A 72,089-nucleotide genomic window follows, 5' to 3' on the forward strand; every position below is an offset into this window, starting at 1 on the left:
GTCTAAAAACTGCTGGCTGTGGCCACTAAAGTTGCAAGCCATAAAACCAAATTGTAATCCTTAAGAGTTGAGGGGAACTTAATATAGTTTTTAAAATAAATATTCAGTCGGTCATCGACCAAATATGTCAAACATTTGCTATTTTTGTAGTTTTAAATATCGCTATAAACTGACTGTCTCTGGGGTTGTTTGCACAAAACAAGGGGAGACGTTGCCATTAGTGCCAGAGACTGAATTATTATTTATTTTTTCAGAAGACCTTAGTAACAATCGTCCCTTCTATGAATCAGCTGACTTGCTGGCAAAACGGCTGAAATTCTCCATATTTTGTATATAAACTTCCAGCGGATTTTGGTATCTTTTCCCAAACACTTTTGACAGAACGGTATTGCAAAACGTTAACAACGGTAACACATGGAAAAATATGACATGAAAATGATGTTGTTTATGCTTGATGGACTAAAAGAAATTAAGAACTTGGACTGGGGTTGACATCTTCAAGAAACCCTCCGAGTCCAGCTGCTTGTGCTTCAGCTTGTTTTTTGAATATACCATCTTTATGACTCAGAACCTTCACAGACGTACGTCCTCTGGAGGTCCAGATTTCCTGATTAATACCGGGTCCGAGCATAAGCTACAGGCCGCGAGGAGCATTTTCCACCATGTTGTGGCATTTTATCAACTAAATGATTAATGGATTCATGAAGATGAGCTGATATTGAAAACACCTGCCTGTTTGGTCATGCATGAATTATAGATTGTTTGTCTGACTAAATGACTCTAAATCTTGATGGCAGTCACTAATTTACTTTCCATCGCGTACACTGGCACTCTGAGCCCGTCACGTTCTGGCTCAGTCACACACTTCCCCTGTGTTGGCTCTCTATCCTTGCATAGCCTCGGCATGCCTCTCATGTCCCTGCCAGAGCGTGTGTGTGTTTGTCTGCAAGCAGCCAAATCACCCCTGCAGTTCCAGTAGGTATCAGTGCACGAAGGCAAGGATAGAGGATGATGACAACATAAATGGAAATGGAAATCGTCATGTGTCGTGTGAGGGAAGAGTGAAAAATGGTTTGTGTGGTGGCGCTGGCGATGGTGGAGCAGTCAGAGATGAAGAGGGGAGAAAGAGGAGGAGGAGGAGGAGTAGTGGGGATAAACACGGTGATGGAGAGTGAGTGAGAGGGAGCGAGAGGGGGGAGGAGCAGAGAGATGATTCCTCTCTCTAATCCTCTAGACACACGCTCGGTCTGGCTGCCTACTGGCTCAGAGAGGGAGAGAGAGACGGAGGCAGGTGGAGGGCGCAAACAGAGAAACCAAGTGGGAAGGAGCAAAAACAAGATGAAGGGAAGAGAAGAAAGGAAAGCTGCCTCTCGTAAAGCACGCTGAGAGAAAGAGAGAGAGAGAGAAAGCGAGGCAGGAGGACTGGAGAAACCAGAGACTCTCACACGGTTTCTGGCAGAGAGAAGGAGACGGCGGAGGAGGAGGAGGAAGAGTGCGATGCTCCAGCCCTGCTCTGCTTGAACCAAACCAGGAGAGAAGGAAGGAGCAATAAAGAGAGGAGGAGAAGGAATCTCTTGACAAAATAACTGGAAGAGAGGACAGAGAAAGAGGGGACAGAGAGAGGAAGAAATGAAGAGGATGGAGGACAGGAGAACGAGCAGAGGCACAGATCCCTGGTTGCTCAGGCTCACATGAGTGTATGGACCTGAGCCACAGTCACTACAAGATGCTGTCAAAGAACGAGTGTGCAAGAGCGCAGTGTTAGTGTGCGGGTGATGGATGTCTGTTTGCACAAACCACGGCTGCTACTTGAAACTCAGCAGACCAGGTGTGTGTGAGTGTCAGTGTGAGAACATATGACAGACCAGCTGTTTGGGAGGTAAACGGGGTCAGGGGCACCCAGGGGAGAAAAACAAGGAGGAAAGTGGGAAGACACGCTCACGTGTGGAAGTGCATGGACAGAGGATTACACACAAGCTTCAGTCCAAACATCTCAGAGTGAGGGGTGTGTGTTTAGGGGTACCACCTTAAAAAGAAGAGAGCGGGATCACAGTGAGGTGTCACTGAACATCTTCAGGGTTCATTTTGACTCCTCTTTCACACCAAACTAGCCACGTGAAGCCACTCCCTACCTCATCTCAACCCAACAAGTGGACTTGAAGACTCAGAGTAAAGGACTTTAACACCAGCGCTGGTTCTCCTGCAGACGGGGAAGCCCACCAGAAGTGGGGTCAGACCTGATTTCCTGTGTCCAGTGGATGCCTCTTAACTCCAGCCATGGGAGAATGGACCATCCTAGAGCGCCTCCTGGAGGCCGCCGTGCAGCAGCACTCCACTATGATTGGCAGGTGAGCTGTTCACGGCGTACGGGGAGTGGATGTGGTCTCCGTAATGATGCGTGCATCATTTGGGGAATTTGGGAATTTTAATTTAAATTTGCCTCATTTAAGACAAAAGAACAAACAGTTCCTACTCCCCTCTTCTATCAGCTGTGCACTCGTCTTCATCCGTGCATATTCCTAGTGAATGTCTGTGAATATGTGCAGTATTTAAATTTTTGTGTAACACAAGCATGCTAAATATGAATCTTTCTCTGCTTCCATTCGGTGGCTCCTGGTCCAAAGTGGCTGATTGCGAGCCGAGGGGGGCTTTAGCTTCTTTAATCCCTCTGAGTGACATGATGGGAGGGTTTTAGGCAGTCGTGAGGGACGCTATTAGTCCATACAGAGGCTTTGGACATTAGAGGATTCAGAGCGTTGTGGGGGCATGTCACCTCAAAAGTCCACAATGCTTTCATTCACAGCTTTCCACTGTACCGCTCCCTGCTTGTTTTCCTCCTGCTTTAAAATCAGACCTGCTTCAGAATCCACCCTGTTTCACGTGCATGTACATTTAAGCGTTACCGCCATGTCCAAACTCCAACCCTTTTCATCTTTCTCTGTCACGTTTGAAGTCATTTTCACCACCTAAAAAAACCTAAAGTCACCAGTGCAGGTCAGGGCAGTTATGATTTATGCATTCTCCTGCATGTCGAGATGTCTTGTATTTTAGTTTGAATAACTGGTCCTCGTCGGCCGCAGAGTGAACAATTATTCATGAGTGCTTTTGCCACAGAGGCACTTCAACTCTGTAAACAGTATTAAATATGATTTTACATCTAGTAAAGAACAAACTCCTGAGTTTGAAGGTTTTCTAGTTTGAAACCACAAGTTCAGCACGAGTTCACTAGAAACAGTCTGAATTTGCAGTTCAAACCAATCCCCTCAAGCTACCGACTCACTCTGACTCTTGAATTATTGAGTGACTAAATGTCGGGCAGTTTGTGAAGTAAATGATGTGTGGAAATATTACTTTTTTTCTGGGCAAATGATGAGTCTCCTCTGCTGTGAGTGTGACATTTGTTGTGCCGAGTTATGAAACTGAAGTGATTTTGAGATTCTGAGAGCAGTCAGTCGGTTGACTGGTTAGTCAGAGTTATTTCATTTGGTGTTATAATAAAAGACTGGTCAGCCTTTGCTTCCCCTCATTCATGAGACACTGGAAGGGCACTGTCGCTCATCAACCAGGCCAGTCATACTGGCTGCAGGGTCTCAGCGGGAGCGCAAAGGAAAAGAGACAGAAAGGGAGGGCTGCTCAGGAGAAAATCACAGAAGAAGACTGGCTTCCACAGAGACCGTCGGGGAATGGGAACACGCAAAGTGAGAGAGCTTGGTTGCAAAGTAGAAGGGAGATGTGCAGAATCTACAATCAAGAGTGTGAGATGATGTGAAGCGGAAGAAAGGGTGAAAAGACTGAGTGAAGGCAGCGAGGAGGGGTTATTCACAGACAAGCGAGCAGACACATGGCCTCAGTCTGCGGGGCGTTGGTGGGAAGCCAAGAGGACTGTCTCGTCACGAGATGGTGCTGCATGTCATGACCTAAGCGAGGCAACCAGGACTGACAGGAGGCAAAAAAGCCTCAGATGAGCTTCGCACAGATATATCTGTTGTCCCAGCAGCTGAAATGTTCAGATGACAGGAGGAACAAAAGTTTTTAAAATAGCAACAGTTTCACTTAGAGTTGAATATTTTATGCTGCAAAGCATAAAACCATTGAAATGCATGTTCTGAAGTGTTTCCAAGTGTTTTAACAATGCTAAAAGTTTCTCTGGGTACATAAAGTACAGAGATTATGATAATACCAGCAGATCTTAAGTAGCAGGCAACTATTTATCGGTTTGCCGTGACCAAGATGGATAATCGTTTGTGAGCGGCTTTGAGACTGTATCATCTGAATATCTGTACAGCAACTGCAAAGTGTTCATTTCTCTTTCACAATGGTTGGAGAGGATATTAGCCAATTAGACCACCGCTTTGGTGCAGTCCAAAATATCGGACAAAAAAGGACAAGATGTGCAGTCATTACCATGACGCATGATGCCTCACAGAGTATCTGTGTTGTGAAAGTGTCAGATTTTGTTTTCCAGTCAACAAGTTGATTGAGTACAGGCTTGGTTTTCTCTCCTGAACTAACAATTTTTGTTGCTTTCACGTCGAAACAGTTATTTCATAGATGTTAGCGTCACCGTTCATCCCCAGGTATGCACCACAGTTGGCAGAGGAAATCTCATTCACACATTAGAATCTTCTACCAACTTATCCTGTCAGAAAAATGTCAGTCAGCTTATTTTCATATTTCAAATTTAGGTCATTTGAAAATATGAAAAAGGACAATCAGCCCTTTTTAGCCTTAGCGTCTGAGTGACCGTCTGCACGTTCTCACAGTAATGTGCCTTCCCTGCATCTGGCTTTTCTACAGCTCAAAACCATCTAATCTGGGCCATCACTGCTGACATGAATTTTTATAAAAACGCGATTATACCCCTTCAGCCCTAAAACCCATTGGTTCCCCCGGTGGGATTTTCGCTCACCTCATTGTTAGGTGCAGTCCTGCAGGAAGAAGCGCTGGACAGGTTGCCGGCCCTGAGGCGATGCCAGCGTGTGCTCTCATGAGCCCACCACGACAGCAGCCTGCATGCCTGAGTCGATTCGTCATACATGAGTCACATTAGCGGAGAATGTGACACTTGTTTGTGTAAGATTACAGGCGGCTCTAGAGATTCCCTTCTTACAGTCAGAGTTTGTGTGCACACAGAAACACTTGTAAGCTATGGTGTACTTTGTGGCCATATCACACGTGCTCGGAATGGACTTCAGGCCTGTCTGTCTGTGTGTGTGTGTTTTTGTGTATATACCTGCTGCCAGTGATTTATTTCTGCCATTACGAGCAGCGGGCCAGGTGTAAATCAACTTACCGGGACCACCTGAAGGACTGTGGCACTGCCAGGCCCGTTTGTACACACAGCCTCTGAGGATAAACCTTGATGAAGCACTCTCCACCTAACTGCTGTCAACACATCACTCGCGCTGTCTCTGCGTTCCTCCTCCCGTAGGCCACAGTTCTATCTGGGAGCTGTCATTGGTCACAGTGGGACTGCTAAACATGCAAGTCCATCTTGCCATTTCCCTGGTATTGATTTCCAATAATGCAAAAGGAAGTGGAGCTTGATAGAAGACAGGGCACTTAATGAAACAGTCTTTAGGCCTGGCCATTTGCAAAACAAATGGACTCGTGGTTTGCACTGACCGGAATGTTAAGTGAGTAATTAAAACTGTAAGTACCTCAATGACTTTGTTGCTGATAGAAATAAACCTTGATACTAATTAGCAGACCAAATATTTGTTCTTGCAGTAGCTCTTTCAGTGAAAGAGACAGTGGTTAAACACCCAGAGAACAATGAGATAAAGTTGTGGTGACTCTTTATAGTCATTGCCACTGCTTAGAGGAGACACCCATAAACAATAATAGAAGACAGATGCAAAACAGTTGCCTTAAGACTAGAAAAGTTACCTCAGGGTGCTATGTCTTTTTTAATGTGACAATTTAACGAAACGTCCAATAAAAGAGGAACATAAATCTCACGTTTTTCTATCACACACTCTTCTGTGAAACTCTCGGGAGCCATCAGAATTTTTTTTTGGCCTGTTTTTATGATGCTGCTTATTTTTGGCTGCTTGACAGGTGATTTGGTCTTTGGTGTATTTTTGCAGTAAAGAGACGCTTTAGACTTTCAATCATCAGCAATTTACTTCTCCTATGGCAGAAAAACAGACTTCAAAAAGGTTGTTATCTAATCAGCAGCGATGCTGCAAATAAAGCTCCATACTGCAGCCAGAGCGCACCACTCTCGACATAAAGGCCTGGTGCTTAAATGCAATATGACTCTCATCTTTTCAGTTTACAAAAAATAAATGCGGTCTTATATTTGGGCCAGTGCAGTCCTACAAAGGTCTCAGTGTGCTTCACTCAACCTTTTGTTCAGCCATGTCTAAAGGAAAAAGTGTTCCTCGTCTGAATGGCCACATTTGGAGAGAGGGTAAAGTCTTTTGTATGTGTCTTTAGTCTCGCTATGTTAAAATTTAGAGGAATTTGCTTTTTTTGCCAGAGTTTATGCATCATGAGATTTATGACTTAGGTGTACACACAGAAAATGAAGAGGCAGAGTTTCTAATGTTAGGAAAATATTTAATTGCAAAGCAGATAGATTTAAGCCTGTCTAACTGCACCCTTAGAAAGTGATCTCCAGTGCTTTTTATGACAAACACTGTGTTTGAAGAACACTGAGGCCTTAAAACTGATTAAGAGCACTTAGCTGTGCATTTAGCTCTAGTCCTTGCAGCTGTACTTCATATGGGAAAACTGGAAGAAAACCTCAGTTTGCTAGTACCTCAGCTTGTCTCTGCCCATGTACGCTTTTTCAGCAGGTGATGAAGAGTGTGTGTGGGCAAGTTTCCACGGAAGCTCTACACCTCATTCTTGACATAAGCCAGCTCGCTGACTGTAGCTCCTCAGCATCGAGTCAAATGATTGTCGTCACTCAGAACCCGACAGCTCATCTGTCACGAAACGTGTGTGCGTGTATCTGTGTATGCCACATTTCTACACGGCGCAAGCCAAAACCAGTGTTTATTAGTGAGCTGCGTTTGCTCTGAGACTCACTGTGGCTGTTTTTGGTGACAGGTTACAGCTCCCTCGTCACATGACCTTTAGATCTTTCCCAGTGGAGCCCTCACAACCCCCCGTGGTGGTGATGGATAATTTTGTTTGTGCGGAATTAGGCTCTTCCAGCAAATGTGTGCTGTGTTGCAGAAAAGGAAAAAGAGGCTGTGGCATCGTCTCACTTGCGGCCGATTCCCCTGTGAGACCGTTAAAAAGACGCTCTTACCAAGCGAGATTTCCAACATCTATTCGCTCATCCCTCCCTGTGTCTGCTTTCACACTCCCTCCATCCATTTATAATGACCCCTGAGATGCTGCCGGCTGTAATGTCAGTGCCTTCCCAGCGCTGCCATAAGATGACTGTTATTAAAATGACCTCACATGTTCCACAGGGAGATTATGAATCACTGATGTGAGGTCGATGCGTGCCACTCCAGCAGCAGCTTAGACTTTAAGAACTAATATACAGCAGCCACCTGCTGATAAAACCTAAACTATGTGTAGCATCTGACAGCACGACTGTAATGTTAAAGTTTATGATTGAACGTGCCTCACAAGAGTGCGTCAGAGTTCATGTCTGCACTGATCCGGGGTTTATCTACAAGGGGTGTACAAGTAGAGATACAAAGATCCTGGAAATGAGCCCCGGGAGCTGGAACGAGCTGCTCTGCTCTAGCTGCTTTCAGCCTTTCATGATTGGAGTACTACAACCAGCCTCCACAGGGACTGCTGGAGAAGCGGAGTTGTAGCTGGGGGAGAAGAAGAGAGCAAATGCACATAATTATGCAGCTTGTGTTCTCATTTCTTTCTGCTTACACCTCATGCCATCTTCCTCCCCATCCTCCCTCTGTGTCTCAGATGCTTAGTTTCTCTGTCTCCCTCCATCCGTCCTCACAGGCCACATATGCTGAGGTCAGGGTTGACGTGGTGTTTACATGCTGATGGATTAATCGATTAAGCTCCTAAGTGTGTGCGTGTTCATCAGACATAATGTTGGAAGATAAACCTCCATATTCATCTTTAAGCTGTGTGCTGAGGCCAATCTTCTCTCTCTTAGTATCTGTTTAGTGCATAATGGGAGTATCACTTCCCACAGTAAGGGAAACACCAGAAGATGAGAAATCTCAGGTGAGGCGTAGCCAGAATACACAAACATGGACGGCCATAGGAGAGAGTGAGAATAGGATGAATGGATAAAGATGAAGATAGAGCTAGAGAGATTAGAGCAGGGCGAAGGGTTCAGAGTTCACACAGATTTCACCTTGCAGGGCCTCAGGGTGAAGCTGTCTCTGTCAGGGTGACTCAGCAAGGCTTATAGATTTAGTGTTAGCACCTCACTGGAGGACACAGCAGGCCAGTGTTAGAATGATACTGTGGGGTTAGTTTAACTCGGACATTACCTGACACACAAAAACGGCAATGAGAGTGCAACTCAGCAGAAACAGTCACCCGACACAGCCATTTAGTCTTAGGACCTTATCACACGTGGAAGTTTGAACCAAGATCCTCACCAAGGTTCATGGTTCCCTTACATGATATACATTTGATCTGGTTGGTTTAAATTCCCAATGCAACTTGTCCAATATGTCCAGTGGTCATCACCTACCTGTGTATCTCTACAGTTGACTTTGATTGGTCTGTAGAGCATCTGATGTTGGCATTTTGTTACTCACTGTTTAGATGAATGGAGAAAAAATAATGAACAGTAATTTCTTTACCATTGTGTCAGTATTATTATGGTACCTTTATATGACTGCAGTTTCTTTATCATCAGGCGGCAGTGCGCTCCCGTCCTCTCATATCGCCTTTCTCGCACCCTCTCCAAAAATACCCGTGTCTGTATATTTAGGATTGTTTTCCAACTGACTTTTCTTTTGATATTATTGTTGGAGTGTATTTTTAGTTAAAACCATGCTCCCCCTCCTCTCACCACGTACTACAATAGCTAATTTTGTCTTTTCATGGTATCAAAGATTGCCTCCTAGTACTTCGAAAGTCTGAACCATATAAAGAAGTTGCCACGCTATAAAGAAACTGAACCATGGTTAGTCATCGCCATAAGTACATTAATTAAAGTAACCCTTGAAAACCATAAGTGAAATGATCAAAATGACTGGAAGGCTTTTATCTTTTATCTCATATGATCCAGTATCACAGATACTACAAGTCCTTGTTAGCACATAGGTTAAAAGCTGATCCATTTTCCAGCCATCTCACCTGAGAACAGCTCTGTGAAAATCATCTTGGCTGAATGGCTGAATCTGGCTTGCAGTTGTGACTTAATTTTTTTGCAAAATGCAGCTGAAAGCAGAACCAAGTGAGAAAAGGCGTCCCTGCTGAATCACCTGCCAGGATCCCCTGCATTTTGTCAGAAAATCAGTAGTAGAACATCCCGAAAACACGAAAAGCAGTCCCTGCGCTCCTCTGCATTACCACATGATGCTAACAGTGATCTGATGAATAATTTATATCAGGCACAATTTACATCTCCACATGTTGGCTCCCATTCTTTACTGGAATGAGCTGCGTGCAGACTAGGCAAACTTGTCATGATTCTGAATTATTAAAAAGGGTGACTGATTGCATTTTCTTACTGATAATGATTGGAAACCGTCTCAGAGTAATCAGATTTAATGTGTTGGTTTATTACACTCACAATAAAACAACAGGAACCAAAATTAGTCTGAGGCAATGGGACATGAATACGTAATATAAACTGTGCACGTTACATACATGGAACCCAAATACCCACATCTTTCAAACGCCAGTCGCTACAGAAAGTGTATAGACGTAAGAATTTCATTGTTGGTCTAACCTGCTGTTTTTACTGTGCATATGACAATAAACACCTTGAATCTCCAATCTGGAATTGAATGAATGTATTCAGACCTTTTATTCAACACTTTGATACGTTGATACGTATGTACAGACTTTGCAAACCTTGACTGGACAGTTTATCCCATTCCTTCAGGTAGATCTTTTCAAGCTTCCTCATACTGGATGGAAAGGCCTCTTCACATATTAAAAGTCTGGGCTTTGAAAGGACCATTCAAGGACAATCAAAGATTTGTCCTGAAGCCACGGCATATTGTGTCACTGTGGGGCTTGAAGGTGAACGTTTGCCGCTATCTCTGGTGTAAGTTTTCTTTAAGGACCTTGCTCTGTTAGCTGCATTCATCCATCCCTCAGCTCTTCTTGTTTTGGTAGGAGCGGCCCGTGGCATGCTGCTGCCACCGTCATGCTTTACCATAGGGATGATATTGGCCAGTTGACAAGGAATAGTTCTTCAAATGAGAGAATCTTGCTCATGATCTCCTTTAAATGCATTTTGTCAAAATGCAACACGGATCTTAACTGCCCTTTAAACAGAGTAGCTTTCATAGCTGCTGTACCGTATAGATGCAGATATAATGTTCTCCATGACTTTAGAACATCTTTGAATATTTTATCATTAGATAACAGTGGAACAAAGAATTCTGTGTGGCCGTGGCAGAAAAATCTTTAATTGTACAAATGTATATTGAGCAGTGAGGCTGTGGTTTTAATGGTGAGGTAATGTCACTGAAACACACGGTGGGCTGACTGTGTGCACTGAGTGTATGAAATAGGATAAACCAAGTTACATAAAACATGAGCAGTACCATTAAAACAAATAACCAACTTTGATCTTTGCTCGGTACAAAGCAATGATGCTGCTTTTGAAGTTTTCTCAGTCGGGTCTATTTGTGTGTGCTTGTGGCTTTGAGACTGTTGTCTTAATAGAATCTGTTTTTCTTATACACGACTAACAGGATTTTTATGCAAGCATTCAGAAATCTGTGATCTTCTCGTTTTGTTTGATTGATCACTGGATTTGTCTGCTGATATGAAACCGCTCGTAACTCCCACTATTCATTATTCTGCCTTCACACTTTATCTCACTCCATCTCCCTCTTTGAAGATGAAAAGGGTGCTCTCTCGCCACTGATTTATCCTCATCCCCACCCGCCCTCAACTCCCATCACTGGCCCCATCTTAACACAAGGTGAGAGTGTAACACTGTGGTACGAACAAGCATCTCCTTCAGTATGTTAGAGCGACTGAGTATTTGTGATGACTGGTAATCAGATGCAGTATCAGCTGACACTGACTCAACATGAATAATAAATTAGCGCCGCACACCAGACGCACACATTACACCTTGCTAAAACACACGCCATCTCCGCCAGCACTAACATACTGTATGAAGCCATCTGATTCACTCCCTCTTCACACAAATGCACCCTCACACACACACAGGCTCACGCTCTCAACCAGATGGTCATCCAAATATACAAACATGTGCGTAAGCGAACTAGCGGCGTGGTTGCTATATTTACTCATTACTCAGGGGCAGAGACGTACGCATAGACACGCTTCCTCACACATGCACGCATGTTGCCAAAACTGCCACAGTCCCCGCGTTTGCACCTGATCATTTGAGCGGCCGTATAGAGTGTGATAATGCATTCGCGCCTCACCACACACACACACGATCCCATTTACAGATTCCGCAATTAAGCAGCGAAGTGCAATATGTGACATCCACGCTGAACTCTTGTAGCCAATTTTAAAAAAGCTACTTGGTAGACAGCTCTCTTAGGATAAATTTAGACTTCACAACGTGCAGAAGAACCTCTGCTGGCTGCTATTTACTGGAGAAAGCTGCACCTCCCAACAGGCATCAGTGTGACATTTTGAGAATGTGAGGCTGCGTTCACATCAAAGTCAGTGGTGATAGCAGAACTCGAGTTGCACATAAAAACACCTTTCACTTCAAGCCTTCAGACACTAAATAGCTCAAATATCTTATGGTTCAATGGGCTTGATACTGTTTGTGAAATTCTAGAGAACTGGCATTTATTTCTAGCAAGATGTTTTTTTACAGAAATCAGTTTGGCCGTACTAAAACATGTTGTTAAAACATTCACATTATAAGGTCCACTAGTTATTTTGGAGCTTTTGATCATATCACATGATTTCCCCCAGCAGTTGCCCAGTTGTCGTGGAATTATAAATGCTCTTTTTGATTTATTTAAGGGCTATATGAGCTCATCTTAAATGTGTGCAGAAACGGTCTGACATGCAACGCTATCGTGTAAACTGTGAAACTGTTTGGGCTGTCACGGTATTTGCGCATCTGTAGGCTGTCTCCACAGAACCCAGAGTCTTGTTTGTAAATTCGCAATACAAGACACGAAAAGGCATCAAGTGCAAGGAGAGTTTCACCTGCTGATAAAGGAGCCGCAGAATAATCTCGATCGTTTCCAGGTCTAGTTAAGGATGTCAGTGGTCCAGTTTGGTACGCTGATTACAATAGTGGAAGCACACATTAAAGCACACAAAATGCCACCAATTTCCAGGATCCAGTTAATCCTAAACAGTGGCTGGAGACACACAGTTTATCAGACGCCATTTTGGATGATGATGTTTGGATGTACAGTGGCTCTGAATGGTCAAAAAGGCACGAAATCAAACTTCAAACTGTCCAATGATTTAATCATCTTTTGAATATTTAATAATACTAACTCCTTTATTCTTGGTCCATTGAACGGTGACTGGTTGGGATTCCCAAGTATTGGCAAGTGTTCTTTTAAACTGACTAGTGATCTTTTGAATTCATGAGTTGGGACAATTCACATCCACGCTGTATAAGCAAATAAATAATTAATAATTAAAAACATTTAAATCCCATTTCATCGTGCAGGGGTCTCATCACAACTAAAATTCATTAAATCAACGAGCACATTTATCTCGGAAGCACTGACTGAAGATTCCAGTCATCCATGAAAAACACTAATTAAATTTTCTTCAGTACAACATTGACATGCTTATGTAACAACTGTATAGGTAGCAGACATGAATGTTAATTATGTGAGATTCGTTTCCCTCTAGATGGGTTAGAAACACTGTCTAAAAATAAGTATAAGAGCATTTTTTTTGTTGATCAAGTGTGTTTGGGATGTTCCCTTCGTGGCCGTGTGCTGCCTGCTTGTGTGTCATGGAGGCTCCCTGCATGTGCCAGAGCAGCTGATTTGGGTTGCGGCTTGGCATGGGAAAGCCGTGGTGGCTGGGGAGTTGGCATGGACGTGACGGCCCTAGCTCGGGGATTGTCCAAAACCCACAGATTTAATCCGGATTACGGCCATCATTTCTCTCTCTTTCTTTCCGTATTTCCCTCCATTGACCCCCCCCCCCCCCACCCCCCTCCCTCCCCGCTTTCCCGCCCACGCATTCGCACTCTTCCTTTCTCCTGCTGCTCTTTCCCCTGCTCATGCCACAACCATTGAGGCGACAACCTTGCAACCTACCCCCAAAACCACTGCCCCCGCCCGGTTGGTCTGTTTCCATGGTGACCGCACACTTTTTTTCCCCCTCTCACTCGTGCCATTGATGCATCGTGAATAATCACTCAGAGCAGAAGTCAATTTTCATCATCATGTTCACCCATTTAACTCGCACTTGATCGCTTTATCTGTTGTCAAGGTAACTGCCACCGTCATTATTGTCATGGGGACCTTTGTATACAGTGCACTTATGCACCTGTGCACCAGTAGGAAAAAGAGTGAGTGGTAAGACAAATGCAAAAAAAATAAAATAAATAAATGCACTGGTATTTTTTGATTAAAACAACCACACTGGACATTTGCTTGACCTGTTTATGAGCATGTGTATGTGAACTACATCCAATTTCAATAAAATTATTGTCCCCAGATCAAAAAAAACACTTAAATTACATTGTCTGTGTGTGTGTGTGAGGGATATACAAAGAGAGAGATATGCATGGACAAGGGAATAGTCTTTCATTTGAAGCAGCGTACAGACCCAGGGTCTGCATGAAGGCGCTATCTAGCTGCATGCATGTGCTTTTATCCACCTGTATTTGAGGAAGCATTATCTTTGCTAAGAAAACAATAAAATAAAACTGAAAAAAGGACATCTTACCCACATAAATGAAGCACTGGTAATTATCACTCTGTCAGCATTTAACCACATGTCTTATGCACACGTCCTCACACAAATGTCCTCACACAAACTCATTCATAGAAAAGGAATTCAGATGTCTTAGGTGAAATAAGTATCAAAAAATGGTGTTTGTTTCATTTGTTGTTGTACCTGATCAGATTAATCGAAATCTAAAATACTACTATCATTATTATATACGGTACATGATGCATGTGTGTTTCCTCTTGCTTGATGTTTTCATTTTACCTGAACTGAGCCAAACTAAGTGAACCCGAGAGTGTCTGAAGCCAGCCGACTGGAGAGCAAAGGGTCCCTGACAAGGCAAAGGTAAAACCATTATCTCTGGTTGGTATGATGGAGTTCATCTTCATCTTCTCCTGAGATGATGGACCCGACAATGTCAGACACAATCGGCTTTGTGACGGCCTGCAACAGCTGGAGAAGAGTGTGAGTCTGATTAAAATGTGTGTGTGTGTGCATGTGCATAGAGAGGTGGCTTTATCCTTGCGTGAGTTGAAAGAATTCATACTCTGAGTGACCGGCGTACACACGGAATATTTGTGACGTCGGTCATTTGAGTTTGATAGTGAGTGTCTGTGTATATACATGTATGTTCGTGTGTGTGTGTGTGTGTGTGGGTGTGTGTGTGTGTTGGGAGGCAGGTGGTCATGCAGGATAAAGGTCTGTCAGCAGGGGAGAGTGCAACCCCCTCACTCCTTCTGTCACTGGCCTGAAGCACCGGAACATCCCTTCTGGGGGTATATGTGTGTCTGAAGGCTCTTGTGTGAAGTTTGATCCAGCTCAGTGCCAAGTGACCTGCTGTGAACTATGAGCTATTGATAAACTCTGGCAAAGGAACACACAGACTGATAGAGAGAGAGAGAGAGAGAGAGAGAGAGAGAGTGACAAGTGTCCATCCATATTTGATGTGACAGGATTAGATTTGTCAGTGCAACTGGTTCGTTGCATTTAGGTTGCACCAACTGGCACCCCTAAGACACACGGGAGAGACAGAATGTCAAAACAGAGGGAGTGAAATACAGATACAAAAAATGAGAAGAGATACAGATTCAATGTTTGATATAACTGGTATAAAAAAAAACATCTGCAGATTTTTAAGTATTTGTTTGATTCTTTTAACAATTCTTTACACCTAAACAACCTGTAGAACTTACGGGATCACAAGATTTTCCTTGCTGATGTCACACTGGGGCTTGCTCTGGGAATTTTAGTCTCTGGCTTCAGTAATGCATCTTGATTAGCAATGAGTCTATGCAAATAAAATTAAAGAAAATTGTAAAAAAAAGAATTAATTACGCACGTAAAAGGACATATAGAGTTAGCATAAAGCAGTAGGTTTCTCAGATTCTCTTGTCCTAGCATTAAATCTTTCTAAGCATAGATTGCGTTTCTCATTTATTTAGCACTCAGTGCTAGGTAATTAATAGAGATGTAGCCTAATTAATAGGAGAAACAGAGCAGCGGCAGTGAGGATGTGTGTGTGTGTGTGTGTCGGTGTGTGTAGGGGGTTGCAGAGAAAAGCCCAGCTAAGCATTGATGGAACAAGTATTGATGGAAAGCAAAGGTGAGGCTCTAGAAAGGATTAGCAGGTCAGGCATGACACTGAGCTTGTTTACATCACAACAGAACAGCTAACTGACACCTGAACCTGCGCCGCTGGACTTCAGACCTGCCATTTTATTCCATTATTTTCACGGACTAGTCCTTCCAAAAGAGAAGTGAAATCTCGGAAATGGCTTCACATCTTTTGTCTAATTTTTGAATATTTCCTTCATCACTTCTTCTTGCTTTGCTTTTGAACAATAGGGCCAGTGCAGTTTGTTTTCCCCCTAAAAGTGGGCCAATATGTTCTGGTTTTCCTAATGGAATTATTTTCTTATTAACTCCATCACAGCGTTATTTAGATTGCCTCACGGGCATAATTTGCTGTCTCAGTGAACTCTTCGGGCTCCTTGCATAAGGAAAACTAGCATCAAGCTCTTCGAGGCACCTAAGCCCCGCTATCGCTGGTGCAACAAATCTGCTCCCCTCCTCGGCAGAAACATGCTGTTCTTCAGTTGACTTAGCTTCTAGACGGCACACTTTTCTCTCTCCTCATCTTCCCTTCGTTTTCTGCCCCTTGCCTGTTGCCGTGGTAACTAGCAGAGGGAAGTTGAGTTGAGGGGAGATTGAGGGGAGAGAGGGAGAGGAGATGAGAAGTAGGGGGGAGGTTAGTGTGCGCTGGGTTTCTGGGTAAAGGAACCACGGCTGCTTTTCTTTCTCCATTTTCTTTTTCCTCCTTGTTTTTTTTTTATCTTCATGGCCACATCCTCCAATCTTCAACCTTTTGCTCCTCATCGATCCCTGAAGCCAATTACAGTATCACCCTTCCTTTGCCTCCTCGTCCTTATTATCCCCACACATTTTTAGCTTCCATTTCTTATTTGGCTCTCTCGCGTTCTCAGCTGTCGACAGTTCCAGTGTTCTGTGTTTTTTACCAGCCCTGATCATCTTAACCTTTTTGCGTGTTCTCTAGCCACATCTGCAAGAAAAAACAACACACTCTGTACCTTTCTAATGGACATGAAACTCCAGTATACCTCATTAACCCCTAGAACACTGCTCCAATATCCCAGGATCTAACTCCCACGTCACCTCTTCTTCTTCCATATTCATTCATCTCACCCACACGACTTGCCAAGCAAAGAGTAGTCAAGGTGTCAGTGAAAAAGACATTAAACATAAAGGGAGATCTGCAATAATAGTAAGGGAGCTGCACTGGGAATTGCATTTTAATTTCTCTGGAAGTTTAATAATGCAGACCGCTGGGGCAGCAACAGCATTTTGCGTGTGTGTACTTCTGTGTGTGCGTGCGTGTGTGCGTGCATATGGAGGGAGCAGATGGAACTGGATTTCTCCTGTCAGATGCCGAAACTATGATTACTATTTTGCGTTACTGTACATGTTTAGTTTCTTACAATTAACTGCACGGCCATAATGAGCGCTTGGAGTATGACAAACACCGCCTCGGCGCAAGATCTCCTTTGTCAGCTAATGAGGAAGAGAACGAGAGAAAGATGGCGGGTCAGGGACTCACAATTGCTGGAGGAGAGGAGGCGTTTTGGAGTTGGCATAATGTTTTTGCATAATCACCACTCCCTGTGTGGTAACATATTAGTGAAAGTGAGCAACAAACACTGTCTGCTGGGAACAGAGGGTGCGAGCATCATGAGATGTGTGCTAAATATGTCTATAATATGCTCTATATTTACACATTTTAGGGTTTCTGCAGTGTATAAATATGCATAGTGGTTAAGCATTTATTTAAAAGCAACGCTGAAGACACATTTGAAGAGCCACGACCGTCACTTGATTGTAAAAATGTTCTGGACAGGAGGTCTTCAGAGACAATAAGGGTATTGGACTTAGGTCTTTTTATTTATTGTGGGCAGCCACTCACAATTTGAAATCCTCCTGTGGCAGTTTGTAGAGAAACACGGCTCTTCATAGAAAACTAAAGTCACAATCTGGAGATTATTCCTGACAGAAAGGGTGGGGGTCAAAGAGAGAGAGAGAGAGAGAGAGAGAGAGAGAGAGAGGAAGGGCCTTGATGAAATCAACAATAAAAAGAAAGATGCTCCAGACAGAAGAGAAAAAACAGGTGGGGGTTGCTCGGTGGGGAACAATAATCTATGGCTATTCGATGGCATTAACAAAAAAAAAAAAAAAAAACTAATGCAAGAATCCTCCCTTGGCCCAGCCACAGATTACAGAACTGGGTTTGCGTGTGGAAGCTATTATATAATTCATTCTCCATGATGAGATTTTCCTCCGTTGCTGGTTTTCCTTACTAACCCCCTCTATCTCTCGCACTACTCCTTCCCAGCACTGGCAGGTTTTTCTTTTAATTTAAGGAGACGATGTCTGAGCCACACTGCGTTTTTTGGTGACTTTATAATCTTTTTATCCCTGTCTGGAACTAATTCATCTTCATCAGCGGTTTGATGTGTTCTCTTAGCACTCAGTTGTAAACAGTTTCCTCTCACTGTCTAAATAGTGCTTTGTTGCATGGGTACACACACGCACGCACACACTGGTGTGTGTGGCTGTACATCACATGTGTGTTTATGTGCACGTGCGCACATTTAGCGCGATACACTCTGGTATTGTGAATTCTCTGCTCACTAAGCTCCTTAATGGAGTCACTACAAGGGCAAAAGCATTTTTTGCAATTATTCTTTTCACCCTCCCTCCTCTGCCCCCACCCCCACCCCACACACCAGCTGATCGGAGGTGGGCGGATTGGCAATAAGTCCTTTATTTTTCATTTTGGAGGCCATCACTGGTGACCTGACGTTTTGATGAGAGGTACATGTGCGCCGCACGCCGTCAGACTCTGGAAAGGATTAACTCTGCCCTTTGACTCCACATCTGCGCCACACAACGCTGGCAAAGCCACCGTGCGATTGGTAGATTACCCTTCACACAGCCAAATGCCATCTAATGATTATCTGGCAGTGTCTAAGGTGCAGTGGCGTGGGCCTCCCCCTTGATTCACTGTCCAGTCCTAACAGTGGCCAGATAAACAAATCCTCTAAATGATTTGGCAAATCTGAGAAGCCCCACTTGTCAATTTCAATCTTTATCTAACCTTTTACTGAATGAAAATCTAAAAATACACCATCTGCAGAACGAGCTAGCGCTGCAATGAACAATGACAACACTGCTTTATTAACAAGGGTTCTGTTTCGCTGTAAAAGGCAGAATCACTGGATGATAGATTTGTGCTTGTAAATGTGTATGCATGCATACTCAACATCAGTGGCATCATCTGCTCTGTAACAGTTTCCCCTTTTAGAATCACGCTGAATTTTACGCACACTGCATCTGTTATTCGCTCTTCAAACCTGCCTGGACTGTTGTGTCTAGAGCTGAATTGCTCTGGTGATATTTGCCATTTGGAAGCTGTGCATAATGAAGAAGATGTCAGTTTGTGTTCTGCAACATGCCTCCAAGGTTTCTTGTTATGTCTGAAGTCAGAGGGTGAGCGCATCCCATCCACAGCCCCACAAAAGTAGAGCGGCTTGTGAAACTGGCAGAAATCTCACTTTAGAGTTTAGCTCTCGCTTTGAAGCGGCTTCTGTGATCAAGTGGCAGCACTTAAGTGTCACGTCTTCGCATCCTGTCATTGGTTAGTGCAGTAACATCAGAATATTAAAAGCTTGTGCATGATTTTGTTGCTAAAAGACCTCTCTTTCTCTCTCTTGAGCTATGTAGACACATCGCCAGTGAGACTTTTCAGACGACGCCAACATGTCATATTTGTAGGGTTTACAAAGCACCAATAATGTCTTAAATATGCTGGCAAAACTGTGAAGCATCGAAACATTTAAAAACCTCTTGCATTTCCCGCATATTACTGCGCTGCCCAACGCCTTAGCCTTCATAGTTATTTTTATATGTCACAATCCATTGACTTGTATGCACACAAAAGCCATACATCCATGATAAATGTAATGAGGTCAGGTTATGATGGGCTTGCTGTTAATGGCGTGTCCTCTGGGTTCACGTGAAGTAATGACAGAGATTTATCACTGTGTCATTTATGAGATTATCATTAATATAAATAGTGGTGATTACAGAGAGCGGATCTTGGGCAAAAGAGAACCCCATCACTTCTGCGGGACTGAGCTGCGAGGCAACCATCTATCAATGCGTCAGCACGTCGAGCCTGTCTGCAGTCTGCCGCCCTGTCCCAGACTCGGTTTAGTCGCAGTGCGAGACAGCCAGCAGGCTCGTACAGGCTGCAAAAAGCCTGCTACGTAAAGTGCTTGGTAGGTCTGAGATCTGAAAAATAAATGAGGGATGAATAAAGTAAGGAAAGAACAAAGAGAAAGATGTCTGCAAGAAAGGAAACAGAACAGGGGGAGGAATGTGTAGTCCATCTCCTCTGTGTGTGTGTGTGTGTGTGTGTGTGTGTGTGTGTGTATTAATGGAAGCACACTCAGTGAATGCATATGCCAAGTCAGCACATGTAAGCATATGCTCGGATGGACGCACATGGAAGGAACAGAAGTGAACCGATTTCAGCACTTATAATCTCTCGCCGTGTCTCATCCCACCCCACACAGAAATAGCATCTAATCTCCAAACAAGGTTCACCTCAGTCTCACCTGTTGCTAGGGGACCTGACAGCAGAGAGAGAGAGAGAGTGTGTGTGTATTGTTTATAACAAAGCCAACAACTGGGGGATTATACAGTATTTTGTGTGTGTGTGCGCTTCAATCAATCACGGCTTCAAGTTGAGGGAGTCCAAACTGCGGTTGCCATGCTAACCGGGCCTAATGATGCAGAAGACGCTAAAATTAGACTTCACCTCGTACTTGTAAACACCTTTGCAGAACACACACGCACACGCGCGGGCACACATGTGATGTCAAAACACAGGTGAGCGTAATGAGCACTGACAACACAACGGGGATCCACTCATAACTGTTCTTCTTCTGGAGGGTTTACTCTGGCTGATAAATGAGACTTGGAGCACTCTTCTTCTCTGGTTCATGTCAGGAAGAGCAGTGACTTAACGGTGATACAATGCCCCTCTCCCTCGTTAGTTTCCCTCTCCTGTCTAACCCTGTGACTTTTCCCTCACTTATTTTTCTCATTAAGGAGTTCACACCCCCTCATTTTTTTCATCTGTGCTTTGTGTCCTTTGTTAGATTTATCTTGTATTTCCTTCCTAAATTTTTTAAGGATTTTACTCTTAGTACAGTCCAGTTCCATACAGTCTTTATAGTTTTGTGTCTTTTTCATAACTAGTCAGTTGTTGCATTGCTGATATTCTCATTATAAAGGGCCACTCATGCCAGAGTTTAGGGACACAGCTTCCTGACTTCCTATGTTACTGTTGCTAGGTTAGACAAGAAATAGCAACGTGGGGGTCCATTCCTGTTGATGACCAGTAATAATAGTCTAGAGGTAACCTGGAGGCAATACAGCTAATGTTAGCAACTCTGCTACTGTTGGTAGACACTGGAAAAATGACTTTTTTCAGGTTTTATGTATAGTTATTTCCTCCTCTGCACAAACACTTGAATAATTGAATAATCACAATAACGAGTTTCAAAGTTTACAGGTTTACAACGTTTTGGTTTTGGTGGGAATGAGCCGTGCATCACTATTGTTTGTCTAACCCAGTGTTGCCACACACAGCTGATGCTTTCCAGCTCAAAAGCTGATCAAAAATTGCCAAATCACACACAAAGCCGCCCAGAATACAAGACCGATAATTTGTTTAGTACTTTTAACCACCACAGCTACTCATATCTGGTCACTGTGAAGCCACCGATGACGTCTTGTAGTCCAGTGACAGGCAGATGGAGCTTCTACATTATATTTATTTACTTTGGCTCCTTTGTCGTAACCACCTAAAAACATCCGTGTTTGTCGAGAAATTTCTGTTACAAGTCACAAAACCTGGACACAAAAAGATCTACCTTCTCCCTTCAAACCAATTCACTAATATGTGCTATTCTTCTGAGATGCACTGCACTTGTAAGTGTGACTTCTCTTTATAGAACATTAACAGTGTAGAGTATTGTTACACGCTGGTATTTTTAATTTCCATTGAATCTCTCTTTTCTAAGCTGATGATAATTTAATCTTCTTTTCTGCTTTCTCGTAATGTGCTCCAACTGAGCACATCTGCAGAGCCTCTGTGGGAAGGACATCTCAGGACATCTCATCCCTTTAAATACAGTAAACTGCTGTATGCCTTTGACTGCGTTAACCCCCTCTATCTCTCTGTTTCTACTCCAGGATCCTGCTGACAGTAGTGGTGATCTTCCGTATCCTGATCGTGGCTATTGTTGGTGAGACCGTGTACGAGGATGAGCAGACCATGTTCATCTGCAACACTCTGCAGCCCGGCTGCAACCAGGCCTGCTATGATAAAGCTTTCCCTATTTCCCACATCCGCTACTGGGTCTTCCAGATAATACTGGTGTGCACCCCCAGCCTCTGCTTCATCACTTACTCTGTCCACCAGTCGGCCAAGCAGAAAGACCGCCGCTACTCCTTTCTCTATCCTATAATGGAAAGAGACTACGGGGGAAGGGACGGGACGCGGAAGCTCCGCAACATAAATGGAATTCTCGTTCAGCACGGCGGCGATGGCGGAGGAGGGAAGGAAGAGCCTGACTGCCTGGAAGTGAAGGAGATCCCCAACGCCCCGCGGGGCCTCACCCATGGAAAGAGCTCCAAGGTTCGGCGGCAAGAAGGGATCTCCCGCTTCTACATCATACAGGTGGTGTTCAGAAACGCGCTGGAGATCGGCTTCTTGGCAGGCCAGTACTTCCTTTATGGCTTCAGCGTGCCTGGGATTTTCGAGTGCGACCGCTACCCATGTCTCAAGGAGGTGGAGTGCTACGTGTCCCGGCCCACGGAAAAAACGGTTTTCCTGGTGTTCATGTTCGCCGTGAGCGGCATCTGCGTGGTGCTCAACCTGGCCGAGCTCAACCACCTGGGCTGGCGTAAGATCAAGGCCGCCATCAGGGGCGTGCAGGCCCGCAGGAAGTCTATCTGCGAGATCAGGAAGAAGGACATGGCCCATCTTTCTCAGCCGCCCAACCTGGGACGCACACAGTCCAGCGAATCAGCCTACGTCTGAAGATGAAACGAAGAAAAAGGGGAAGAGTGGGATGAATGTGCAAGAGAGAGAGAGAATTAATTACTTATGATTTAATTTACTGAAGATGACGTGGAGGTCAGACGGTGACCTCTCCGCTGTGTTGATGGAATGAAACAGAATGTAAAAAGACCAAACCTCCAGCTCTGCAACTTTGAGAGTACGAGAGGGAAAAGAAAGAAGAAAATTACCAAGCGTAAAGGAGGATTTGTTCTGCAAACCACCTTTATTAAAACATTTTGATCTCATTGGGAGATATTAACTGCCATTTTATACTTTTGTCTTTTTTTTTTTTTAACTACTTACCTTCTCCTCTGGCCCCTTTTTTCTTAGAACGGGAAGAATTAAATCCTCACGGGGCCGGACAGGGAAGGACTAAAGATGACAAGGAGAGGGGAAGAGTGAGGAGAACAGACGAGAGACTGTTACGTGTTCTTGTGAATGTTGGAAGACGACGGTGATGTTTGATGCATCCCATGGTGCTTTTCTTCTGGACTGTGTCAGACTCAGTGAGAAAAAAAAAATAAAAAAGGGCGGACAGGATAAGGGACGGGACGGGGAGAATGAGCAGCAACATCATTAAAAGAGGAACGGAAGAACTGTCAAAGCCGTGACAGACGGGTCAGGGAGTGAGGGAGAGTGGGAGTGGGGAAAACATATGAATACGAGGAAACATTTTTCTCTTACTTTCCCTCTTTCGCCGGAGAAATCGAGATAGGCTGAAGCCAGGAGAGAGAAAGAGCCGCCTCCGAACGGCGTGTCTTGCCTCTGCTGGAACGTCGTCACAAGCCAAACCCAAGACTGACGATGTTTATGTTTTGTCTCTTGGCAAAAGATGATTTTAACACAAACACAGCGAGTACCATAAACACTTTTTTTTCTCTTTCTTTCCTCTCCCCATCTCTCGCTCTCTCTGCTCCTCTGCTCCACAGTTGGCAGCTATATGGAGCCCGGGGGCTTCAAATGACAGTAATGACTGTCGCTGCTCTCCTGCTGCGTAAACTTTGGAAAGGAACTAATGAACAAACGGACGAGCAGCCGGTTAACATCAGTCTCTCCTAAAGGACAAAACCGAACTTCACTCCTTCCAGAGTTTTGTGTGCTAAGAAATGAAGGAGGAACAGAAAGAGAAGAGCACGTTTGTAGAAGAGGAAGAGGAACAGATTACCTTATTACAACTTTAAACAAATTTTACAAAATGTACCATGACTTTTTTTTTTCTTTTTTTTGAGAAAGCGATGGTGCCATCCTTGAGATATTTAAATATTGTTGAAAAGTTACATAGCATATATCATGGTAATATTATTTATCCATTTAGAGTATATCCAAATAGATTTATTTATCTATGCGGGCGGGTTGGTTGGGAAATCATATTGATTTTTTTTTTAAATGTATAAACTGTCTGTCTTTTTTTTTCATTTTTCTTTAGTTTAAAGCACTTCTCACTGATAGAGCTGATTTATAACACATATGGGTGGGAACTGACTGGTTTGTGAGCTTTGATAAAAAATGCTTTGAGGATGTGCAGCTGATTTTTTATTTTTTTTTTTTCTTCGCTTGGAACTCTAGGGAAAACCTAAATGCAACTGTAACTGCATTGAAAATGCGGAGGTTGTTGAACACAAAGACTGTAGATGTTTTCTACTGAGAGCAGCATTGGTTTTCATGAAAATCAGCTGCACAGCTTCAGGCAGTTAAGGCCTGTGAGCCATTTGATAAAGGCATGTTTACACGATGCGATGTTTCTTGAATGATCATGCTGTGTAACTGATGAGTAGTTACTCTCTAGAGACAGTTGTTTTTGAATCTCAGTGGCTTTCATTTTGCATTTTCTTTCCTGACTGGATTTCAGCATGCATGCACTGTAAGAGAAATGTAAACGAATGACATGAAAGAAACAGAAAAAGACGACAGGGAGTGTTGTTGCACCTTGATTAATGCAGATGAGTGGAGCGGTGGCAGGCTGGAGGAACTCATGCTGGGATAAAAGCTGGACACACACAGACACGAATGCAAAACTAAAAATGGGGAGCTAACACTGTGAGCCTGTGAAACCAGATATAGGGACAGTTCTGTGGGATACGGAGGCTAGTGCACACACGTAGCAGACGGCAGGAGACTGTTCATGTTACACACATTCTCACCACTGGAAACACTTTGAGTTTAGGTGAGGAGTGGAACCAAAGTAGAGGTTGCAGGAGGCAGGACATGACACACATCATCATGCACACCCGTTTGCTGTAAACCTCCAATGACTTTTCACACTTTACATGAACTTTGTACCAAAGAACTGGCATGATAAGTCGGTTTATTGTCCGGTTCAACTGATTCAGCATTTGAATTCACACACACAGCTCTCTGGGTAGAGAGGTTTACGGCTGCCCTGCACATGTGAAAACAGCTTGAGACAAGCAGACACAAGCACAAAGCATTTCATGCCAAGCTCACATTTTGTCTGCTGACTGATAAATAGAAATTTTATATCTGCTCTGTGCTTTAGGTTCGGCATCTGAATGGCCTTAAGCATCTCTACACTGTAGCAGCTTTTCACTGCCATATTTGGGTGGCTGGTTCCACTAACCCATGCACTACGCTCCTTTCTCTCTCTATTCTTGTGATACTTTTGAAAAGACAAATTAGCCAAATGGCAGACATGTGACACCAAAGTGTGTCCGCTACTAGACAGCAGCATCCGTTGCATAAAAGTGGAGTCGGTATCTTTAAGGTTAAATTAAAAGAAGTGGTTTACACGATTAGTTTTCTGTCCATATTGTAAATCAAAAGTGTTTACACACGATCCAAACAGACAGTGTTTATACACGGAGGGGATAGAGGCTCTCCTGGAAGACATTAATAATGTTACACTTGATTACTTGAAAAAAAGAATTATCCTCAGTGAAGCAGCTCTGGAAATACCCTGACATAACTCACAGTTAATGTAGCGGAAGTAATGCCCCCAACTCTGTTTCTCCATTCACTCCCACTGTCATAATCTCTGTGATTCTTACAGGTGATTATCCCCAGATTTAGTCTCCTCTGAGGCTGTCGATGGGGCTCAGCGGGATCGGTGCAGTCGAGTGTATGCTGACAGGGCATGCCAGAATGACTAATAATAGAAGTTGAAGTACCCCTTACTTACCGTGAGCGTGTGCTTCTAGCAAAAGCTTAAATGCTGACCTTGAGTTTAAAAGCCAAGCCAATGTCCTGTACTATATGCAGCTCCTATTGAGTAGTCACCATATAGCACGGCGCTCGTTTAATCTCCACAGGGTACAGGTCGATGCTGGTGTGAACACTATTTTTACTGAATGACGCTTACACACATGTTCAACCTACTCTCATTCTGAGGAAAAATGCAAATCAGGACATAGTAACAGCAGTCTGAGTTCAGTTCCCTGTTCTTGGATTCCTTCGTCATGTCTGGTTTCATTCAGGTCAGGAAACACATCCACACACAGCGTGAGGACCTCGAGAGCCATAAACGTGTCCTGGTTTTCTCCGATTTACATTTATCCATCATTCATTTATGACTCGCCGCTCTTGCAGTCTCTCAGTCGGTGGTTTAACGCCATCCTCCAAAACGAAAGCAGCCCCCAGCTCCTCCAACAGTCCGCTGCTCTCCACCGTCTGCTTTTCTAAATTTGTCAATGTGAAATGGATTATGCAACTTTTCTTTTCTCATTTGCTTTTTTTTTTTTATTTTTATTTAATTTTTTTGACTTGTGGATTCATTTTGTTGTCTGTTGCTCTTTTGTGCAGTGACATATCAAAAAAAAGAAAGATGTTTTTTTTTTTCTATGTAAAGGAACAATTTTTTTAATGTGTAAAATCAAGGGTAGAGTATTGAAATACGAGACTAGCAGAAAAAAAACAACATGTTATATTTCCTCCCTTGCCAAAGTGATATGCAAAATTTAATTCATTTTCAAAGATTTTTTAACTGCATGTGTAACGGCTAGAATAAGCATGTTTCTATGTTTTCTTCAACAGACTCTTTAAAAAAAAAGAAAAGACTTTTTTAGTCCAAACTATGGAGTGAAGCTATTACGTCTTGATGCCAAGTGTGTATATTTATTACCCAGTTTTTAAAGACAGTACAGAGCCAGGCAGATAATACCAACTCAGTGATGTTAAAGCTACCTATTACATTTCAGTTTCAGTTCCCTAAAGAGTTAGAAAACTACTATATAGAGTAAACCTTTAAGACATTTGCTCATAAATATATATCTTTATGATCGGTTGTAGAAAATGTTTTGGCTCGTGAGCCAGTCGTTTAAAGGATCTACTGTACAACACAGGGTACACAGGAAATATAAGCATACAGGTAAAAGCCAGAACATTCCAGGATTTAGCCTCCAGCACAACGTTTAATGAGCCTACAATTCACAAAGTTTTAGTGTGATATGTTTAAATCCTCAGCGAAGCTCCCCGTAGGACACTTATTGGGGTACAGTAAAATGACAGCAGACTCAGGAAAGAAACCAACGCTGATCTTTTACACCAATCTTTTCTAGTAAAAAAAATGCTGTTTCTACGTCAACACAGAAGAACGCTTTTATAGAAACGGTCAGCATACTTTCCATTTACCATCTAACCACAAAAACCCAACCAAGAAAACTGTCCTCAAGTCTGATCATTTACCTGTTGGTGCTAATGAGTATGAACCAAAAAAAAAAAAAAAGAAAAAGAAAAACTTATTCAGATACATTCCCTTCTCTCCAGCATACTACTGCCCACATATACGTCACGTAGCAATGCAGGTCTTTATAAACTAATCAGTTCCTCGACTGTTATTAACAAATGGACATGTCTGCAGAAGCCTACAGCAGGTGATGATGTAATTTTTATAAAACTCCTCAGTAACGTTTTATTGCAGAACAGTAGCAAACAATTTGACTCCTCAGGAAAGCAGTCGAGCTGTTTTATTCATTAACACAGAGCTCACTGAACTACTACATTACTCTTTATTCTGCCGCCAGAAGGACCTTAGATTAATTTAGTAATCACATCATGTAGCCAATCCTAAGGGCCAGTCGGTGGCCCCTGAGCAAGTCATGAATAACACCCTCTTGTATATTCAAGGGCTTCTTAAAAACTGAAAAGCCATAGATTTAATAAACAAAAAACTTGGCATGCAACATTATTTTGAAAGAGCGCAATGTGCACTCATGGGCCAAGATTAATTTATGCATTTAAATCATTCAAATCAAACTCAAATCAAGCCATTTAAATTGAAAACTAGACGTCCTGTTTCAAATGAAAAACCGTTGAACTAAATGAGAGAAATGTTATAAGGCTCCCTAACGACCAGCTAAACTATTCATTTTGTTGTCATATAAAATGCTCCCTCCTCTCCCCTTCGGCCCCGCCAGGTGTTGGTGCTGCTGTTGCTGTCCTGCGGGCTAGACTAGAACCATTTCAGGGTTCAGGAACCGACCTTTCATCTTCTCACTAATCTGTCATGATATCAGTTGTGATTACTTCATCTAATTACACTGAGTGGCAGATCCAGGCAGAGGGGAATTTAAACCACTACCCGGATTTGAACAAATAGCCGCCGTGCATCTCTCTCTCTCTCTCTCTTTCTCTCTCTCTCTCTCTCAACCGGCACTGCCACCACGTACGGGCAGCGGGTTCATGAGTGTGAGACTATAACCTGGTATAGCTTCAGTTTGTTTGCTGGAAAACTCAAGAGTAGATTTATAGAGTTTCTGATGGATAATTAACAAGTCTGCTCCAACCATTCCACTTCTCCTCCAAGATCAGCGCCACATGAGTTTATGTCATGACTGGCGTCTGTGTGAGACTGTGTGAGACGCCGGATGTTGCAGCGAGAGGGATGAACCCTGAACGGTGGTTTGTCAGAGGGGTGAGGGAGCAATGTGAAGCATGGCCAATATTTGGCATCCTATAGTGGCGATCACTATGTAAATGCTCTGGAAGAGAAAAGAGTCAAAGATTTTAGCCCTAGGAACTTGTCACTCCACAGCATAGCTTCTACAGTTATCTGTGACTTCTGATGTAAAAACATGGACTGAAAACAGGAATGATGGACTACACGCTGAAACACTCTCACGCTTTGTAAGCTCCATCAGAAAATCTGTCATTTCTCACAGCAGATTTAATGATGTACGTGACGGACCTTTGAAGGTTCACTGTATATTTCTGACTGGTGTACTGTATGTAAAGACTGAATAAAACCTTGAATGTTACATCGAGCCTGAACTGGCTTCGTGCCTGCTGATTTATGACCTATAAGCGAGCGAGTGAGCGTGTGCGTGCGTGCGGTTGTGCGCTCGAGATTGTGTTGATTCCTGTGCAATGTGATGTGTGCGTTTAGAAAACGTGAGTGGGTGGAATTGGGACCACGTGGGATTGACGGGATTTAGGGAATAAAAAAGATGGAAAGTGAACAAAGGTTTGCATCGATACAGCTCCAAATATAGCAGGCCAAAAAACAATATTTGCAGAGAGCTGTGTGCCGCACAGCTGGTTGGTGTAATGACATTTCTAAACTCAATAGGTGACACTGAAACCTTTCAGCAGGATTAAAACCTTTAGACCATGGCACTGATGAGAGGATGTGTGTGCATGTGTGTGTAGTTTCTCATAACTCCACCTCTCATTGAATTCATATACATCCAACAGCATGAGTGCATTCACAAAAAGCAGCACATGTATGTATGTATACACCCTGAACCTCTGTATGTTTGTGTGTGTGGATGTGTACACCCATGCATGTGTGTGTTTGTGCGCGTCCAACCCCCATCCACCTTCCTCGGCAAGGTCACATGGTGGCTGTGCTGGACTGGGATTGAAGGCTTGTTGCCACGGCGATAAGCCAGCCGGTAATATCTCTAAGCACAGCCAGGATTAATCTGCCGACAGATGGCTGGCTGCTCAGCGTCACTTCCTGAAACACACGCACACATGCACACACAGGATTCATATTCACCATCATCATCCTCACCATTATTGTCCCCTCATCCTTTCACATCACCTTCACTTCCATTGGCATGAAGTCATACTCACGCACACACACACATTACGGAGGACATTATCGTCTTCTTCCCGCCTGCATCAAGATCAAATCCATCCACCATCATCCTCAACGTGACCCACCACTCTCCGTCCAGTGATCATCATATCCATTACCACCACTATCATCAGAAGCGCCATGGCCATTATCTTAAACTGCCTCCTTCCCAAGAGGATCAATACACCAGGCAGCTGCTAAATCACCCCGTGTGCCACTCCATTCATCACCACGGCTTCATGATAATAGAAGCAGGACCTTACGTCATGGTTCAGGGGGTCTACGCCTCATCCAGGCAAATAGTTCTCGATTTACTTTCTTGAAAAGTGTAGAGGCGAGAACAATGCAGCATTAATGCTGAAAATATACTATGTTGAACCTGTGTGCAGACTGTAATCAGGTCTGAGGTGAGTCTTAGCGTCTGGTCATTGTTCAACAAATGCTAATCTGTGCACATTTAAATCAGTCATACTCAAAACTCAGCTATAAAGCAGCTTGTTTAAAGAGATACGATATGAGACACGATATGGAGGGATAACTACAGTGTATGCTCCGGATCTCCACCCACCACTCCATCCATTTGAGACTCACAGGAGCCTAATCCCGGCTGACATTGAGCGGGAGGTGGAGTTCCTCCGTTAGTCAATCATAAGGCTGACACATAACGACAGACAACCATGAATTTCACCCGCTCGTCTTTGAACTGGAGGCACACTGAACAGGCCAGCGCCACACAGAAATACACCAGCGTTTTCCATTCAGGATCAACCTGCTGTGAGGAAAACTGGGGTAAATTTGGGGTGTAGAGTACTATTTTGGAGAGAACTGGTTGGTCCGAAATAGAGTGAGTGGTTGTACCATGCCATTGTGTTATATAGCCCAGTATCAGGAGAATGCCTTAAGGACTTTTACAATCTTTACAGCAAATGACATCTTACCTCAGACCCTTGATTCAGACAAGGAAAAACGTGCACGCAGCTCTGTCACCAAGCTTTCAGCACTGACTGTTTCTCAAGTACACGCAAACTTTGCTTCACTGCTTTTTGTAATTGTCCTCATGTATCACAATTTTATTCATGCCTATATTATAAGAAAAAAATGGTTTTCATACATGGAAACTAATATTGAAAGAGTGCGGCTCATTGATTCTTGACTGCTGTTAGCTGAGATTAATGTCGAGTCGCTGAGAGGCAACTGAAGGGAGCTGGTATCAAAAACAGCAGTTGGGCAACAGCTGAATAATTATGACCGAGATATCTAGCTGTCAGTTCTTACAACTCCAACAATTGCTTTTATCTCTGGATTTGTATGTGGGCGTGTGTTTTTTTCAATGAGCGTGTCTTGTCCTTTTCTTTTTTGAAATAAGCCATTGCTTTTCAAAATTCTGCTGTACGTGATGTGACAGGGCTGCAGGCAGAGTAAGAAAAGGCAAGAAAGTCATTACCATAAAAATGAACCCGTGTATGTCATGGATAAAAAAATAAAAAAATTAATAAGTGCACAGGAAAGGAAGAAGGAGATGATGAGAATCAAAGAGTAAATAAAAACCGAGGGAGTGTGAGTGGCGGAGAGTTTGTTGAAAGCCCAGATGGTGAGAAAGAAGGGGAAGAAGGAACATGGACACCATACTGGTGATGGTTGAACCAGAGGAGAGGAGATGAGAGGAGAGTGGAGGAGAGGGTTTGATGAAGAAGGGGGCAAGCCTGGCTTCCAGGAATGTTTAGGAGAGTGGGAGAATATAGATCAAGGACCAAGGATGAAGGCCAGAGGGGAAAGGAAGAAGAAGACAGGCACAGTGCAATGAGGAGAGAGATAAGAGATGAAAAGAAAATGAGGATAAAGACAAATTACAATTTGTGCTGAGGAAGGATCTATGGGAAAAGGGGGGTGATGGAGAGAGAAACAGAGAGGTTTAAGAGGGCTGCTGAAGCCGCAGAGCTGGAGTGAGAGACCATGGGAACATGCTGGCTGTTCTGCCTGGCTGCCTTCGCTCTGTCTTCAGGGAGCGCAGCTGAGGAGGAGGAGAGGAAGAGGGTGAGGAAGAAGGGGAGGAGGAGGAGGATGGGGAATGCTTTAGGACTGAATAAAGAGCAGATATGGGAAGAGAAAGGAGTTAGGGAAGGAGAGGGAGAAACTGGAGGGTCTGAGGAGGGCGGGGGGTATAGAGATGCGAAGAGATGCTTCATTGAGGATGATGAACTGGCTGTCATGTTGTTAAACAAAAGTGGCCTCCTGAGAGTTAAGAGGGAGAGGAGAGAGAGAGAAAAAATGAGAAACACTGGGGGGGAAAGGAGCACTATGATAGTGGGAATAAGATAAAAACGAAATGTAGAAAAGTGGAAGTAGTGAGAGGGCAAACGAGCGCAATGGGAGCAGAGAATCAGGAGGCTTAAAGAAAGGCTGAACGGAAAGACAACGAGAGACGACTGTAAGTCACGGGAGGAAAGGAAAGGAGAGGAAATAAGGAGAGGAAAAAATAAGGAGGAGGGAAGGAATCGTGTCAGAGTGATTGTGAGACGGCGAGGCAGTAGCTCTGGGCAGGGTGAGAGGAAGTGATGCGTACGCTAACAGGAAGGAGCAGATCTCGGCGGCATGCGCCAATCAAACACCAGTCCTCCCAGGCGCCCTCCTTGACCGCCAGCACAGACGCATATATATATATTACAAGCACACACACATACAGTAAGAAGCATTGAAGTGTACACTGTAACTGAAATCTAATATGAACACTCAAAGGATTGGCTTTCTCTCACACAAACAGGTCAGTTGGCAGGACCTCAGAGGCATGACACGATGTCCAGGCAATGGCTGACCATTTCCTCAAGCACCAGTCACAGTCCCTGTCACTTCATCCTCAGACACATCATAATAAGCATATAGGCATTACACAAGATATGTATTACCCAGTAAAGAAAAAGTACCCATGCAGCTAATACAGTATTCATCAGTGCAATGAAGTACTGTGCAATGAAGCATCTTTATATGTACCTTAAATTCCTTAATTACATTTGTTTTCACAGCTTCCAACAGGTACCCAGAAGTGGAAGAAGTACTCAGATCCTGTACTAGTAGTAAAAAAAACTGCACTAAGAATGTTACTTAATTGCACTACCAGCAAAATGTACTGAAAATATCGAAGTATTCATTATGCAGCATGTTAAATTATGGAGACTCCACGGTTCTGGAGGGTGACTTTTTTTAATCCTATATGCATAAATTATTGTCCTATAAAATGTTTTTCAGGATTCCAGCAGGATTTTTAGCGAAGCAAAAACCTGTAAATCCTTTCATTAGTCACGCAACAGAAAACGCCTGAGTGGGAGAGCAGGATGTTTAATTTACAGCTTTTAACAACTGTTCACACTCTAAAATTAGAAACTGAAACGCAATCACTAAAACTTGAAACTTGTGCACCGCAGGCTTGAATGAAATCTGCAAAACAACCTGTCTCACACTTCACACACTCTAAGTAGCACTTTTTCTCAAAATACACACAGGTCTCTATATTAGTCTCAGAATTAAAATATATTGTGTTGATGTCCGTCACCATGTCAGCTTTAACTACCTATTGGTAACCCACTCCTAACTATGGTTAAAAACAACTGTTTCATTGTTCACTAGAAAATACAATCTTTAACACCATATAAAGGCCACAGATGAGTGTTTTGGAGGTCAGCGATGAAGCAGGAACTAGAGGTCAAGAGTGAAAGGAAGAGTGAAGAAGGAAGGAGGGGCAGGCCACTTTGTTTGACCATGTGTTCAACCATGAACTGAGCATGAGGGAAGATGGCCACCCAAACCTGAAATGCAACATGACTGCTGTTGAGAACTGTTGCGTTACCTCCTATCTACACTAGGCTGCTGTACTACTGTAAACATGGTGATGGAAAAACTATATATATATATATATATATATATATATATATATATGGAAGTGGAGGTCAATGGCAAGAGACAAATGATTTGTTGATCCCCTGTGCCATGAGTTTTGAATTATGAGATCTATCAACTTTTAGAGTAATTTTGCAAGTCAAAAGAGATACATTTGTTCACAGAGTTGAATATGTTGCATAATTGACAGCATCATAACCTTTTTCTGCCAGCTGCCCAGAAGAGACTGACATAGATGGATATTTTTGTGTTAACATGGAATAAAATGGCTTTTTTTTAAAAAATGTCCTCTGCAGTTCTGTCATCACTGTTAACAAAAAAAATCTTGCTCTCAACCCATGAGCTCGGATAAGATAAACAAGGCAGAGGGAAGTGATCTTAGCAAGTCAAGGCAAATTTAGCACACTGTAAAACACACTCTTTTCAAGAGGTGTCCAGAAAGCAGACACGCCATGTGGCTGTTTTTAGTCAGACGTATAAGAAAGGAGGACAGAGCTCACACATTAGCTGTAACAACTGCACTGAAGCAACGACATTACCAGGGTTTCTTGGAGATGTTTTGCCACTCATCCAAGTAGCTTCTTCCGTTCTAAAAGACAAGTGGAGAGTTAGGTTTAAATAGAAATGTCTATTGGGTGGGTGTTGCTCATCAGAAATTCACATGACTAGGGATCTGTTAACAACCCAAGACTTACCTGTAGGTGGAGGAAACTGTTTGGTCCTGTTTTCTTTCTCCAGTGAATGGTTCCCTAACAACCGCTTCAAGAAACTCTACAAGTCCATTTGCCTTTCTTCACTGTTTTTGGATATACCATGACCTGAATAAAAATAATGTATTTATACTGTCCCACAGCATACATAACTCAGATTAATACAGAATCAACTTAATGCTGTAAGTCCAGTAGTTTAGCTACTGTAACTGATGCAGGACTAAACTGTGTCCAAGCACAAATACAAAAATTTGTGTTGCGGCCTTCTGGTATTTCTGATGCTTTGAATCATTCATTCATTCATTCATTCATTCATTCATCTTCTGTAACCGCTTATTACTGTGAAGGGTCGCGGGGTCTGCTGGAGCCTATCTCAGCTGTCATTGGGCGAGAGGCGGGGTACACCCTGGACAGGTCTATTGCAGGGCTAACACAGAGAGACAGACTACCATTCACACTCACATGCACACCTACGGCCAATTTAGAATCACCAGTTAACCTAACCAGCATGTCTTTGGATGGTGGGAGGAAGCCGGAGTACCCGGAGAGAACCCACGCAGACACACGGAGAACATGCAAACTCCACACAGAAAGGCCCAGTCGATGCTTTGAATCATTATATGTTTGTATATTGGATAAGTCGTGGGTATAGGGCGTTTTGATTTTATTTGAACTCATTTCTTTCTAGATCTCTGGTGTTTTCTAGAAATCTTTCTAATCACCAGTCAAATAGAGAAGTAAAGAAGCATGAAAGTAGCAGCTAAGCTTCACTGTGAGAAACAGGCCAATACTACAACCTCTGAAAAGTTAAACAAAGCATAACCACTGTGGTATTTCATGTCATGTGTACATAATAATGTTGAGATTATGTCATGTACTGAGAAACACGTGGCAGTTAATAATATTTTTATTATTAATGACTTGACAGCAAAGAAGATGCTGGAGAGCAAAGACTAAACTGAAGAAAGTTGGCGAAGGCAGTGACAAAATGGAGTAATTTCTAACAGAATTACAAGAAATTCCACTTCTACAAATAGTCATAAACATCAGTCGGCAGTACACAGGCGGTTCATCACCGACCAGGAACCTTAATGTAAACGGAACAACGTGCCAGGACCCACAACACTTTTTAAACATCGCGTTCCCATCAGACATACTTTACCTTCTGTGGTCACTTGGAGGCCTCGTGACTCTAATATTGGATATTTTCATTCAACTTGACTGACTTTTCAATTTATCTGTGAACTTAATAAGAATACAGTGACACACAACATTTACATCAGGAATGAACGCGGCCACTATGCCTGCTCATCTGATTAAATCCTCTTATGTGACCTTCATGGTGTTATATAGGCTTCAAATGGCAGGTTGTAACGCGTTGCACATACATGGCATATTCAACCTGACATGCCCTTTAAAATAGCCTGATTCTAAATGTCTCCAACAGGCACTTACACTGCATACTGTTTAAGTCGTGAATATGAAAGGATTCCAGTGATTTATGAGAAGAAAAAGCACTATACTTAGGTTAAACAATATTTGACAAAAACTATAGAATCTATAGACATCCACAAGCAATAGATATGTGACATTAGCTATAATTATGGTTGTGTGACATTCAGGAGGTCTTTTGCCTGTGTCCTTAAACTGTTCCATCCTTAAATATATCCAAGAAGTATTGACCTGTTGTCTTAGCTAAGGTTTAACATTATTTCTCCTCTTTAGCAGGTTCTACACACGAGGCCTCAAAGATCAAAATTTGTGATTTGTGTTTAAAAGAAATACAAAAAAATACCTTTTAATAGATTTTTGCAATGTCTTTCCTTTCTTTTCTCCCTGTACTGTTACCACAGGAGCATTTCCAAAGAGCTCTCATATACCTTAAATTACGTTGTTTAGGGCTCATCTAATGTTTCAAATTTGTCCACTGTTAAAATCTAAATGTAAATTCTAGTCTTGTCCGTGGTGCATGTCTGCAACAATACTTTTCTCTCATTACAGTTGTTGAAATGACTGCGCAATGAAATCCGGGATAAAGTCAAAGAGCATGTTTTATAAATGAGGCCCCAGTGTTTCCTTACATAATGCCCAGGAACAGAGGGACAGTGGACATTAGACAGGAGCTCTTTACTGGGCTGCTGGACTGTGTCTGGTGAATGCTTTCAGGGAGACAGTGGCAGGGTGACTTAGGCTGACAGGGACACATATACAAGCGTACTCACATACATATATATAAATATCTGTACACAAGTACACGTGCATGCACCCATCCCTGTCGCCTTTGAACTTCCACTCCTCTGTCCCCGCCTCCGTGCGTACACAAACCAGAGAGATCCACCGTCCATCTACACGACACACTCTCCTTATATAATCCTCGCCACTAGAGATCATTAGAGGGGCTTTAAAGCTCCAATCCGTCACTTTAACTGCATCTCGAGCTCCTGCCACTTTGTTTAGGGTAAGCTGAGCGATGTGGCACCGGCAAAAAAAGATCTTGGAAGCTGGTGCTATGATTCGTGCCAGGAAAGTTGTTCTTGTGATGTTACTCACATGTTGCAGTCCAATACATGGCAACCCGGAGAAAGAACAAAGAGACCAAAACCTGAAGGGTAATTGCTCATTAAAGCAACCCATCAGACCAGTCAGGATTAGTTTTAGTTTTTTTTCTGTGCCGTGTTTTCTCTTCATTAGTTAGGACCCACTAGAGAGCTGACAAGAGAGAAGCGAAGGGGAAGAGGTACTCAGATGCTTTACTGAACCACAACTATTTGAAAATACTCAAAGGAAAGTAATGCATTACCTGCTATGTGTAATCATACACAACTACTGCATGTTTGTTAATGTCATATCGCAGCAGAGACTACACTTAATTATATATTGGCTGTTTAAATTGTTATGAAATCCTTCTTCTGTAATCCAAAATTGTACAGGGCTGTACATGATTCATTCAAATAGTTTTGTTCCATTAAAGTGCTTCGTAGTGATGATGTCAGCCTGGAAAAAAAAATTCAAAAAGTAACAAGTATACTGATACTTTGACTTTCCGTGAGTCTGTCAGCATCAGCAATTAGTCATTTGACCTTGGATGTAGATGTATAAGCCAAAGCGTCATCAATAATTCTTCCACTTTAGGGGAATGTCATAAAGAACTGGAAGAGCTGATGAGATTTGCATAGTGCGTGGACCTCTGAGATAAAGGTCAAATGAGTTCATGTAGATTACTCTTATCAATCTAGAGTCAAAATAGAATATGCATCAATACATATTCACTTTCAAATGTTTTTCAGTCCGAGATTAAATGAAATAAAATTACATTAACTGCATTAAAACTGTATGTATGTATGTATGTATTATATAAATGTGTTAACAGTGTTATTTAAGGGCAGTCTGTTCCAGCATATGCCAGCCTTCCAGCCTCTTCTGAATCACTGAGGACGTTCTGTGGACCGTCAGCAAGGACAGTGCAGCACCACGGTCTGACTCTGATGTCAGTCACTGGTGTACACCTTTAGCCCGCCTCTGCTCATCCAGCAGATGGTGCGTGAATGGAGATGGAGCCTGGAGATGTAGGTTTGCACGCATACACGAAAATGTTCTATCTGTCTCTCTGTTTAAAGTGCTACTGTTGCTCCACTACTTATATTATCGTTTTATCATGAATATTTTAGACATTTACATAAGATTTCAGAGTTAAATATCCCCTCATCGTGCATTATTAACTGCACGATGAGTTGATTTTGTTAGGATTTAGACTGGTGCATCTTGAAGTCACTGTGCTTTGCACATCTTTGTTTGACACCGAGAGATATACAAAACAGAACAGGGACAGTAAATCATATGTGGGGTGAGTGTGCAGTGAAGACTCTATTTAGTTCTTTTAATTGGCTGTTTAAGGCTGTATAAAACCCATGGAAGCACGCATGAGGGGAAAGTGAAGTTCTGTAAAAATAAAAGCTGCAATATTCAGCTCTGCACTGATGTTAAAGATAACATCTGAATGTGGATGTGCGTGGATGAAATTAGTTTTGAGTGATGTAAGTAAGCATATGGCTATAGCTGTGTGGTGACCTACCGCGATGAGGGTGGCAGCACTGAAGGAAAGTCACAGTAATAAGGGTTATGGAGAGCAATAAGAAAGCAAAGAATAAAAATGAAGAATGAACCAGTAAAAACCTGTTCAAAAAACAGCAAAACTGCGAAGGGCTTGTGCTGTGCCTCCATTTGTACATTGTAATATTCCACTGCAATTAAATCCAGACATTCACTTACAGCCCATGGACAGTATGTTTCGACAATTGGTCACAGAAAAAAAGGCCAGCTCAGAGAAAAAGCTATGCAAATGCTATACAAATTTAGGCAAAATATATTTACAAGAAGCAGCCACTATATTAAATAACTAAGATTTAGATTTTTTCTTTCTACCAACTCTATGTGTCTGAGAACAATGGCATAGCTTAATGAACGGCTTTAATGGGAAAAACATTGTTTTCTATGAAGTCAGTTGACTTTATTTGCTGTACGTCAGTATCCCAGTGACATAAATAATGGAGAAAGAGATGATAAATGGAAATTAAGGGGACAAAATGCAACTGCACAGGTAGCGAGAGCAAGGAAGGACCTATGAGATAAGGGTGCTGGAACGTAGAGGAAGATGTGAGCGAGATAAACGAAAGGACCAGTCACAAAAACTGATTTCCTCAACATAGCATGTAATAAGAGTATACACACAGGATGAATAATTCAGCTGAACTGCCCATACAATCCCTTCGCTGTGGGATTGACTCCGAGTGGGGGGAAGGGAAGCAATGAATGACAAAAAGGGAGTGATGGTAAAAGGTTATCATTCAAATTAACCTTTGACCTTTAGTTGGTTGCATAACAAAAAGTAAAGGGGGAACACCTTCAGCATTTTCACATTGGTCCAGTTTTATCTGAAAATAAGTTGGGTGAGTAGATGTAAGTTGATTTTTCTTTAAAGACATTACTGTAAAAGCTTTTGTTTCTTGATGTGCAATGTACCTGCTTGCTATATGCTATTTTCATTTTCAAGTTTATTGAAAAAATGTCCACCCGCTCTGATCTTAACAAGGCCAGCAACCGCAGCAAGAGAAACGTATGTTACCATAGAAATCATACTATGCTGATAATATAAATCTGGTTCTATTTCCTAATATCCCATCATCCATCCAGCGATTTTCTGCTGCTCATCTAAATTGTTCTGCGTGTACCTCTGAAGGCATCCCGATCAAATGCCTGAAACCCCACAACTGGCCACATTTGAAACGAAAGAGCAGCACTTCTATTACGTGTTCCCTTCGGAAACTCATTTTGACTTCTTGTATTTATAATCTCTCTCTGCCACTACCCAAAGCTCATGACCATGGGTGAAGGCTGGGACGTAGACGGAGCTATGAACCAAAGCTCTGCCTTCCCTTTGAGCTCCCTTTTTTACCACAGTGGTCCAGTACACAATACCGCACCAATCTGCCCGTCGCTCTAACTCAAATTTGCTATCACTCATTACCAAGACCCCAGGTTACTTGAACTCCTGGGACAGCAGCTCACTGTTCAACGAGCAAACAACCATTTTCCAGGAGAGTGGTTGGAGGTGGTGACTCTAATCACAGCTTTTCCACCATCAGCTGAAAACCACTGCTGCAGGTGATGGTCTGCCAAAGCCAACAGAGCCTCAGGATCAGAAAAGAGTAGAGAGTGAATTCTGAAGTCCACACACTGGACTCTTTTTCCTGTACAACTGTGTCATAAAATTCTGTCCACGAAGATCATATTTAAGTTCATAGTTAGCTCATATGTGCATGCTGTTCCTTCAGCTTTGCCAGTCGATAAGTTTCTGGGGTTTTTGTGTGTGTGTGTGTGTGTGTAAGATTTGATATTGCGAATACACGGGAAAACAGGGTTAGTAAAAAAAAAAAAAAGATGAGAGACTCTGTTTCAACTGTTACTGTTTCTCTTCAAACGCTGTCTCTTTGTTTCCTCTTCACTTCAGTCAGGAGAAGCTTTAACACCCATCAGTTGTCTTTCCTATGTTGCATCAGGGTTGCAACTAAAACACTCTTATCCACCCCCATAAGTTACTCTATGTTAAAGTAAGTCACACAAACAACCTGTGTGTATACTTCACATTGTTTATTAATGCACTGTACAGTGCTATTGGAATCCAGACTTCTTGTATAGCCTTTGTTTATTTTACATATTTTACTTTGCTCTTATTGCTTACTTAGACTTATGTCATTTGCACCAAACACCAGAATGAATCTGTATGTGTGAGCATACTTGCCAATAAATATAATTCTGATTTTGTTGCAAATTTTAGATTATAAAAATGAATGTCCTTGGTTATTTATGCAGCAAGGCTTTGACACCTATCATAGCATCACACAAATAAGGGTGACAATGAATGCGTACTCCAGGGTGTCATTTTTCCATCCTTGTCAATCAAAGTGCATCTGACTCCTTTCCCAATGAAGATAAAAGCTGGATGTTAGAGGACGTAACAGGTTTTGTCCAGTGTGAAATACACCGATCAGCCATAACATTATAACAACTGACAGGAAAGTAAATAACATTGACCATCTTGTGACAATTCAGTGTTCTGCTGGGAAACTTTAGGACCTGACATTCACCCACCTAGACCATACCAGACACCCCCACCCCATAGCAATGAAACTGCCATTCCCAGCAGGATGCAGCCTGACAAAGGCACACACACAGAAACGGTTTAGGAACAACTCAAAAAAACATGAAAAACAGCTCAAGGCTCCGGTTGACCTGGCCTCCAAATTCACTAGATCCCAAACTGATCATATAGTACAGCAGAAGTACAGAGCTGATGCAACTTTGAGAGGTGGACAAGTCGTGAAGGACAGGCAGAGGTGACAGAAGATCACGAGGAACCGTGAAAGAAGATGAGAAAGATGAGCAAAAAGACTGATTGCTGCAATACGTGCTTCCTCTGTTCCGCTGTCCAGCTCCCGCCTGCCGCTCGCATGACATAAAAATCATGGCTGAGCACATATTAAGCCCTGGCCTCATTAATTAGCTTTCAACCTCTGTGCTTCAACTTGATAAAGGAGGCACTGATGGCATGCATGCGTGGAGCAGCAGTGGGTTGACGATGATGAGAGAGAGAGTGTGCTGTGGAGAGGAAAGAGGAGAGAAGGAGAAGCTGAGGGGGGATTTTGAATTTGCAAGTGCAGGCAAATTTTTTGTGTTATTTTCTAAAACAGCCTATTGTAGCACTGCACTGCTTATTATGAAACTTCAAACGAATCCAGCTCCAACGATAAGAAAGCACAAGGGGGTCTGAGTGATGAGGAGGGTGAGGCATATGAGTAAGGTTGAGCTGTAGGGATAGATGGGTGCACGGATGGGTGAAGGGTGAAAGAGGAAATTGAAGAGGCACTGTGGATACGTCAGGGGAAATAAATGAGCAGAGGAAGAGAAGGAAAGGATGAAGATAAAACTGCGAAGGAGGCGTATGAAGGACGAAGAGAGACAGACTTATAACGATACTGGGAGAGACAGAGTGTGTGCTGTAAATGAGGACTGACTTTGTTTACATTGCTATCTGTTTGCATGAAGCCAATCATATCTTGCAACCATCATAATGAGTAATGCTGCGGAGCAGAGCTGTTTTTCGTGTCACAACGTATAAGATAGACCGTGATCCAAGAACATTAATTTGATGTATTGTGTTTTGTGTGGAGTTCATCCAACTGTCGCACGGAGAATCGGTGAATCATGAAAATGACATATAACACTTCTTGAGGAGTATAAATAACAAATTGCTTTCCTCTTGGCTAATACTTCCCTTTGTGTATAACCAAACATGATGCAGGCAACTTCCTTTTGTGTCAAAACACAATAATCTTTATTACTTTTCAAAAGTTAGAAAGTGGTTCACATGAGAAAATCTAGAAGAAAAAGGAAAAGGGTGACATTAGCAAATGGAAAAGTGCACAGAAATGATATTAATGTAATATGATTTTGAATATTACAGTGCAGAAGTGTTCTTATGAAACTATTGCCATACAGTATAGTAGACAGATTTGATTTGATTTAGTCTTTGTTTTGTTTTTAGACTAATTATAAGTCAGAGTACCTATTTGAAATCTAGACAGTCTTTTTTAGGCTTTAAATTTTAGCAACAAAGTTCAGTTCTACCCCAAGGTAAAACTGGATTGGATTTTGGGAACATATTGTAGTTGACTAACAAGTTGAGAACGTCAGCCATCCAAGCATTCTCAGTTCTTGCTTGCCTCACATTGGACAACTAGTGCTGGTCAAAAAATGATCTTCACCAAGTTATTTCTACTGGTTCTCTACTACTGCCTTCAGGAAATAGCCATATGCTATATGCAGAGTTTGGACATGACATAGTCCCTCGCCTTCTCCTGTTCCTTGGGTTTCTATAATTTACCAAACTGAATTCTTCTTCTACTTAATTGATTGTTTGGTTGTATTGGTTTTTGTGGATGTACTCATGTGAAACTGGATTTTTAATTAATTGAATACCCACAACCGGCTGAAGAGAGACTGTGTAGCCCCTGAAAGGTCAAACCTGAGAGGAAGCACATTAGTTATAGTAGCTGTTGAATATCTGAATATATCATTATGCCAATAAAAATGCAATGTAGTAACAATGCGTGCATACTGGATTTCTTGTGCATAGCCCAAAAAACAAGATGCACTCCAATGACATGGCAAAATGTTTCACTTCCTTTTCTTCCTATCTTGTTCCTTTTTGTATCAGCAAATGGAAGAAAAACGTATTCTTGCCATTAACTAGTCCACAGTGCTATTTTAACTCAAAATATTGAGTGAAGGAATGTAGCTATTGTGGGATAACCAGATGTATAACACTTTTTTTTTTTAAATGGATTACGAATAAAAACGACTTCGCAACAAGGCCGTTTTGTCACTCTTTGTGTGAACATAGCATTGCAAAAAAAAAAAAAAAAAAAGGGAGAGAAAAAAGAAGGAGATGGCATCTGGTTCGCACACAGCTGACAAATACTCAAAGTGTCAGTTTTGAGGATTCACAGACCTCACAGACCAGCAGGGGAATGGCCTCCCCGGTGTCATTAGAAATTCACCTCTTGAACTCTCTGTTGTCTGCGTGGAACTGTATTTTCAGACCTGAAATTACATTATATTTAACATCACTGAAGTAATGAGGAAACAGTCTTACTCTTTGAAAGGACCTTGATTCACATACAGAGATGCATTTTTGAAACAATAAAATCCTAGTTTAACACTTTTCAGTGTCTTTTGATAATTAAAATTTTAATGATGTCGTTACTTATGATTTAATCTTGCAATGTATGGTATATGCATGTTAAGTATTAAGTATTAGTATCTCCATAACCAAGTAATGCTTGGTCTCGTCATAACTTCCTGGACATCCGGCACCAAACTGTATGTGTAAATACTCTCCTTGAGTGTTGACATCACTTTGAACTTGTGATTCAGGAGCAGCACTCTTCTTGAATCACAAGTTCAAAGTATGCCCTCATTTCTGCAGTAGTAGTAGTAGTAATAGTAGTAGTGTAGTAGTAAAATAATAACAAGACATTTCTCTCAAATCCAACAGTTGTCACTATAGCAAGACACAAATCAGACAAGAAACATAAAGATTTGATTGTAGATTTATTACATTTTCAGATGATATATTTCATATTAAATATGAAAGATGATGTGGTTACTTGTTTAAAATTGCTTCCAGTCCTGTTTTAAACTAAAAACCCACATCCACACAGTCTTAAAAAACTTGCATGCCAAACATGCAACAACAGTGACCCTAAAGTCATGTTGGCTCTTATTTACTTATGTGCATGTCTTTGAAATATGGGAGGAAACCGGAGTACCCGGAGAAAACCCATGCAGGCATGGGGAGAACATGCAAACTCCACACAGACAAGACCAGGGCTACGACTCAAACCCAAGATCTTCTGATCTGCTGGGAGGCCACAATGCTACTCATTTGGCTGCCATGCTGCCCGTCAGAAGATCTATGAGATCTTTTTCTTACAGCAAGACACACAATAATGTGCTCTCAGGGTTTCTGCCATAAAGAAAATCTTCATAGTCTTCTTCAATCCATCACCGGATTCATGCAACAGCAGAAGGTCCTCTTTATCCATGAGGAGAAGCGTTTGAGGCAGTTCTTCTTCTTCTTCTTCTTCTTCTTCTTCTTCTTCTTCTTCTTCTGACCTTCACTGTCATCTGAAAATCAGCAGACTCTACTTCAGCCATCCGCAGAATGAAAAGCAACAACAGTGCAGAAGCTCTCAGTAATTTAGTAATGAATGAAGACAAACTGTTCTTACCTAAGGGGATGGTAGGGAGCTCTGTCTCCAGGTGGTTGCTGGTGGTGTGCACAGAGGGAGCAGGAGCAGCACTAGGGTGTGGACTAATACATGAATGCACACTGAGTTAGTGTCTCAGTTCTGTTCAGGGCTCAGCTTCTCTCCTCTGAAGGAGGCATACATGTGTGTAAAGCATTAGAAGAAACCCTTTTACCTGAGGTCAGTGTCCTCATGAGGCGTGTCTCCCAAGTGGATCCTGTTGTCAGGGTCTGCAGGTCGAACCAGTATAACACTTGGTGGCAGTACCTCACTTGTGCTATTGAATGAAGACATGTTTAATCGTTTGCACTACATGCAACTGACATCAACTAGGGGTTTTTCTTATAAGTGACGTGTGATGTTGGTCATGATGAAGTGAGAACAGAACCAAAACGCCTACCTCTCTTCAACCTGGGTCATCGGTTTGCTCTCTTTGGACACTGTCTGGTCCTGTCTGGTGGTGGCTTCAGGCTCATTGCTATAAAAACCCATAGCATTAGGTTTATGGCTGATGAACACACCATGCAAATATACAAATCAGCCAACATCTAAATGAGTCATTTATCAACTGCCCTGCTTACTGTTATCTAGTAACCTGTCTCCAGAACAGATAAAACACACACACACTTACCATGGACTAAGGTAGGGGCTGCTGTTGAGGTAGCTCTTGGTGATGAATGGATGGTTGAGGATGCCACTAGGGGTGATCCTGTCCTTCTCATCCCACTGGAGCATTGCCTTCAGCAGCTCAATGCACTCCTTCCTCTCTTCGGCCTCTGTCGCATTGTCAGTCTCCAGGCATATCTGGTTTAGAAAACATTTGGAAAATTGCAGTCAAGTTATATTTCTAAACCAAGAATTGTGGACATAATTACTGTATGTGCCTTTTCAGCAGCTAGCTTCAGCTTCCTTAACCACCTACCATTTTCATTTCGTCCAGGGAGCGGAACTTGTAACACCTGTTGTCCACGAAATCGAAACTACCACCCCATTCCATCCAATACTCCTCGGGGGTCTAAAAGAAGATTATTATATATTATAGAAACTATATTTAACAATAAACCCTTTATTTCATTTAACAAAGTATGCTCAGTGATAAAAGAACCAGAATGGATACTGTACCTTGAGCCGCCATTGATCACAATCTTCTCTATTAAAATACATTAGTGACTTCTTCCCAGCATTGAGTAGGTGTTCTGGTGGAGGACCCAGGAGATCAGTGATGAATCTTAACTGCAGGTAAAGCACAGCATCAAGTCAGTCATCAAACTCTGTTCCAGTCACAAGGTCAAAATCATAACAATAGCCTTGAAACAGCTAATTCCATAGCATGTGCTAACTCTAACAAACTAAAATCCAGCCGATGAAATTGTGTTTTAAGAAAAGATTATAAAATAAACACATATCTGGTTGATCTAATCTAGTTTGTCGTCCCAGCTGGAAAAGGTGGTAGCATTTTAAAAGTGTTACAGAAAAGCTGGTCTTCTAATTAATAACAGGTTCTCTCCTTGCTACTGTAAGTGCATGGGCTACCACTATGTTCCAGCTTTGGTACATTACTTACTACGTCGTATTCCATCCTCGCTGGAAAGAGCACGACACCAAACACCATGATTGCCATTACGCAACCCAAAGACCAGATGTCCATGGCCTCGGTGAATGGCAGCCCAAGAATGATTTCTGGTGCTCTGAAGGAGAAAATAAACAAAACACATAAAACTAAATAAGTGACACTGTCACAAGTTAAATAATATTAAAATATTAAAGAAAGAAAATGTTTCAAACTGAATAAGCACCAGTAATTCCTTTGTTTTAATCTCATCCATGTATCTTACCTATACGATGGCGTCTGTAAAGTCATTCCCTGCTTGGCCTGAGACGGGAAAATAGACAAGCCGAAATCAATAAGTTTGACCCTCAAGGGCTGCCTCCTGCGATCCACCAGCATGATGTTGTCCGGCTTCACATCAGTATGCATTATGCCAAGGGTCTTGAGGGCGTCAAAAGCTGTGGCCATCTGCAAGTTACAAAACAAAGATATTATTGATACTGATGCTAAGCTTTGTTCATAGAAACATTTTTTAGAGAAACCTTCAGAAGTTTAAAGTTACCAAGGAGCCTAATCCATCTGTATACATTTGCTTCGTAGTTGACGTGATACCTGTTGAATGACAGTGCGGATGTCCTCCAGTTGCATCGGCTGTTGTAAATCTATTAAGTAGTCCTGCAGGCTGATGTCCAATATTTCAAAGATCAGGGACGTTGTGGATCCGTCGGAGATTGACTCCTCAAACTTGATAATGTTGGATTCGTCCAGGTTGTTCTGCATGAGGGTTTTCATGATGGAAGCCTATGGAGACAGTGAGAAGTTCACTGATTTACATCATATAAACGAGATAAATAACAAAAATCTGATTGTCTCCACCTCTAGTGCTTCTACTGCAGAAAACAGACTTTTTTGTTGTTTTTAAAAAAGTATGTTTTGGGTAGGTGGGAGAATGCTGCATGCTCCACAAAATCAACTTACAAATAAAATTAAAAGCTATGTGTGTCTTGTATTTGTCTTATACAGATGAAACCTGTATTGGTGCATTGGTGCTAGTTTAGATGGAAGTCAATCAACCATCAAATGTTGCACATAGCTACAAGAGGATTAAGGATAACCTGCAGATTATACCATACATAAAATTTTGGGAGCCAGCATTAGCTTCATGTTAAAAGGAAAGGACAGTACTGAGACATCAAAATGCCAAGCCAAGTACAGTGACTGCTATGAGACTTGGAAACTTCCACTGAAATATGTGAAAATTCATTCTCATTGTTGAGGAATTTATCAGCAGCATATGTTTTCTTGTCTTATACTGATATTGACATTTTAACTGTGTAAAAGTAAACAGTGGATTTTAAACCCTGTTCCAACCAGCCCAGACCCCTGGCTGTTTGCAACTGCCCTTTTAAAATCCAAAGTGTCTTACCTCCCACTTCGCAGTGGGGTTATTATTGGAAACCTTCATGGCCACGTTCTGGCAAGTTCCCTGCTTTGCACACTTGATCACCATCCCATAGCCGCCTCGTCCCAGGATTTTCAAAAAGGTGTAGTTTTCTGGGATTGTGAACAAGTCTTTGACGTATTTCTCAAGGAAAGATTGTGATGAACTTGAGGAATACATCTTTCCTTTTTGCAGACTGCTGAAAGTGATAAAAGAAAACAGATGAGTTTATTCCCTTTAAACGGTGCATCATATGCAACTCCTGTTAAACATATATGAACAAGATTTGTTTAGGAACATGCACTACTAATACTCCATACCCCATACATATTATGATGGATATATACATATAGAATATACTTCTAAGACCATCAATTAATTAACAGTAATAATTAACAATAATAAAGCTAGACAAGGTTAAACGTCTGAATGTCTGATTTTGTCATATCTTGATGCTTTGAGCTGTTTCCTAATCCTCTGTCTGACCTCCAACAGCTTGCAGGATAAAAACTAAAACATGGCTACAATTGAACGGTTACAATCATTTTGTGTTACAGGTTGTTTTTTTGTTATCTAGCCAGCATCAAACAGGGGTACACTGACAACCAGCCACAGTTGTGATTACAGTTTTGTGTAAAAAGTTGAATCTATACTTTAATAAATTGTAAGACAACTGTTAAACTGAGTAGTATATTTAATGACTAGTGTGTTTCAATACATATCTCACAGTACTGTAACAAAATACATGGTACCTGTTTCCTCTGACCTCATTTGGTTGTCTACGTAAAGCACCAAAATGTTTGCTACATGAAACACAAGAGTGGAGTTACTTACTTCTCAAAATGAAAAAGCTTGGTCTTTTGGATTTGGTCTAAAGTTGGATGTCCTTTATATGGATATCTCAGTTTTGCTCTTCGGTCTTCTCTCAGTTTTGCACTTCGGTCTGTCCAGTTGAGTGAAATGAGCAGATTCCTCCTCTCATGGGTCTGAAAGGTTCTAGAACACATCTGTGATGGCGTATGTGTCATGTTCTTTTACGGAATGTACAGAATACCCATTAATTGGTCTAGCCGTGGTACACTAACAAGATATGGTAAAAATACTTAAGTGTTTATTTGGTGCCAACCTGATCCATTACAGTGTGTTGATGTTCCACCACTGATAAATACACCATCAGTTCCTGAGTCACCAAGGCCACTGAACTCTGCTATAAAGCATCTCTGCTGCAGACTGAACCAGTTGTATAAAATAGCTGAAGCATATGTTTTAAAAAAGTAAAGTGAACATTTCTACTGTCTGCTTGTCGAAGGTTCACAGTCACGGTAAGGGGCATGGTCACAACAGGGCCCGACCCAGTCTTTGCATATGGATCGCTATATAAGCCCAGGGGTTAGAAGGGTCTTAAATTTTGTCAGAAAGTATACTTACTTTCAGAAACTATATGGACGCCTTCTTTTGAATTTTGAAAGTGTTAAGTTGACGTTTTTCCCATCGGTCTACACTCCATAACTCATAATGACAAAGTGAAAACTAAAATGCTGTGTTTAAATGCATTCTTAAATGCAACATATTAAAAATCAAAAACTGAAATCTCTGAAGTTTTCAAACATATTCAGACCCTTCACTCAGCACCTTGTAAGATATTCTTGGCTAAGAGTTTATCCCATTTTTCCTGCCATTACCGTGCTCCACTCCAAAGATGATGTAAGCAGGTGATGGACAGTCCCTGGTGATCAACAGACATACAGTTCTGTAGCTAAAAATCTCTTATCAAGCCACATACATTTTGTCATTTCCATACTGTTTTGTTTTAATAACCTGCACTCTGTGGTCTGAAATGTGTGCAGCGCCTAAGTCTTATTTAGAGGTCTGGATTCACTACATAAAGGAAAAAGCACTCAAACCTCCCAACACCTCAGAAGCCTATCAACAAATCAAATCAGTGTTATTTATAAAAGCCCCAAATCACAGGTTTGTCTCAGAGGATTCCTGCTCATGTCAGTTCCAGCCAGTGAGCAAATATTTTGCTGCTTTTTGCAGTCTATTTTGGGAATTTTCTAGGGAACTGATGTGACAGCCACATCATAAGCGACAGAAAATGGTGATCACAAACGTTCAAGCTGTGCTGGTCCAACTGTTCTGGACTTCAAACAACTACAGTTCTGATTGTTAGTTCTGACTTATACAGTATCTTCATAAAAACAGCATTTGGACAGAATCTATAAAAAAAGTGGGATAATCTTAATCTGAAATTTCAGACTTGTTTACGGCTGACAGCAGAGTCAATCAGTATTTCAGACAGGAGTTTGGCTCAGCTTCATCAGATCTCCTGCTGCGTGCCGGTCTGCGACAGGAGGCTGTCATCCCAGTAATCAGCTTATCACCTGAAAGAGCAAGGGGTCCTGATTTAGATGAGGGGTAGGGGGTCATGGATGGAGAGAGAACGACTGGTTTGGTTACAACAAGCTTACAACCCATGACAAGATTGATACATCTATCACGGCCGGTTTCTGTATATTACATGTATGACGCTGAACTCGACAGGATTTTTTGTTGAATCAGTTTCTGTTTATGTCTCTCTTCCTTTTTGGCCTATTTAGATATTGCATTCTTTGTTCTGTCTTTACACTGTCCATGTTCCTGTTTTAAATATTGTACCTTCTCTTCAGTCTTCTCCTTTTTCATCCCCTCAATACAAAACCTTTGTTTTTTAAAAGAAAAATGTGATATTTCAATAAGCAGTGCTTTTAATTACAGTGGTTGTGGATTATCAGTTTAATGTGATGTAAATAGGTTCTGACTTATGTTTAAGCTAAGATCCACTCTAAAGAAGCTACAATACTGCTAAATGATACAGCAAAACACCACTACTGTAAAGGTAACTTTTGGTCCATTTAAAAGCTCAAAATGACTTTCCTTATTTACTTTTCTTTCATTTGACAGGTTTCTATTTTCAGTTAGGACTTCTTATGTTTTATCACTGAACTCTGGCCCACGCTCTGCCTAATAAAGGCAACTGTACAGTCAGATGGATGTAGAATAAAGTGTGCTTTTGTTTTAAATCCCGCACAGCTCATGTGGGTGGTTGATTGATAGTTGCTTTGTGTTAACAGGATGCAATGGTGATGACATGGGAAAGAAGCATTTACGATGAAAATTGAACACGTGATACTAGAATTGGAAACGATGGAAAGATGGCATCAGGTTCCAGGGCGAAATGTTGTGAACATTAGATTCCAAGTGAGAGTGTGAGGTCTCAAATTGGATCTCAATGTGCTAGCTTTAAGTGCAAGTAGGACCACATACAGGACGCATTGACGACGCATTTGAGTGATCTGATCTCAGACCACATTTGAAGGTGGTCTGGGACACATTCGACCGCATTCCTTTGGCAGTGTAAACACAGAGCGTCCTGGGTCACATTAAAGGCTGCCTACTCAGCTGGGGTGCTCTTGTGTAAGCTTGAGTTTTGTATTCAGGGAAAAAAAAATTACAATCACTATTTTGAATGATGAACAGAAAAGGAGAAAGCTCCGTAAGTGATGTCTTTTCATCAGCAATAAGAGCCTTTTCAAATATTTTGTTTTTGTGGCTGTTAACTTACTAAATAAGAATGTTAGGGCGGAGATTAATAAATAAATAGTAACATGATATATTTGCATATTTTCAGTAAGTGACAGAGACTTCATAGCTTCTGCCAAAATTTGTCTCATCTCCCCAAGTCTCATGTGTGCATTTAAAGAAGCATTTAAGGCGTGAACGTAGTATTTTTGCCTGGTTTCTTGTGATCAGATCGCTGAGAACGCATTGAAAAGACCAAGTGTGAAAGGCCCCTAATTCTACCACAGAGTATTTATCTGTCACCAAGGGTGTCACTAAAAGTCAAAACTTGAGGGATGAGTAAATGCCATTTATGTGCATGTAGCCTAAATTATAGTCCTGGTTTGTAGGTGGATACCACCGGGGGAAGCTGTACTGTATTAAGGCAATGACATGGTTTTATTCTGTCTTCTACACGGCTTCATAACCCAATGGGAGCATTTCAGAAGTCTGCCCAATTTTGTTGACTTGCTGATGTGGTCATTTTTTTCTTAATTTTTTTGCCTCTACAATGTTTAAATGGGCAACATAAATAAAGGGTCTGTTATTTCCTACTTTGTTGTGCTCTAGCCTACAAAGTTAACACAGTCAAAGATTTGTGGCAATATTTTAGTAAAAAAAAAAGACATTTATCCTCAAAATACAATGGTAGCACTCCAAATCTGTTGATTGCCTATGCTGTACATATTATGAATAGCCTGGTATTGTTAGAGGTGAATTTTGTTCCTAATCCTGAGAATACTGCAGCAGTGTACAGTAAACTCCCTAGCAGCAATGAAAGGCATTTATCTGCTAGATAATGTGGGGGCAAATACACCTTCGAAGTCAGCATGGCTGCTCAAGGAAGTTATTTAATCATAGTTTGAACAGAAGCAGATATTGCCTCGTTGACATGCAGGCCAGAGTCCATTATCAGCCAAATCAAGCCATAGCGGAGTTAGGAGACAGGGCCATGATTGATGACACCAAGAGAACCAACAGCCAGAAGAGGAACATGCTGTTGGTTATTCATTACTTGCCGCTTGATCGTAAAGTCATTTAGAATCATCTGTCAGTGCCTTTTTGTTCTTTTCAGGCAAGTCTTTATATGTGTGTTTGTTTGTGTGCATCTGTACAGTACGAGTGCTCATTATGCACTACTACAGGCACAATTCAATATGCTGACGTAGACAAAGGGAGGGAAAGATTAGGGCAGAACGTGAGCTGAAATGATAACGCATGGCCAGAGTTTTTTATATTAAAAATCCTGACCTGCATGTGCTGATTTATGGAAGCCTGCGAAGGAGGAAATGATGGCTTTGTGTGCAAGGTGCAAGAAGAAGAAATGAAGAAGAAGCAAAGAAAGAGAAATGGGAGAAAAACTGGAGTCTATAATTGTGACATGATATCAAATGACTTAAATGTATAATACATTATTCCTAATTTAGCTATATCTATTTAAAGCCTTGATGTAAAAGAAATCAAATAATTTCTGACAACAGTAAATTAATGTGCCATATAAAGCCATATTATGGTTTGTACATTTTTAATACTCTCCTTTCAAGGACTATGTGCAGGCTTTATTTGCTTCTATTAAGTGAAATGATTCACCAAGACAACTAGCAACACACGTAACACATAAGCTTTTCACAGTGTCGTTGTTGTGGATGCAAGACGTCAGTCAGAAGTCACACAGAGAGATGCCAAGGCAAGCAGGAGTTCTGAGGTTAGTGTCAGTTTATGTCTTTACATTTCATGTATCATAGCTCTTGTAGATGCCGTGCATAAAAAAAAGCCCTTTATTCCCTTTGCATTATTCATCTGCTGCTGTGTAGCTGACACTTTGAAAACTCTCTCCATCCTAATGGGAATGCTCAGACAGTATGTACTGTTTTACAGAGAGATGAGATACAGAGACATATTTAAGAAGCTGTTGGAGATATTCATGAATCTGTATTATTGCCATACCAAAATTACAGGAGGTTTCATGAGTCTATGAGTCAGCATGTGCAAAGGATTTGTAGAAGAAAGGAGTTATATTTATTCCTGATGTGAAGTCTCTGGGGGAAATCCAACCCTAGCCTCGCTCCAGTTTTTTAATGGTCCAAATCCACGCAGGAGCTGCTCACTCAGGGTCGCACACACTGGAGAGTACTGACCTCCAAACGGAGGCATTTGATGGTGTTTGCATCTGTTCCTGCACGTGCACAAGCCGGATTTTGTGCATGTGTGCTCAGTGCCTCATGACGGTTTGAGTGAACAGACGTGACTTTAGACGTATCAACACTTTCAATACAGCCTCTATCAAACGACATGCTCTTCTCAGTTTGCGCTATTTTTGGATGTTGTGCTATTCCGAGTGACATCTTCTGACAAGATAATGGTGCGGTGTATTATTGCCAACTACGGGCCGGGTCACCATGCTGTTCGTCACCATGGTAATTAATTCTGTCAATGGAAATTAGTGTGGCAAAGAGAGATAACAAGATGATGATTACGTGCACTAGTGCAGGCACATATGCACACAGCATACCAAGTAGTTTGAATGATGAGCAAGTGTACAAAAAGATTAAGAAGACATACATGACATTAATAGTCCAGCAGTGGGATGCACACTTAATTACAAAAGATGTGCACGCGTGGGTAATCCAATGAGGGTATATTGTGAGTAATTTAAGCTGCAGGAAAATACAATTGGTTTGTCCACGACAAGGCTGTACCTCCTAATCCAATTAAATCATGTAAATTTGATATCAAATTAGACGTTGAATTAGATTTGGCATATGGAATATTTGCACAAAGTCTATAAAACATAAAAATCTGTTAATATCTGAATTTTAAACACTGACTTAGCCAGATGCTGTTCATGGCCTTTTTGCCCTCAAGTTGCCCTCCAAGTGACTGACCCTCAATGTGAGCATTAAGCAACTGGCTCAGTACAAGTGCCCACTAATGGCTTTCCTGCCAAGACTGCAGAGATTTACGGAGTCCGCTGGCCTTATGGGAGCTGGTCAAAACAAAATAACCCTGACAGCCGCTAACGGTCCTGAGAATACTGTGTGTACGTGATCGTGTTGTGTGTGTGTGCGTGTGTGTGTGAGCCTCTACTACATCTCTGCAGAAACAGAGGAAAGCGGTGGGAGCAGAGAGGAAGAACAAGAGAGACAACCAGTGGCTAATAGCTTTCCCACGGGGCCATCACTTACTGCGACTCAAACGAAAAAGTGGGGAGCCACGGGGGAGCAGCCATTAGGAAACCTCAGAGTTTGTCTGCTAACTAGACTGTGGAGACAGTTCAGCCTCTTCCCATATAAGAGAAATAGAACAGCCACAGTGATAAGCATTTGACAAGAGTGGTTAAAAATGATCTGTGCTGTAATTGTGAGAGCCTTCTTCAAGCTGCAGTCTAATGCTGCCTGAATGCAGTGAACTGCTGTGGACTCAGTGACAGTATAGAAAGTGAGAAGTTGGTAATAAATGATTTATATCGATGTACCCAAAGGTGGGTAGAGTAGCCTCATGAATATTAATCATGTACTAATGTGCTGATTAATTCTTGATTGGTTTTGTGGTTATTTATCTGGTACAGAAGAGAACAAGTGATAGTCTAAAATTAACCTATCATAATGAATAGTGAATAGCAGTCTTAAATGGTCCATTTTTGCATGGATGATGTAGTCATGTACATACAGTCAAACTTTTACTGATTTGTAGTATGACAAAGCTTCTTTCATTCTTACAATTCACACCTCCCTGACATCAGTACACATAATGATATCAAAGGCGTTGTCTCTTATAAATATCTGGGGATTTGATTAGGCTTTGGTCTTAACTGGAATCTATACTAAAAGCAAGAGTGGTCCCCATCGACTCTTGCGTCTCAGAGGCACTTGTCAGTCAGCAGCTGGGGAGCTGGAAGAAGACTGACGTGTATAAAAATAGTCACTGCACCGGCTCAGCAGGAAGAAATTGGTGTATATACTGTATGTGTGGCTTCGATGAATTCATAGATTTTTTAAATTGTCATGTGCAGCCAGTGATTCAGTGTCCAATACCCAAAGATATTAAATTGTTCAGCTAACTAATTATGTTTCAGTATGAAGGAGAAAAGAGAAAATCATTTGAGCACAAAATGCAGTCATTTGTGGAAATAAGCCACAATCATCCTAATAACAAAGACTGGAACGGCCAGTTAAAGGAAATGGATCACTGCTTTTTCAGCTTTTTGTGTTTTTAAAAGGATAGGAAAGCTATAATTGATATAACAACTCATTCTTGGTCTTTGAATGATATTGTAAATGACTTTCGAGTTGCTAAAGCTATAGCATTGAATCCTTTTGCTGCCAGCATCTGAGAGTCTGCTCTTTCTCTTTATTGCACAGACAAGCAGTATGTATACACACACCAGCCACAACATTAAAACCACTGACAGGTGAAGTAAATAACATTAATCTCCTTGAGACAATTCAATGTTCTGCTGGGAAACCTTTGGACCTGGCATTCATGTGGATGTTACTTAGACATGTACCACCCACCTAGACCAGACCAGGCACCCCCACACCATAGTAATGACAGTCCTTGGTGGGAGCAGCCATCCCCAGCAGGATGCAGCCTGGCACAGGCACACACACAAAAATGGTTTAGGAACAACTAAAAAAATATGAAAAACAGCACAAGGTGTTGACCTGGCCTCCAAATTCACTAGATCCCAAACTGATCAAGTATCTGTAGGATGATCCACAGAGGCCCCTCTCCTCAACCCATAGGACTAAAAGGCCCCCATGTCCATTCCCTGATGAGTCATAACTGTTTTGTAAGCACAAGGGAGACCTTCACTATATTAGGAAGGTGGTTTTAATGTTTTGCCTGATCAGGGTATGTGGACTCGCTTTGTTGGCCTCAGACTCAAAGCCAGTGCATGGTTAGTTTTTCAAAAGTACATTAAGGCCCAATCAAAAATTGATGAGGCCAAACAAACATATTGGGATATGAATACATGAATACAATGCATGAAAAACTAGAACAAGTATATGAAATCCCATCAATAACACAGTACGGTGAAAAACCTTGAACACATAAATATAATTGGTAGCTGATATAAAAAATGAACAATCATCTCAACCTGCCAAACATCAACTGGTTTAGAGACTTTTCCAACCATAGCTGCACACAGATCAGAATCTGTGATCATCAATTTCAGTGAAAGTCAAGACACATATGAACACACACGAAAACACACAGTAGTTGTCCTGCAGGCACTTCCAACATGAGGAGAGTACCAACATATTGTCTATCCACCTCTAGTATTAAAGCACTGAAAGCATGGTCCAGTAAGCAGTTCATTGAGTTTGCCCTCCATTCTCCAATCAATTCATTAATTCCCTCTGCCAGTCACTCTTTAACTTCATTGGTCCATATGTTCATTCAAGCAACTATTCAGTAGTGTGATTTGCTGAGGCTCCACACAGACACAGACATTGTTACTGCGTATTCCACCATCTTGTTTCGACGATTTAGCTGCTACCTATTAAAAACACTACATGTAGAATATATTTAGTTTGTGTGTGACTGCTTGCATCAAATGAAATATTGACAGGAGTACCAGTGAACGCACTTGATCTCTGTTATACCGAACTCTCCAATTTTATAATTATCAACTGTAGCTTCTGTTCTCTGCAAACACACAGGAGAAGTGCTAGCCATGATCTCATTTGCTGATTGTGTGTACCAGCAGGTGTGAGCCGTCTGTCACATCACACTAATGGCGTGTGCAAAAGCTTGGGAGGGCGATGCATGTGTGTTTGCAGATGTGTGCACGCATGGCAAAGCGGGTGAGGTGTTGGAATGTTTGTTTTTCAGTGACACATCTATCGGATGAGTGTTTTTTTCAAGCTGTCTTCTCCTCTTGTGTAATTAAAGAGAAAGTACACATTGAATAAAAAAAGTAGAGACAGTCAGGCTTACATGTGAATTCTCCATGGCTACTTAACTCAAGAGGATATTCTTCTTCAGTCTGACAGACTGAGTTTAAATATCTACACATCCTCACTGGTTTGGTCCAGACAGTCCATATCCATTAAGTCCAACTGTAACCAGACTGGTGTACATCTAAAAACAGATATAAAAACATTAGTGATCACACTGTGTGTTTAAAGATGAAATTTAAACAGCAACAATCTGCATGATGTCTGTTGACACAGAGTCACAGTGTTGTCCTCTCACCCTTCTTTGGTAAAAGAGGACGTAAGCTGTTGTCTGGTGACATTAGCAAATGAAGGCTCCAGTCGTCTCCAACACTTGGACATCGTTATAGCCAGCGTCTGCCTCTCAAAGGGAGAATAAGTTGGGCGGGCAAACACCTTGAGTGTTCTCACCCTAGGTAATCTATACGGTGTCCAAGCTCATTTGACCATTTGAATCGTCCAATAGTTTGACAAGTGTAATTTCTGTGTACAGCACACTGTACCCTGACCCAAGAAGAGTTGGGCTCAGGCTCAACTCATTTGGGGAATCCAAAACACTAATAAGCCATAATGTAAACAGAATCATAAACTCTATTGTACTATGTGAACATGTATTCATTTAAAATGCTTTTGAAACATCAAGTAGTAAATCTGGAGACATTTATGGGCTAATTCCAGTTATGCTCACCCAGACATGTTCTTCAGGAGTAGAAAGCTGGCCAGCAAGTGTTCCTCAGACACCATTCCCAACAGGTCCCGCTTATTGATTTCTACATTCCCTGTGTCATCAATGCTGTCATCTGGTCCCAGGACTTTCTCATCCTCCAGGATATAATCTACTGCCACACAAATGTTGTGAAAGATGTAGCAGGCAGAAAACAGATCTCCTGGGCCCTCAAGAAGATTGTGTGTCAAGTTTCCAATGGTCTGCTAACACAATTATTCCTTCCTTGATCTAGCATGCCAGCAGTTTGGCTTCAACTTGGCCTGTGATCAAAATTCACAAAAAAAAGGAAAATGTAGGGTATATTTCAAACTCACCAAATAAACTATTTGTGTGTGTGTTCAATAACGAGAATGTTTTTATTCTTACTATGGGCTGGAAGTATAGTGTAGCTGCAGCATGCTGCAGGCACAGCTATCCCCCATCTCCTGATAGAAAGTACCCAGCTGGTGGATATGAGGCTTGTTGGTACATGGGTGATCTGCTTGGACAAGCGTATCACAGTGAATTGCAATGTACACATCCAAAATTTCACCCTTGGCATCAAATATGGCCTGCAGTATCACTGAGGAGAAATGTTTTCTGTTTATGTAACATTTCTGTCTTCTGTGGCTTTGCAGGAGGAAGAATCCTGATGTGGCTCCCTGGCAGCACAGCAGAATGCCTCACAGCACGCAAAATGACCAAAGCTAACACCAAACTCCACCTTCAATAAATAAAAATGGACATTTGAAATTTATATTTGTTTCATGTCTTTTTAGACAAATGTTCTCCTCTCATATTATCTTACCTGTGTTTCCCCTGTAACCTAAATGACTGATGACACTAACCAGACTGTTCCGACCTTCAGTCTGTGAAGAAACACAGATAACAACAGATAGTTTCATACACACAGTCAAACACAAGTAACACAGGGGGAATACAGAAAAATAACTCACACAATGTACACAGATGACTAGACTACAAGATTAAAAGAGGAAGACAGTAGATTATGTACACATACACTGAGGAAATGTCTGGATCACAAGACACAGGTGACTGAACTACTACTGGCAGAAAAGACAATCATAACTGTGTATTTGTAAGAATGAGGCTGCTGTATCTCATTGGTACATGGTGTACCTTATGTCCTGGTGTGTGTGAACACCAGGTTTCTCTTCACAGGCAACATTCAAGTCAAGACTAGTAAATAACTGGTTAATATTTAATACAGAAACTTGTAAAACATACTCTGCAGCTGTTAACAAGTCCCCAGAAAATCTTCTTCTTGAAGTACCAAATCTGGCAACCTCATGAACAGGTTCAGCAACCATAACCCTAGTCCCAAAAATCTAATCTAAATTGGTATTTTAGTTTGTGGATTAAACTAATGTGATACAAAGTGTTACTGGGTCCATGTTAGAGGCATTGGTGAGTTCTTACTTGCACTCTGGAGAGAGCCTATCTAAGGTCATCTTTTCCCCACTTCATGTTTTTATGCTAAAATAAGCTAACCACACCTGCTCGCCAGCTCTGTAGTTGCACTGTAAATGAATTGGTAGGTATGGTACGGTATTTGTCAGACTCTCAAAAAAGACAGTGTTTTAACCCATTTAAGGTTAAAGTAATAATTGTGTTGTTTTGGCAAAAAAAAGTTGATAAAGTCAAGTAGGCAAAACTTGAGTCGCAGGCAGGATATGTTCTAAGAATTGTATTTAATTGTGCTGATGTTCTTTTTATATCAGTAACACTTGCATTACCGTAGAGTTGATCATGACATTATTTAATATAAATCCAAAGACATTGCTTGTTAGGTTAATTGGTGATTTTAAATTGGCCGTGAGGTGTGAATATGCATAAAAATCGCAGGTACCAACTTCTTGCTCATTACAGAAGAATTTTGGATTCCACTGATGACATTTCCACGGCAGAGGCGGTCCTGACTAGATTTACACCCTGGGCGAAACATCCCTTGGGCACCTGATGGCTTCTTTGGTCTTTTCTTTGATCCATGATGAAGATGAAGACTCGACATCATGAACTTTTGCATTACCTTTTGCCAACACCGTCCATTCGCCCGTCAATTGGGGTTACGTGAGTCACGTAGATGACTGCACAGATTTTTATATTTATTTTTTTTTTATTTTTCATTTTTCATTCATTCATTCATTCATCTTCTATACCCGTTTAGTCCTGTTAAGGGTCACGGGGGTCTGCTGGAGCCTATCCCAGCTGTCATCGGGCGAGAGGCAGGGGTACACCCTGGACAGGTCGCCAGTCCATCGCAGGGCTAACACAGAGACAGACAACCATTCACACTCACATGCACACCTATGGCCAATTTAGAATCCCCAGTTAACCTAATGAGCATGTCTTTGGATGGTGGGAGGAAGCCGGAGTACCCGGAGAGAACCCACACAGACACAGGGAGAACATGCAAACTCCACACAGAAAAGCCAATTTTTCATTTTTCACATAACCCAATTAATTACATGTAGGTATATGGGTCTATGTTAATTTTAGGAATGAAATACAATTTATTTGGAAGCAGTTTGTGTTGTGTGGCCTGGGATCAGTCTATCCCCCCCCCCCCCCCCCCCCCCCGCCAACCTCTGCAGTCGCAAGTAAAGATTTGGGCACGACCACTACTAGACTGCCAGAGACAAATGCAACAAAAGCCATCACTGCCCAAAATCCGAGACCTCCATTTTCATTCTCCACAAAGGATTCCTCTGGTATCTGGGCACTGCGTGCACATTGCAGGTACCACCTGCTTGCCCAGTACCGCAGAATCTCTGATTCACTTTGAGATGAAGATGATGTGTCCATGAAACAAGCTAGTACAGGAACCACTCAGGTCAAAGATCCAGGAAGCACCACCACTAGAGTGATGGATACAAGAACAACCTTCTCTGCCCACTACCGCAGAATCTCCTATGCAGTGGATTGTCAAGAAGATGCCAACACTGGGATGGCCACTTCACAACAAGTGGTGAAGGTGCCGCGCAGATTCAATCCCCGCCGTCAGAGGGATTGGGATAACCACAACTTCTCTCATGGTGGGGCTCTGCAGCGTCATCCGAAGTACCAAAGGCCCATCCACGCAAGGCATAACAGAGCTGCCCGTCACCACAGACGCCCACAGGCAACCTACTACCTACGTCCTTCACGTACAGAGGTTGCACAGCAGTGGCCAAGAGAACACACCTGTTGTCACTGCCAAAGTCATCTGAGGCAGCCCCAGTGGTACGACAGTTCCACCTACCAACAAACACCGAGACAATGCAGAGGCAGATTCCATGGCCCACGCTGGAGACGTCGTCCTCACCACCCTCGGTCTAGCGGGTATCACACCCAGCAAAGACACAACACTGATGTCAACTACATCAACAAAGTCTCTGGCCTCCAAATACAGAAAGAAAACAAACTGTCTAGGGACGACCATCCTTCTCCAGCTTCAAGCTCTAAGCCATCCAGCCCAGATGATGTATTGAGCTTGATTTTGGCATACTCAAGTATGAACATTTGATGTTCATGAATATTAGAATATGCTTCAATAAACAGAAAAGAAACTGAAAATTCATCATTCATTCATTATTCATGTTATTCATTCATTCATTCATTCATCTGCTATACCCGCTTATTCCTGTTAAGGGTCGCGGGGGTCTGCTGGAGCCTATCCCAGCTGTCATCGGGCGAGAGGCAGGGGTACACCCTGGACAGGTTGCCAGTCCACCGCAGGGCTGACACAGAGACAGACAACCATTCACACACCTACGGCCAATTTAAAATCACCAATTAACCTAATGAGCATGTCTTTGGATGGTGGGAGGAAGCCAGAGTACCCGGAGAGAACCCACACAGACACAGGGAGAACATGCAAACTACACACAGAAAGGCCCAGCCGGCCCATGGAGTCGAACCAGTGACCTTCTTGCTGTGAGGCATCATTATTCATGTTATGTGATTAATATTCATAAAATTAACCAAATGTTTTAATTTAGTGTCATTTATATTTCCTTAGGTTGTGTGCTTCAACAAATTCATATCTGAAATAAAATAATTAAAACTACGTTAAAGTGTCAGATGTCAGCTAATCTTGTGATGGTAGGGTTGGAAATAGAGTCCAGCTGCTCCACTATCTATTAATAACTGTGAAAAATAATGATTTTATGATATAGTTATAGTTAAGGTGGCGGGTTTCTTTTAACAATCACACACAATCATCCCACCTAATTACTTGATTTATTTCAGGATATGTACAGCATTGTAAGAAAAATAAAAATGGACCAACCACAAATTTCTTTTGCTAAGACAAGAGACAACTCTTTTAACTTTCCAGTGTGCCGTTGTTGGAAATTAAAAGACCATACAATGTTATTTGTTTTTCAAAATCCAGACTTATTTTCTTGTAATTTTACAGACCACGTTTCCACCACATAAAATCATGTCTGTAAAAAAGACAGATTATTCTGCATAATGTTAGGCAGCTGTGAATAAGAACAGAAATCCAATGTAAATGTTATATGCCTGTGCCCATCACAGGCATATAATTTTTGATGCTTGAAAATACTTAAATTATCATAAATAATAAAGGTAATGTTGGGTATGAGTATAGTGGGAAATGATGAAATAAAACAAGTCAAATGAAGGTGAAAGCATGATGTTTACGACGAAGAGTACCCGACTAACTAGCATGACTGTCACCTCAGAAGGATTTCATGCATGGATGAAAAGCGAAAGAAAACGTACCATTTTCACAGTGAGTGGGAAGAAGCCTTCTTTTTTACCATAGTAAAAGAAATGTGTGTATGTCTCATTTATGGGGTTAGTGTGGCAACGGCATAGCACAATGTGGAGAGACAGTTCAGTACATGACAGACTAGCTTCCATGCTAACTATCCGTCTGGCAGTGCACTACGGCCGGAAAAAGGCTGTAAATTAAAGGCAGACTTTTTACATGAGGCCAGTGAAGCAGTCAAAAAATGTAAGTGAAGCTTCATTTAGCAAAACAGATGTTTTTAGTGAAACACCATGGCGCCGTTAAACTCAAATATTGAACTAAAATGTGAAAATAATTTGTTCAAAAAGTGTAACAGATGTAATTTTTTGTTAAAATTCTTCAGATTTGTACAAATGTGATATCATTCATTTAAATATGTGAAAGAAGTTATGTTTTTTTTATTACATTACTGGTAGTTTGTGCAGACATGGGACAAAGTTCAAGTCAGAGAGAGATGTGATAGTTCAAATGTTGAAACTGAATTATAGGAACAAAAATAAATAATGAAAAATGTTGCACATTTAAATAGATAGGTTTCTACAGTGTAAATCATTGCTAATATTTATTATGAAGATTCATTAACAACAATATGACACAACAAGAACCACTAACATGAGCAGACAGCCTCATCACACATATTATTATTATTACAACTCTTCTTATTAAAGATGAACTGTGTGATTATGTTGTTCAGTAAGTTTGTATCAAAGGTAGCCCTTAGTATTACTCGGTACCCTTGAAGTAGCTCTCAGTTTCAAAAAGGTTGGTGACCCCTGCTCTAGTGTCTCACCTGCTGCACAAAAATACTGCTTGAATGTACTCTACAGAGATGGGTAACGGGCTTCAGCTCCTGTTAAGCAGACAGATAGTTCCTAATAAATAAATTAACTTGTAACAATAATGTTTAGCCACATCCTCTACCAAATCTGATCGAACAGGAATTTAGCCCAACAATCATCCATTTAGTAGCTAGCATAGTTGAGCAACTACAAGGAGGAACATTAGCTAATATGCAAAGTATTTTATTTATCATTTTTATTTGTAAGGGCAAAACAATGTTGAAAGTTTTATCCTCTGTCAGTGGAATCCATTAATCAAATGATGAGGATGTTCAGCGATTATGAAAATAACTCCTATTCACAGTCATCTAAATTAACTCCACCTCAAACATAACAATAATCTAATTGTATAATTTAGGCTACTTTAAAATAATCAGTGACAGAGGGAGGTTTTGCTGTAAAATTTAAAAAGCAGACTTTCCAGATTACTCGTTTTACTTGAGCAAACTGTTGCTTTAGTAAAATGTCTCGTTGCAGGAATTCTCTTGTAACTAATTATTATATCTTGTAATACATTTTTACGGTATTACCAGTAGCTTTTACTAAGTGAATAATAAAAGTACAGAATAGTTTCTCCCGTTTTTCCTCTGGGTTTATGTCTCAGGATCACAGACGTGCATTGAGCGACACCTCGTGGTGAAAACGAAGAACAACAACTACTTGACACCTGCTACATGCGAAGGAGTGAGATTTGTCCCCTACGACTTCCTGTCGAACAGCGTCAACATGTCGGCCTCCTTGATAGTAAGTCACCCTTCCAGTTTCTACAAATAACTACATTGAACAGACTAATTAAAACATTTACTGTGTGTCTACCCTTGGTCTATAGCCGTAGGGTGACAGCGTATGCAACTGTTAGGATTTTTGTAAGTACGAAACTAGCTAAACATGATGAAATATAACGTGTGCGTGTTAATGTGCTTAATCTCCACTTGTCTCGAGTGTGTGTTTGCGCGTTTGTAAACAATAAAAGTTTTACATACACAGTACTGAAGGCAGCTTAGGCAAAATGTCTTAATTCCGCAGACTGCAGACAGACTGCAGTTTATGTGCATAAAAATGCGCTGGTAGTCCTGTGTTTCTCATAGTGGTTAAATTTGTCATGAGCTGGAGGACAGTAGTCACTGTTAATGTCCTCCTCACATCCTGTCTCCTCCGTCTCTACTACAGTCTCTACACAGATGTTGCCACCGGTTGGCTCTCCTCCATGTTGCTAAGAGACAGTTGAGCTCCGGGTCAGCATCTCCTCTTCCTCTGCACAGGAGGTTCCTCATCTTCCTCACCCAGCGTTTTTATGATGTGGAGATGCTCCTGAACTGGGGGATTCGGTTTAAGAGGAATCGGCTTCAGAGGAAGAATGTGTACGTTTTGAACCTAGAGATGCATCCACACTGCTGATGTTGAAGCTGATGCTGATGCTGGTACTTGTTGCTGAGTAGACAGGAGAAGAAATAAATCAAACAGCTGCAGTTCTCAAGTGTGACTGATAGAGACAAGTTCATAGCAGTTGTTAGGTACCAAAACCCAAATGCATTTTTTGCAACAATATGCACTAAACAAAAACAAAACTACAACTGATCTTAAGAGTGTGCGGGGCTCATAAGCAATAGGGCAGATTTGGTTTTCACACTATTTATTTATTTATTTTTTAATTATGCTAAATATTTGATTGTAATTCCATGTTATCTAATATAGAGCCTATATTTGTAGCTCCTTTATGGTGACCAACGCATTTAAAAGGTCTTTTCCTGACAGTATGTGCCAGAAAAATAAACAGTTTTGATGAAATGGAAAAAATCTTTCAACCAACTAAAACAATTAAGCCACAAGAATGATATATGGCTGAACTTGCAATATGCAAGAAATTAAGAATGCCTCAACCACTCATAAGGATTGTAGACGAACTTGTAATGGAGGTCTGAGAAATGTCATTTTTAAAATGGGTCTGTCAGAGGTGTGTGTCCACGGGAGTTTATCGTGTTAGTAAGAGGGTAGTTTAGGAAAGGGTCAAACTTTTAAGTAAAATCACAAAATGTATTGATTAAACTATGAAATAACACTGTGAGTTGATTTCAGATCCAGTTTTTCATCTCACTCTTGATATTTGGCCATCATTGACTTTTCCCCACGTTATTTTACAGTTACTATAGCTACGCTGAGAGGTGGTATGGACCAGACATGGCGTCAGCAATCTTTATCTTGAGTCTGAGGGGAGGATTTAGGTAAGTGCCTTGTCTCCCCTGTGTATTCTTGCAGTTTTTTTATATGCAGTGTTTGTGTTGAGGTTTTTTTCTCGTGCTGCTGTGATTCACCTGGCACATCTGGATCTGTGTTCCATCTTCAGGTTTATTGGCCAGTCAGAGTGGTTCCGTGCCAGCCAGAGGGGCAAGTTCAGCTGGGACCTCTTAAACCACAAAGGCACACCTCTAGAGGAAGTAGACATGAGCTTCACAGTCATCAACGACAGGGGACTGGCGAACCTGGGTACAGAGCTCCTACTCAGCTTAGTCTGGCTTTTTCAGTTTCTTTTTCCCTCTACAGTAAACTCATTTTTTCACTCTATCATTCTGTCTTTCTCTATCAGACATGTGATATTCAGCATGTAAGCCCAGTTTTTGATTTGATTTTGTTCCCCTCAGAGAGTCAGCGTTTTTTGCGGACTCTGAAAGTACAAGGGTGTCCTGAAGTGGATGACTGGTTCCTGGCAAGGCTTCATGTGTTCCAGGATTCTCTGGAGGAGCTGGACATCTCTCACTGTCCACGCATCACTACAGGTGGCTTGGCTGCACTCAGAAATCTCAAGTAAGTAGCCAAAACTCACAACATGGTCTAATTCATATAACCGCTCACCGTCTGTTGTATTACAGTATGTTTCTTTGTGTTTATCGTGCTGAAGGGGGCTGAAGCGTCTGAACGTGTCATTCCTTCCTGGGATTTCAAGTCCAGGGTTGGTGATCATCCTGCTGGAGGAGATGTTACCACACTGCCACATCATAGCGTCTGGCTACGACTACAATGTGACGCAAGAGGGAGGAGAGGGGGAAGAGGAACTCATACAAAGACAGAGGTAGCACCTAAACTGGTGCAGGAAGCCTTGAAAAGACAAAATCCTCGTGAAAAAAAAAACTCTTTGTGGGTGTGTGGTCTCAAATGAGAAGAAGCAGTTGGTCTGGTTTGTGCATCAGTTCATCACAACAATCCTAGATCCCAGTTTTAGTTTATCACAAGGAGACTATACAAACATTTCAAATTACACTTTGGTTTGTATTGATTTCATTTGTCAATGAACTGTCAATGTGATTATAAATGTATTTAATAAAGATTTCATGGTCATTGTATCCCTTGCCTGTGAACTCATAATACAAGTTTAATGGACAGTACAAACCACGTGGTACACATCATAGTGCGGCTGTATCTATTTCTAATCTTCACTACCGAAGCTTATGTGAGGAAACTAAAGCTGGTAATCCAGTGTGAGGCTTGTTCTGCAGCAGCCTCTTCACAGTGAGCGGCTGAAGACAACAGTAAAACTGGGAGACAAGGCTGAATGAGGCTGAAGGAACCTTTGCTACTTCTGTATGCAAAGACACCATCTACAAAATTCTGATTTTGTTTGACAAGAACAGATCGTGCTAAATAATGTCAAACAACTTTGCATTTGTGATGGGTAGTATTGCAAACTACATTAAAGAAGTAAAAAATAAAAAATAAAATTCTCACCTTATCTATGTTTATTAAAAACTGATTTTAAGAATACAGCAGATTTTCTAGAAATATTTACAAGGACATAAAGTAGTTTGATCTCCGGTAGGAACTAATTATGCTTCGTGAACTGGGTCACAACTAACACGGACTGTGTTTATGACGGACAACAACAAAACGGGAAAGCCAAGTACTAGCAATTTACTGTCACAGTAAATTTGTCACAACTTAAATTTGGGGATTTAAATTGACTGTCATCCGGACCCTTGTGGTTTAAGGGTTTCAGCAGAAATATAAATGTCTGATGCACCAGGTAAGATGGCTGTCTGCTCCGTTAATTGAGTTGTTTCACTGCGTTTCACAGCTAGCATTGCAGCTAGCTGTAACGTTTACAGTTAGGAGTCTTTGCTGAGGTCTGACACTGTGTTTAATTGTGCATTTAAGAACTTCCTAAAAGAGACGAAGAGGAGGAGGTTACACCAGAACCTGAGGTGAGTTAAAAAAATATATATAAATATATATATATATAAAATAAATAAATGTTAGTCTGGAGCTAGTTGCTGTTAGCTTCTAGGTTGTTAGCTTTGCCAAATTAAGATGAAGCTTTCGTCCGTAAGTGAGTGACACATCATGGTGGATAACGCAGAAAGGAGACTGTCTCGACCACTTCACACTACAGGTGCCGGATTTAAAACATTAAATGTCAGTATTGTTTCCTCTGCAGGACCAATCAGACGACAGCAGTGAGGAAGAGGCTGCTGGAGACACTGAGAGTATGTGGAATCAGACACATGTCGTTGTCTTATTTAGAAATATGAGTACCAGTGATGTCTGACAGTTTTCATTGTTGATTTTATTTATACATTTTATAATAGTTGATAATTGTTTTTATTTTTTTATTCAATTTATATCTGTAATGCTGCAGTGTACTATGGTGTTTATCAAACCTTCGTCTTGTATTTAATACACCAGACAGTGACTTGCATATCTCAGATATAAAGGCTGTAATGAGCCATAGGAACAACAATATATAAACTAAAGTGCCAAATCCTGTATCCATCTTCCCCTTCATTTTCACCCTCATGTGATGCTCTTGTGTCCCTACCAGTGGACTTCCTGCGCAACCTCTTCTCCAGCACCCTGGGCCTCGGCTCAGCAGACAAAGTTCTGGATGAGCTGACTCTGGACGGAGTGGCGAAATACATAAACAGCGGCAAATGTGAGTCTCCGCCTGCCTCCACTCAGCCCATCCGTTGTGGTTGACCATAGTGGATTGATTTTCTGCTTACAAGTCCATTACTACAATGCAGTTATTGACTGACTCACACGTTTCTCTCTATCCTCACAGGTAAAAACATCATCTGCATGGTTGGAGCAGGAATATCCACATGTGAGTATTGCAGCTTTAATCAGAATCAGAATCAGCTTTAATGGCCAAGTATGTACACATACAAGGAATTTGACTCCAGCAACTTTGCTCTCTAGCACAGGAACAACTTAAATAAGTAAGAGAAAAATAAAATAAAATAAAAATAAAATAAATCTCAATCTGTACACATAGAATATAGAATAAGAGCAGATATATACACCAAACCAGGGTTTTGTACAGTGAGTATATACAATAGTGCAGAGTTATTGTTTATTGTTCATGTGGATGGTCTCACACTCTGTGACTGCTCAGAGTTCATCAGAGTGACAGCCCGGACAACACTAAAAAGTAAAACAGCAACAAGTACTAGAGAGCAGAGTACCGAGGCATCCGTCCGCGGCGCCATCTTGGATCTCTTTAGTAATGTCACAGAATGAACATTTGAAGGTATTCTAAACTGATCATTGGCCATTGTTTTTATATTTTCTTTGAATTCTTAAACGCCATCTCCCTTCACAGCTGCTGGGATCCCAGATTTCCGCTCGCCAGGAACTGGACTGTATGCAAACTTGCAAAAATACAACCTACCTTACCCGGAGGCCATCTTCCAGATAGATTACTTTAAGGTTTGTGAAATATTGTGTTGGCCATGTTTGAAGGATGACATGGTTCATAATGCCCTTTTCAATAATTTAAATATCTTTTGTATTGGTTTACTTTTTTAAGAGAAAAAAAACACAAATGTTGCTCAGTAGTCTGTATCGGCCCCCTTATTAAACCATAGCTCATATTTTAATCAAACAACTATAATTTTAGGTCCTTGGCTGCCATGGCTAGATGCTCATTATACCTTTGGGCATTCATCTTATGACAGTTATTATAATTATTACTATTTGTTTTGACTGATTGCTTTTCCCATCATCTAAACTTAAATATTTTTCTCTGTCACAGAAACATCCAGAGCCATTCTTTGCCTTGGCTAGAGAGCTTTACCCAGGACAGTTCAAGGTACAACACACAATTGTTGATTATTTGTCTGGTCTTGTGGAAAACAACAATGGACTGCCTCACATGTGTTTCTTCCCTCGTGTTTGACTTTTTTTTTGGTGTTTAGCCGACAATCTGTCACTACTTTATGAAGATGTTGAAGGACAAGGGGCTCCTAAGACGCTGCTACACACAGGTATGGCAAATCCTCAGACTGACACGAATGAAGTAGTTGTTGTGTCTGCGTTTACATTACCGTGTGCATTCATTCAGAATATTGACACCTTGGAACGGGTAGCCGGCCTCGAAGGGGAGGATCTGATCGAAGCCCACGGAACGTTCTACACTTCACACTGTGTCAGCTTCTGTTGCCGAAAGGAGTACAACCTGGACTGGATGAAAGGTGTCTGTTGCCTGGGATTATTGAGATGTTATGATTTCAGCCATTTGGGATTTTAACCTCCTCCTTTTGCCTCATAGAAAAAATCTTTTCCGATGACATTCCCAAATGTGACAAGTGCAGCAGTTTGGTCAAACCAGGTCAGTGGATTCTTGTCTCTCTGTGTGTCATTATAATTATTGTATTGTTTGTTTTAGTTCTATAAGACCTACTTACCTTTCAGCACATAACTGTATCCCTCTCTAAGAATACAAACATGACTGCTATGTCACCTCTCTTTGTATTTGTCCTTCTCTTCACTCAGATATTGTCTTCTTTGGAGAAAATCTGCCTGTTCGATTTTTCACTTCCATGAAGATGGTGAGCACACAGTGGAGGTTTGGGAGTAGTTAGGCACTGGACGCGATTTAACCAAAAATAAATAAATGTCATGTCTTTATTTACCTTTCAGGATTTTCCTCGCTGTGATCTTCTCATTGTCATGGGGACGTCTCTGCAGGTTCAGCCATTTGCAAGCCTTGTCAGCAGGTAGTACTCGTCAAGTTTCATATTCCTGTCTGAACACAGCCACTGCTGCACAAACAATCTGGTAGCATGCTGTAGTCCTGCAATATGAAAGATTAAGGCTTTACTTACATTTTATTGTAGTGCCTCTAGTGAAGAGATTGTGTTTCTTTGTCATTCAGGGTTTCAAAAAGTTGCCCCAGACTGCTAATTAACATGGAGAAAGCAGGGCAGGTGAGCCTTCACCACTACATCAGCCCTTTCTCCCTTTATTCACTTTTTTGTCATCAGTATATTTCTTGATGTTGCTCTTCATCACTGGGATGTTGTGTCTTCCTCTGCAGGCTGATCCTCTATTCGGGCTGCTTGGTTTTGGAGGAGGGATGGACTTTGACTCAGACAAGGCTTACAGGTGATACTGAGATGCTGCTACTCCTTCTCTCCAACTGTTTTATTGTATTAGCTTTGCCCTAAGATTAACACAGATCTGAGTTCAGCTCTGATTTTGATGAATAAAATAGAGATGTGCCATCTTAGTATACTGCATAAAATATTAGCGGATCAATTTTTTAGTAAAGCAGGCCGTGATGACCAAATCTGATTTCATATTTTCCTTATTTGTACCAGTTTAAAGATATTAAAGTTTACTATTACACCACCAGACGGTGTCAAAGCCTTAGCCACTATAAGTATTTTGATCAATGTGTATTATCTTTTAGTATAGTATACTGTAAGTATACTACATACTAGTATACTAGTACAAATGGATGCCTAATGTAGTTGGTCAGTATCTCACTCATTACTCATCTAGTCCCTTAATAGTCCCCATAATGTCTAAAGCTATTTCCCTGAGAAGGTTTTACTAGTGGTGAGTTCAACAGATGTGTGTTTTATGTCATGAATAAGAAATAGGTTGAACACTGAAATGCTAACATTTGAATCATATTTATAACATGCTCGCTTGAAGTGCATGTGTCTGCTTTATAAACAGCTTGGGCGTGTCAGTATTGGCATTGTTGTAGTATCAGCTTGTTCATTTTCACTGGAGATGCACAATGAAGCCAACATTTGACTGTGTTGCCTTTCTTCAGAGATGTAGCTCACATCAGTACGTGTGATGACGGATGTTTGGCTCTAGCTGAGCTGCTGGGATGGAAGGTGAGTTACACACTCGTCTTGAAGAGATCCTTTACTCATTTAAGGTTTGTACTTGACCGCAGTGCTTTTAAATGGAACAGCCCCACAGTGTAGTCAGTAATGACTTCATGCCTCAATCGCTCTCTGGCATTTAAGTTTTGCTGCTAGTATTATTTTCTTTCTTGGATCATTCAGTTAAAATTACTTTTCAAAAGTAGCTAATGTTTAAAATTTGAATATTCAAAATCTATTTTAGATTGTATTCTTAAATTTGCAGGTAAGATACATAAAGTACACTTTTGTGCATGTTGGTTTTACTGATGGAAATCAGAAATGAAGAGAACACTTGGTAAACATATACATATTAAAGTATAAAGATACAACTTTTGCAGTGTAGTGATATTTTAAGGGAGGTGAGTGT

The 72,089-nt window shown here is 41.5% G+C and overlaps 3 protein-coding genes across 3 annotated transcripts in view; all 3 read left to right on the forward strand.

Annotated features, from left to right (window-relative positions):
* Positions 1-2,268: 2,268 nt before the first annotated feature.
* On the forward strand, positions 2,269-22,690 carry gjd1b (gap junction protein delta 1b; the record flags this gene model as incomplete). Its single annotated transcript, XM_084559176.1, has 2 exons — positions 2,269-2,348; positions 21,841-22,690. The coding sequence occupies exons 1-2, from the start codon at positions 2,278-2,280 to the stop codon at positions 22,688-22,690; spliced, it is 921 nt and encodes a 306-aa protein (XP_084415302.1). The 5' UTR covers positions 2,269-2,277.
* Positions 22,691-64,015: 41,325 nt separating this feature from the next.
* Positions 64,016-67,149, forward strand: dmac2 (distal membrane arm assembly component 2). The gene is made up of 6 exons (XM_084558329.1): positions 64,016-64,313; positions 64,740-64,930; positions 65,711-65,791; positions 65,914-66,053; positions 66,209-66,371; positions 66,466-67,149. The coding sequence occupies exons 1-6, from the start codon at positions 64,296-64,298 to the stop codon at positions 66,638-66,640; spliced, it is 768 nt and encodes a 255-aa protein (XP_084414455.1). The 5' UTR covers positions 64,016-64,295; the 3' UTR covers positions 66,641-67,149.
* A 260-nt stretch (positions 67,150-67,409) lies between these two features.
* sirt2 (sirtuin 2 (silent mating type information regulation 2, homolog) 2) overlaps positions 67,410-72,089 on the forward strand; it is a 7,361-nt gene continuing 2,681 nt past the window's right edge. Inside the window, exons 1-15 of the mRNA XM_084559009.1 lie at positions 67,410-67,584; positions 67,716-67,762; positions 67,996-68,044; positions 68,380-68,490; positions 68,620-68,661; positions 69,160-69,266; positions 69,592-69,648; positions 69,755-69,823; positions 69,901-70,030; positions 70,108-70,167; positions 70,332-70,387; positions 70,479-70,555; positions 70,714-70,765; positions 70,876-70,943; positions 71,623-71,689. Coding sequence (XP_084415135.1) covers positions 67,569-67,584; positions 67,716-67,762; positions 67,996-68,044; positions 68,380-68,490; positions 68,620-68,661; positions 69,160-69,266; positions 69,592-69,648; positions 69,755-69,823; positions 69,901-70,030; positions 70,108-70,167; positions 70,332-70,387; positions 70,479-70,555; positions 70,714-70,765; positions 70,876-70,943; positions 71,623-71,689 — 1,008 coding nt within the window. The 5' untranslated portion in view covers positions 67,410-67,568. The remainder of the gene's footprint in view (positions 67,585-67,715; positions 67,763-67,995; positions 68,045-68,379; positions 68,491-68,619; positions 68,662-69,159; positions 69,267-69,591; positions 69,649-69,754; positions 69,824-69,900; positions 70,031-70,107; positions 70,168-70,331; positions 70,388-70,478; positions 70,556-70,713; positions 70,766-70,875; positions 70,944-71,622; positions 71,690-72,089) is intronic.

Source organism: Chelon labrosus, assembly GCF_963514085.1.
Source record: "Chelon labrosus genome assembly, chromosome: 13".
Lineage (NCBI taxonomy): Eukaryota > Metazoa > Chordata > Actinopteri > Mugiliformes > Mugilidae > Chelon > Chelon labrosus.

Excerpts from the sequence above, each read along its gene's own strand:
- dmac2 (XM_084558329.1), top strand. Across the intron at positions 66,054-66,208 it reads CAGGGGACTGGCGAACCTGG|AGAGTCAGCGTTTTTTGCGG; the intron begins GTACAGAGCTCC and ends TGTTCCCCTCAG. Across the intron at positions 66,372-66,465 it reads GCTGCACTCAGAAATCTCAA|GGGGCTGAAGCGTCTGAACG; the intron begins GTAAGTAGCCAA and ends ATCGTGCTGAAG.